Source organism: Oryza brachyantha, chromosome 6 (assembly GCF_000231095.2).
Source record: "Oryza brachyantha chromosome 6, ObraRS2, whole genome shotgun sequence".
In the NCBI taxonomy this organism is placed as follows: Eukaryota; Viridiplantae; Streptophyta; class Magnoliopsida; order Poales; family Poaceae; genus Oryza; species Oryza brachyantha.
Window position 1 is genome coordinate 2,818,916 of NC_023168.2, and position 70,921 is coordinate 2,889,836.

Sequence of the window (70,921 nt, forward strand, 5' to 3'; positions counted from 1 at the left end):
CAGGTTATCACGTCTGCATGCTACGCAAAAGTGGAGCCATCTTTAACAGTGTTGTCCATAATTTCTTTCTTCTTTTTTCAAGAAAAAGAGGAGCTGTTGTTCTCTACACCCTAAAAAAGAATCAATTTCCCGGAGATGAATTTGGGTAACTTTGTGTCCAGGTTCATCTTCAAAAATATTCTTTCCATCAGTAAACTGTAAACTGCAACTTTACTAGTCGGCTAGTCGCAGCCTATTACAACTGTTGGACCAGGATAAAATAGGAGTCAGGTTAACGGGTTGATCCAGAAGAAAGTACTGGTGGGGGTTAAATTTTTCTTCTTTAACTGTTTCAAAGATTTTTAGTCCCTTTTTTCTATAAATATATGGCAGAAAATTTAATGAAGGCTTAGATGGGTCTCTAACCGGTAATGGGGCCCATGGCAGATCCGCCACTGGTCAGGGTCACACCCAGGAACAGATGTTTAACACACAATGAAACCTCAAAATGGAAAATGCCAATATGTATAATATGTTTTTGTTTCATTAATCATTATAGAACTAAAGTGTATAGTTTGGTAAAATTTGGGGGCCATGTTTCATTGTGCACCCTAAACATGGCCATAGGCTTTATACATGAGTACACTACAACACTATTACACCAAATCGTTTGCCTTTCACCTTATAAGATGAAACAAAAAAAAATTATTTTATTTTGAAATTGATTTTATGATTTATTTTTCACTATAGTTTATTTTTTAGCATTTGTTTTGAAACTGTGAAAAAAAATTTTGCCCATAAGTTACTTTTTGTTTGCTTATATGTAGTTCAACAGCTTATCAACTACTCAGTCTAGAAAGCTGATCTTTTCTAGAACGGAGAGAATACATGCTAACAATCGTGTTTGCTACAAGACATTAATAGGACTCATCCGCTAGAATATATTGTGAATGATGTGTGTGCTTGATGAACGCATGAAGGGTATCCTGAAATTAAACATAAGCAAAATAACTTATTAACAATTAAAAAATAATTTATAAATAAAAATTTTATATATGTACTCTCAGTGATCAAAGCAAATGCTGAAAATAAGCTACGATAAAAAGACTCTAAAATTTTAGTTTAAAATTAAGTTTTATATTTAAATTTTATCTTAGCGTAAGCGAAAAAGATGGGGCAAAGCAATATAATTCAACTATGGTAGACACTACGTATACTTGTCCAATAGAGTCATGCCTGGTACCAAAATCCTGGTCCGGTTTTTTCCACTATGGATGGCTAGTGCCAAAATAAATGCCATAAGATTGTTAATTCTTTTAAGAGAAGAGAAGATGAAGAGCAAGATGCAATAGAACAAAAAAGAACAGAGCTATCTTTTTTGCCAGCTCCACAACTCTATATCTATTGTGAAAAATTCATAGATTTAGATTTGGAACTCTATCAAGCCGGTCCTGCAGCGTTGCTACTACGACAGCACTGCATCTCAGGTTCTCAGCTGATCATATCCAGTGTATTACATACAGATCGTGATGGGAGAGGCTTTGATTAGAGTGGGTTTAGCACACGTCAGCTAGCTGCAGCCCCTCTAGGAAAGCCATGTCGCTGCTGGACCAGCTGCAGAATTATTGCCAGCTGCAGGAATTAGTTGGGGGTGCAGTAGCATTAGCACAAGCCGCTAGCATGCAACCCCACCGGCCATAAAATTTGCCCCCTCTCCGTTGCAAATTTTGCATGGATGCACGTTGCACTACTACATGATTTCACCAAACCTTTGCCCCCAATAATTCCAGCGGCCGGCAAGGAGACAGCCAGAGGAAGGCACTGTCCAGCGTTGTCCATTGCACCTTTCCTCTCCTACTACTAGCCCAGTTCCAGGCTTCCAGCTACTACTCCTGGTACATCTCTTGCATGTGCCTGTGCCACTGCCAGCCCAGCCTACTCACCTGAGGATATCTCCAGCTGCAACCAACCGATCCCAGGATGATCGTCCCAGCCTTCTCCCTTACTATACTATATACCATATTAAATGAGCTTTTTTCCCATCCTTGAGGTATCTCACCATAAGGTACCACTATTTTCTACGTAAAATTTGGTATTTTCTAGTATCTAAGGTACCAAGGCCCTGTTCGGCAGCCCTCTACTAGTTAACTTGTCTACCTCTTTTTCGCGCGCATGCTTCCCGAACGGTTAAATGGTGTATTTTTTATAAAAATTTTCTATAGTAAAATTGTTTTAAAAAATCATATTAATCTATTTTATATTTTTTTAATAATTAATAATTAATTAATCATGTACTAATCTATTACTATATTTTTCGTGCCAGGGCATAAGTTAACTAATACGCCAGCAACGAACGCGACTCAAGAGGTACCAAATTTTACATAGAAAATAGTGGTACCTCTTGGACCTCCTAAAGGATGGTAAAATTGCTCATACTAAATACTCATGCTTTGCTATAAAAATATATCATAAAATATTATAGTATTTTTTTCTCAACTATAATAATATCACTTATTTAAATCAGATATAAATTATTCCATAATATCAGAAAATATCATAAGCTAATTTACAAAATAAGTGTAGAAAGTAGTGGGGTGACAGATTCACTATCACCATCACTAGAGATATTTAAAGTAGTATAGATGATTATGCCTATAAACTAAAATTTAAATTTTTAATGTTAATTTAAGAGTTTTTTATCGTAGTTTATTTTCTAGCCTTGGCGTTTAGATAACTAAGAGTATATACATAAAAATTTATTCATAAATTTTTTATTTGCAAATATGCCATTTGGTTTTTTCTTAGAAAAACTAAACAATTGCCCTCGATATGTTAAGCTCATATCGATTCGCTTATGCTTCTGTCTGTAAATAAAAATTTGAATGTTAAAACTAAAATTTAAAGTTATTTTTATGTTTTTATCGGTTTATTTTAGAGTATTTTCTTTCAAATCGCTATAAACGCGTATATAAAAGTTTTACCATAAATTATTCTCTCTTTGCTAATAAGTCGTTCAGTATGTTCTCCAAAAAGCAAAATGATGGAAGCCATGTATTGGTCTGAGATAATCATATGCGTAAAAAACAGCTTCTAGAGTTCAAACTGTTCCAAAATAAATCAGTTTTAACTTTTTACCTATAATCGGTCCACAATTCAATCCACCCTTCCATCCATAAGGTAATTAGTGGCTAATCCATCCAATTTTCCCCTTAGAACGGTAGGGAAAAATCCTGGTCGAAACCAATGAAGCCTCCCCTCCTTTGGATCACAGAAACAATGGAGGGTTTTTTTTCGTGAAAGTGAAGTGGTAATTCGCATGAAAAATTCAAGAGTATTCATGTGCCCAAGGGGCAAGGGAGTTGTGAGCTCAAATGAATCCGGGTGGACTTTCTGCAGCCTATTGCGGGTGTCCACGGCAGGCTAGACTGGCTGTCAATATTTGACCATGCACGGAGTCAACCAACCACCGACGTCAACGCCATTTGCAGTCGTGCCGGTCCACGGCGACCACGAGCTAGTAAGATGCACTCCACCGCATCAAACCGGCCTTCCATCCCGCAGCAAATCGATTTCGCGGTATTTCTACGATACAAGTCTTACGGAGTTTCTTCATCTAGATTTTAAACCACATGAAAGCACATGTAAATTCTAGTCGATTTGGATTTAGGACGTTTCAAACCGCGTCTAAGATTTTTGTCATTATAGTCATGGCTTTATCTTTTCTCATGTCCTCACTCCTCGTGAAGTATTGCTATATTGAAATGCTTGTGCCACGGTCATGTTCCTCACTGCCCCCTTTTGCTTGCCGTCAAGCTCCTTCTGGACGACCTTCACTCTATCTACTCTTCTCCTTCACGCGCTCCTCCTCTTAAAGCTTAAGCAGTGACAATGTTCTTCCGGACTATTTTTCTCCTTCTCTAGAAACAACTTGCCATAGGAGACCCCGTTGTCTTCAATGTTGTCCATTAACCTTCTTCGATATATGACTTTAACTTCAATGTCATCCATTAACCTTCTTCGACGTATGGCTTTAACGGTGTTGTGGCCGTTGGCCATGTCTATCGCCCATAGTCGGTTTCTCAACAACTTTATCCTGACCCCTAACAGGAACAATGGTTACATTATTACGTCATTTTTCTTCCTCTCTTGTTTCAGTTGCTAAATACGATTAAAATTTTTTACTTTCCTATTAGAAAATTTTATTTAACATACTTTACATGTACCTATACAAAGCTACAAAGATTAAAATGCCCTTCACCTTTCCAAACATCAATACATTTATCCACTATTTTTTTATATTTCAATATATTTCTCCCCTACTTCACCAAATCCCATGCAATAATTATCTTCGTGGACAACTATGATGAGTTTTCTTACGAAATCTATTCGATTTTAAGAAATTTCAATCATATTTTGGAGGAATTGACCAATTTTTTATTGTAAAATTTCTACGTTCCAAAGGAGACATACAACTTTGGAATTTTGCAAAAAATAATAATACTTTAAACTCTCGAGATGGTAAGGCCCTGTTTAGTTTCTAATTTTTTTTCTAAAAAAATCATATCAAATCTTTCGACACATAAATAAAGCATTAAATATACATGAATATTAAAACTAATTATATAGTTATGCGGGAAATCGTGAGACGACTCTTTTAAGCCTAATCAGGACGTGATTAGCTATAAGTGCTATAGTAACCAACATGTATTAATAACGGATTAATTAGCCTTAAAAAGATTCGTCTTCTTTTGTAATTAGAGTATATTTAATATTTTATATAAGTGTCAAAAACTTGATTCGATATTTTTTAAAAACTTTTTGCAAACTAAACGAGCCTAAGATACCCTTGCATCGTCAAAAGGACAGGATGAGAGGCATTTGCAACTTTCGGCGTCGCATCGTAGGCCGGTTGTTAAATCCAAGAAAGGAAAACGAATATATTCCTGTTGCATCACAATTTGTCGTCGTTGATTGCGATGTAAAATATGAGTAGTAACAACCAAAAACTCACCTCACTAATTAATCCGGCACACCGAGATGAACACTCGAACTGATTACGAGCCTAATTAACCAACCAAAGTTACTTGTCTGGCACTAGCAAATCTCGGATTAATTTAATCTTAAGTTTATGCACAAAGTTTTTTTTTACTGAGTTACAAAAAGATGAGATAAAACTGTAATCAGGAAGATTAAAAGGTGGGCGCGGTTACGTGGCGGCGGATGACGGCGAGGTTGAGAGCGGCCGCGGCGTGACGTTCTTGCTGCTGCCGCCGCCGCCGACGGAGAGGGAGCGGAAGAACGTCTTGGGACGCGGCGGCGCGGTGGCCTGCGCGGCCTGGCGCGCGGAGCGGCTGCGGATGGTGGCCTTCTTCCCGACGGCGGCGGCGGGCTCCCCCTTGCGGCGCACCGCCTGGCCGTTTCCCGGGATGACGCAGGTGAAGACGACCCCGATCTTGGCGAGGCGGTTGATCCAGCGCGGGATGCGCGCGCGGACGAGGCGGCGGCAGGCGGCGTCGCAGAAGTGGTTGCAGTTGCGGGAGACGAGGTTGTACGCGTCGCCGGGGAACTCGGCGGCGAGGTCCGCCATGAGGGCCCGCACCTCCGCCCGCGCCAGCTCCGTCGTCCCCACCAGGATCGCCTCCCGGAAGGCGTACCCGGGGCACTCCCGCGGCGCCACCTCGAAGATCCCGCTCCCCGCCCCGTCGTGCGCCCCGTACGCGTACTCCACCCCATGAACTGCAACATCAACACAGCGTCAGGGGCGCAAACCAGGATCGACGCGAGCGAGAGAGAGAGACACACACACACAAAAGTAGGGCGTACATGCCTTGGACGCCGGAGTGGTAGACGCCGAGGCCGAGCCACCGCGCGTAGCCGTTGGCCGGGGTGACGTCGTACACGTTCAGGTACACCGGGGACGCCGCCCCCGCCCCCGCCCCCGCCGCCGCCGCCGCCGCGCCGCGAGCCTGCTGCTGCGGCTGCCGCCCTGGGACCCGGGGCGTGGAGGCCGAGGTGGCGGCGGCGGCCGAGGAGGAGGACCGCGAGGGCGAGTGCGAGGGCGCCATCACGGCGCACGTCGCGCGCGTCGTTGTCGCGCTCCGCACCCCGCACCCGCGCCGCGCGGTGCCCGTGTTTTTTTTTTCTCCCCCCCTTCTTTTTACTACTAGTAGTAGCAGCGGCGCTGGATTTGTTTGCCTGGCTGGCCGAGACGCGAGACGAGGCTGGCTGTCTCCGCATTTTTTGTGCTCACTTTTTTTGGATTTTCGTAACGTGTAATAATTCGGCGCCGCAGCCTAAAAAAAAAATCGTAGTTGTCAGGTGTGATTTGGGAAGACGTGATTTTAAATTCCGTCAAAATGCGTGGAAAATGTTTTTTCATGGGGCTAACAGTAGGCTCTTTATTTATATTTGAAGACGTTGGCTAGGCCTAAATCCATCTATCGATTAATATATATTACTGTATATATGTCTAGATTATTAGCATTTATATAAATGTAAGAATGTAAGCGGTGATTGAAAGTTTATATTATAATTTTTGGAGGGAAAATTTTGCAGGAGAAAAGACTGGAATGTGCCGGCGAATTATATCGGCCAAATTTTATTAAGACTAGCAAAATACATGTATGCTGTGATGAAATTTAACAGAATCATACCAATGCATTGCAAACAAGAAATCTAGCTAATCGGAAATTTTTGGTTGCTAAATTTGTTTTGGAAAGGAAATAGACGGTAGCCCCACATGCTAAAATTTAGGACCGTTGTTGGTGGGATGGTGGGTGACGAATTTAGCATCCCCAGCACCATTACGGCTGTTTTTATAAGGGGCATAGATGTATTAGAATTTATGGACTGAGCCTAAATTAATTTCATTAAATTTCTAGCTTCACAATTAATACTATGTAGAAACTAGCGTTTTATACCCTTTGAAAAATTAACAAGGATTTAACTTAACTAAAATAGTTGCTTTAATATGCATCTATTAAGAGATCGAGGCAGAAGGGTGGAAAGTCACACGTGCACACACTCCGTGTATCCACATTTTGCACGGTCATGCTTATATTGTTATAGCATATGCATATTTAGTACTACATGTTTTATGCTTACTAGCTAAAGCCTATGCGTTGCATCGGACATTTTGTATAGATAAAAGCAAAGTTATATGTTTGTAGCATAGTTAGCACGTTAGGAGTACGTAGCATTAGAAGAAACTTCCTGTTTTGACATACACAACCAAATAGACTGGTAGCTCCACAACCAGCATCATACAACTTTATTACAACAAAAGGCAATTGAGCATTTACGAGGGGTTCCGAGTTGCCGACCTCATGACCTTATGGCCTTATATGTCAGTCAGTGGTCAGTAAGCATACTCACGACCACCACTATAAGCCACTTTTAAATGAGTATAGATTACTTTCAGTATCTGGATTAAATTATACCAAAATGACTATAAATTCAATAACGTGAAGTTTACAAATTGAAGAATTACATTAAAATTTATTAAGAGCAAAGAGAGCTTAGTACAATGAGCAATAACATGGTTGTTGGAGTAAAGCCAGAGATGGATTCAACAACTAAAGCCAACCCAAACGAACATCATTATTGAGCAGAACAGCATCCGGTCTCCCCCTTGCTTGCTAAACTAAAAACACTCAGGGCGGCTGAGAGCAATCTAAAGCCACGGTGCCAAGTCATCACGCGTGTAGTTAATTCACGGTGTGTGCCATTGGGCGATCATTAGCCATCAATCCTCATCATGCCTGGACAAGCTGAAAGCCACGCTGGTTAGTTACCGGTTTGGTATTGATTGCAAAGCAAGACGTAGTAGCAATTGATGCTTGCTTCCCCTGGAATGGATGACTCATCATCGCCTATTGGACTTTGGGTATTCAGATTTTGGTGAGATGACTAATCTCCATTTAAGGCTCTGTTTGACAAGACTCGGATTCTTGAACACCTAGATCATTGTATATAGATCTTCAGTTTTTTTAGCAAACTTGAGAAAATACTCCATTGAAAGATTGAAGCAGTGTATTCCTAGCTCCACTACTTCAAATGTATTTAACTCTACCAAATAGACTTGAATGTATTGAGGGAGGCTGTCGTGCCTAGTTTCAGATTTAGCTCTGTATCACAATAAGTGTATTTCTGAAATTTAAATTTGTTCTACAAAGAGCATATACATGTGGGGTATTAGTTATTCATCAATCACGACGTATTCAAATCTCTACCTATTTTACCCCTGCATACCTCTCACTCCATATAATCTCCCTATTTAATGACAAAGGGAGCAAACACAGAGTAAACGAGTATTGCCCTACCCTAGTGAGTAGGTAGAGTATACCATACAGTGGCCCAGTTACAGAACGAATGATGCCCACACTTTCGGCTGGTCAGCTGATGAGTATAGTCTTGGATACCAAAGCCGTCGATAATAATAATTACACGGGGAAAGGGATACAGTTCTATTTAAAAGTCCGAACAAGTAACAACATTATCTCGAGTGATGTGGCTTATATTCTTTTCATGTACAGAATCAATAATCTCATCTTTACATTTAAAAGAACGAAAATGCTTTGATGCAACTGTTGTGGGCATACAACTTCTATAGTGCTTTTTTTTTCTTTTTGTGGAAATACAACTTCTATAATTCTATCTATACAAGCACAAAGTACAGGCTATGAACAAGAATGTGGTGTGAGATTTGTAACTGCAAAATGCCTAAAAAAAGCCATCGCTCTGTGTGTACAAAAGTACCGAAACTCCAGCTTCTGAACGGGTCAGCATGTTAGCAGCCGTACGACGACGACGACGCTTCTCCATAGTGCTACAACAATCCTGGACTGGACCTAAACCTCTCTGTGCGCCTAACCTGTACTGTACGGGCACTTCCTGGACTCTCTCTCGGCGAGGCTCAGCTTTGCTTCTTCCCGCCGGCCAAGATGCGAGAGATCTGGAGGCCTCGGCTGAAGGCCTGGTTGAACAGCAGCCTCGTCTGGAACTCGGAGACGAAGGGGAACCACGCCAGCACGGCGACCGGCACGAAGATGAAGATCCCCATCAGGTACTCGTACCCCCTCGACAGCGCCTTCACGGATCCCCAGAGCCCAAAGGCCTTCACCACCGGCTTGCTGGCTTGCGATATCTGTGCCAAACAGATTGGAATCAGCAGTGAATTGTTTGGCAATGTTAGTGGTTCCACACAAAATATTCAGAAAACAGAAAGTTATCCAATAGCATGTCAAGATTTGAATCTTGGTGGAACCCAACTCATTTTTACCTGGGAAATTTCATCTTTCCCATGTAAATACCTGGGGTTACCGCTTCAGATCAGTAGGTTAAAAATAAGGGTAGAGTTGCTGCTTCTCATTCACAAGATCACGTCCAGATACTATCTAAAGAAAGATTGCATCCAGTTTACCTAGGAACTTTGATAAATTGGAGCTCACTGCGGTCCCTAATTATCACCTGACTGTGTTGCCAATCCAAAGGTGGGTTATCAAGAGAATAGACTGTATAAGAAGATCTTTCTTTAGAAAGGGGAAGATCCAAGTAATGCCAGCACTGGACATAGCTCAGTAAACTAGCCATGTATGTTGACCAAGAAGCTTAGGGGGGGCTCGGAATAGTACTTGATTTGCAGAGATTTACACATGCGTTGCAGTTAAGGTGGCTGTGGCTAAGATGGAAGGAAGCTGCCTTGTGTAATGATAAATGGTTGCAAAATGAATAGTTCAGAGAAATTGCACCAGCTCTGTTTAAGCTGACCAAAAGGAAGAACCATTGCATTCAGATAGAACTTTCAAATCATAATTGGCTAAACCTTTTGTGACCAATGACAACAAATGAGGAAATCAATGAGCTGGTTACTTTCGGTAATCTTTCGCAGAACGTTGTGCTGACCCTAGGAACTCTTGATGATAGCACCTGGAGGTTGACTAGTGATGGAACTTAGTCAGTAAAAAAACCCCTATTTAGCATAATTTAATGGGTTTTTGGTACAAAACAATTTCAAAGCACTATCGCAGGTTACTGCTGAACATATACAATGTTTATTTTTTTGGATGGCTGTTTCGGCACCAAAAGGCCCTTACAGCTCAGAACTTGCTGAGGTAATACTGCCCTTGTAACTGGACTTCCAGCCTTTGCAATGAAGCTATGGAGGACACATTCCATTTGGCCAAAGACTGTGGCTTTTACTGAGGAAGTCTGGAACAGGGCTTGCCAGACAAGAGGCCTTCAAAGCATACCTCCAAAAGCATTTTTCAACATTTTGCAGGACTGGTGGTTCGCAGTATCCACCATCAAGCCGAAAATTACAGGAGAGTTACTGGAGCACTATCATGCGGTGGAATATCTGTCTAGATAGGAACAGAAGAATCTTTCAGAATTCATCACAAGACGGAGCCCAAATGGCCATAGTCGTCCAGGATATTGCACAGACAGAGCCAATCTAAGCTACGATCCTTAATTGGTGCTCCTCCTAAAATGGCTGTAAATGTATTATCATAACAATCCTGTCTGTACTATAACCTTTTTTCCTTCATAATTATAATTTAGGCAGAATTCCTGCTATTTTCCTAGGAAAAGAATTGTTTTCCTCAGGATGTTACTAATAGTTAGGCGATATGTACCGGATAAGTTAAGCCACCAGGCGGTACATATATCCTAACTGTACCATATCAAGTGGGCTAGGGGAGTGGACAGCTACCCATAGTGCCTTGTGTTTATTTCTGAAACTATATGGATTGGTACTGGACCTTGAGGGTGGCACTGGGGGGCTGGGGGGACTCGCTGACACTATTAAAAGTGCGATGTTGATGGCTGAGAAATACCTGAAGAATGGCCCATCCTGTTGGTGCAAAGGCAAGGAAGCTGGCGAATATGTCACCAACTGTTAGATGCAAAAGGGTGAAAAGAATGGCCAGGGTTCCAATAGATCCAATGAACAGGAACAGCTTAAGAAGCCGGAACATCAGCTGGAAGTCTGCACTGAATTTCTTTCTCCCCATGGATACCACCTGCAGAAAAGATACCAATTAGAAACATAAAAAGGAGATAAAGTTTAACTATGCATGAATATCAGCTTTCCTCAGGATGTTACTAATTACTAGCAAGAAAATGAGATACCTTCAGGACCATCACCACAGCAACGATAACCAGCCAAGACAAACCGTAAACCTGAAGTTACAAAATCAGATTGAGAGGACAATCATAAATTCATATTTGTAAGGATGCTTCATGCTTCCAAACGACAAACAGTATGTAAAAATATGCTCACAGAGATGCTTTTGTTGCCCGCTGAGATATTCAGATGATACATGATACCGTATTGGAAGATGAAGAACCGGAGAGACAGGATGACCTCCCAGAAACGGCCAAATAAACCTGTAGACAGCAAATGTTCCTGCTCCTCCTCCCACCAAGACTCCCAAGCTTTATTAGCAGGCACACCAATGCCACCACGACTGCTTATCCACTTGGTCCAGTCATCCCAATCATCAACTATTTTTTGCCACTCAAATCCTGATGGGTTGAACAGGAATGGTGCAAACAGCCAAGTGATTACAAGGAACCACATTGATGATGTCAGAAGGATATATGCAGTCGAATCTGTTGCCACATCACCGTACAACTGATAAACCACTAGCAATAACATGAGCTCAAGTCCTTTGACAAAATGGCTTCTGGAGTACATTCTATAGTTTTCAGCAAATTTTACATGGCGAACTACAAAGCCTCTGCCAGTCGCTCTATATTTTGCACCACCATGCAGGATTGTGCGACCAAAGTAATGTGATTTTGTGCCAAGGGAGAAAGTGAAGAAAACAGAACAGAGCTGAAGCTGCATTATGACGAAATCCCCTAGGGCACTTCTAAAACCCCTTTCCAATCCAATCTCCATAAACATAGGTAAGGCCATCAAAAGACCTAGCTGCACAATAGACTGAGACCCCATAGCCGCCTGAAGAGCAGTGTTGCCTCTCATTCGTGCTTGCTTCATAATTGCAAACTCTAGACCACTTAAGGCCAAGTAAAGCCTTCCATACAAGAAAACATAAACTATTATGACAACCATCTGCACAAAATTAAGACAAGAACCTTAGTGAGAAAAGGATGGTAGCAGATCAGAACAAATATAAAGCATGCAAGTGTCCTGTGTTCACTCTACTAGGTCAATGATGAAACTTACCATCGAGCTGATATAAAATCCAACAGTGGTAAAGTAGCATGACAGCATTCGGAAAAAGTCAAAGCGGTGACCCAAGCGGTAGATGTCTCTGCTTAGTACTTGCTCTCCATTACCACATGCCACTTTGGCTTCAAAGAGAGAAATTTGATTAAGGCCAACATCTCGTCCTTTGCCAACTTGAATGTATTCATGATGGGTGACATTCCCACGTCTGAGTGTTGAGTTGAAACCTGGAATAGAAGTGTAAGCCTATGGTATCCAAGAGCGCAAATGAGAAGTCAGAAATACATGCAGAATCACGTACCAGCAAAAATGTCCTCACTTAAATTTATACCACAGGAAGCCTTGCTAATGCCACCTCTTGTAATGTGAAAAATTCTATCAAATACATCAGGATGCCCATAGTGAAAACGTACCCTGCACAGAAAACAAAGCATGTCAAATATACAACATCAAGGCTATAAGAGCTGATTCCTTTTGCATTATTGAACAGTACAGCCACACTATAAACTGTCAACATGTTTTTCTTAAGATTTGAGCCAATAGCACTTGGTTGAATTAATCTTTTACCACCTCATTTACTTTTTAATCTCAGACACATATCCATGTGCATTTCAAGGGTTGAAATGATACAATAAAAGTGATTTATAACTTATTTGACTTGGAGTCAGTTGCTATAGATGCTCAGTGCTTCCAACATGTCGCACTCCCGTTGTTCCACATAATAATAGTGGGCTGTGCTTCATTATATCAGGACATAATAAAATGATTTGGACTTACTTCAGTGGATTAGCTAGTACTCTCTGTCCTATTGTCACAAAGCTGGTTTCCTGGTTTGACATAAACCATGCAAGAGATGACACACTACAACACAAGAATTTAGATGTTAGTCACTGATATGGATTTTTTAAAGAAGGAAATGCAGTAACAACTGCAAAGCGTCCAACCAGACCTTCCAGTGAAAATGTGCTCACGCACACCAAGAATTGTTGGTTGGCGCACACCATGGCTTTCATGGAATTCTTCCAGCAAATTCCGCATTTTTAAAGCTTCCTCCAAATAATTGTCCTAAAGATAGTTAACAATGCAACATATTAGATATATCTTGAATAGCAGCATAATTATTCAGTTTTTTAGAACAATAATTCAATTCACCTGGTTCATATCAATTGTTTGGAGAGCTTCACCCCGCGTAAAGACAATCGCATGATTTTGATTTTCTGGTTTACCTTCACCTAATTTTGCTGGCCCTGGCAATTTTATGCGGTATATTTCCTTCAAAGTATACAAAAGTAAATAAGCCCTATTGAGATGTACATCAGACCAAAATGCCATCAAGATTTGAATGGTGGACAATGAATTCCACTTTGTGGAAATGATTACCTGATCATGATTGTCAAGAGCTTTTACCAAAACTGAATAGAAGACCTTCTGCACCTTTTCACCATCTCTCTCTTCAACTTCATCAATGTATGCCACACGGAGACCGGGATAACTACAGTTTCAAGTTCAGATTGAAATTACTTTGCTCCTAAAAGAACATAGTATTCATTTTTAATAGAACAAAGCAGAGTGCAGAATATTCCTAGAAACTATGCATTTGGGAGTTAAATGCTATCTATCAAACAAATGTAAAACAAGGGATATAGTCTGCAAAAATATAAGAAAAGCATGCTGCTCCTGGGGATAGATATGGTGTATCTTGTAGTATGGAAAAATGTTGTAGAATAGATCATAAAAATGACTCACTTCACCATCAAGTTTAAGATATCAGTTGCACGTCGATCACCAGATTGTTTCTGATTGCCATATATCTGGCAAGTTGCAACATATGTAAATTTCATGTCTGCTATAGCCTCAAGTTGAGATGAAAGAGATCTTTGGCTTTTCTTCTCCTCCTCCGCTGGATCTGCAACTGCTTTATATCCTTCCAGTATCTCTGCATGCAAGACAGGGCATAAGATCAACAATATTTATGAAAGCACAACAATAAAGGGAATGCTCAGCTTGGAGCTTGAAGCAGCTCACCAGATTCAGAAGCCATGTCAAGAAATGCTTGAAGCTTCAAGGCTCTCTTGTAGTACATCATGCCTCTAACTATTCCCAGCAAGAAAAACGTTAACTAACTAAATCATCTTTATTTAGTAAGATAAGACAGCTAATTCAATTCACCTGTTCTACAGAGCGTCTGTCCTCTAAGAGAAGCCCAATGACGAAGTTGTAGGACATTTTCTTCATTTCCCCAAACTTCACTCTCTCTTTGGCAACCAATTCTTTCCAGAAAATTATTCCATTCATCTATAACAACAACGAAGAGTGAAGGACATAATCCTGGTGACTGAATCAACAATTGGAAGGGAAAAAAGAAAAATAAAACATGAGTGGAGACCTGGAAAAATCTTTTGCAGGTAGAATATAATTGAGACACCATCTTCATTTTCCAGATCAAGGTCACTCCTTGAATATACAGTTTCCTCACTGTAGTATGGAGTCATAACGCTGCAAAGGGAAAAAGGTGATGCGCAGTTATCTCATGCACACTCATTGTTGAAAATCTTAACAAATTTAAGCATAGAAGGTGTATAAGATATCTGTGGTGATTCAGTGTCTTTTTCTAGTTTCGACATTGTTCCTGTGCCTGTGCATTTCAAGACGGCTGTAAAAATAAGGTGTACAAGGTCTGCATCTGGAAAGTCAACTGCTTCATTTTACATTTCATATTCACAAATCAGAATTATTTGTATTAGTGTTATCATCAAGCAAACATGCATATACAAAATGGACGGATACAATGAACTTTATAAACATAATTTCATCAGCATTGAGGAGTTGCTTCTGTCATAGTAAGACCACAATGAATCAAAGAAACGGGAGTGCCTGACATGAATCAGAACAAAGGCACACACTGCTAGTTGAAATTCCAAGTATTAAAAGCCACCTAATATATTTATGGCATCAGGTCAGTAGCTGCTCGTATTGTTTGTTAGGCACATTATAATTAGTGCAGTGAGTAATAGCACAAAGTTTAAGGAGCTGAGGATCATCTCAGCTCTAAATAAACAATGAGCACACATTTTTGAATGTTTTATCATAAAAAATGTATAAATGCGTCATCAATGGCTTCAGCCAGAAAACCCAACATTCATGGAAAATCCTGCATGGTATTATTGTATATTTTCCTCTTCCTGGTTAGCATAAATTAGGATTTAGAATTCAATTCATGGCCAGATACTCAAAGAGCTACAGTGATTAGAAATGGGAGCAAAACGAAATTCAACCCAAATTTTACTTTATAAGATGATTTTTAAAGTTTGAGGAATACAGTGAAAGGATCATCTGTTAGTCACTGCCAAACTTCCCATGTGTTCTCGTTAATTTTTCTCAAAGGTGAAGGAGAGCATGTATTTTCTGTCAATTTAGTTTCAATACATTGCCTATTCATTGTTCTATTTTCTAGAAATGGTGCATATGGTCTCTACACAGTGTGCTGTGTGTAAAACATGACAGAAATACTGCATAGTACATTTTAGATGGGAAGAAAAGTAGTAAGCAAGCTGATATATGAGACTAACCTGAATGACAGCATTTTGCGTACTCTAGGTGCACGTGGAATGTCCATGAATAAAGAATTAGTGAAAAATGCTATCCTCCGGCGAGCTTCAAGATTTGTAGGCACATCCATCGCCGATTCTTTCACAGTCAAGAGGAGGTACAGACGCTTAATCTGCACAAAAGTGAAGTTAGTGCATATTCCTAGTAATAAAAGACAAACAAGATTTTAATATGACCTGCTCGTCCCACTGTGCTGAAATTGGGGGAGGAAAGACGATTGCAGGCTTTGTACCAGTACCCGCAAAAAGTTGCCTTCTTGGCACAGAATCCTTGTTTCCATGACCAAACTCAGCTAGTTCTCTGTGAGTGAATGGTAGTATGAGATTACTCGCCAGTTTGCCATGAGAAAGGAAGCCAGTTATATAATTGTCGAGTACAAAAAGTGACACCTGATTTCATTGACCATCATATCTCTTGTGATCACTTCCAACATGTCTTGAAGCAACAATACTACACTATCAAATTTTGAGGCATCCCTTTCTTTCTGTGGATGTGAGCAAAATGATCATAGAATAATTCTTATTCCAATATATGACGATAAAGAACATGTTCTAGCAAACTGAAACAAATGAGCACTGCATTTCTCATATAGGACTACACTTTAGTAGTAGTAACATTGTATTACCAGGGCAGATACAAGCTCCACAAATTTCGTGCACAGGACTGGCAGTGCGCTCATTCTAAAATTGGCAAGGAATGTGTTCTTCGCAATGTTAGCTTCAATTTCTTTTATGATAATACCAATAATCCTGTAGCGGTCAATGAACAAACAAGTGAAGCAAAACCATATCTGGGGAAAAAAGGTGAAGCAAAACATCAAATATACATGTTTTTTAAGGTAATATTCAAAAAATAATAATAAAAGAATAAGCTAGCATAAAAGATGAATGCGCAGATGCCTATGTAATAGTCATTAGACATTACAAATTATGAGCAGTAATGGTCACCCTTTCCATTTATAGTGGTGATCCTTGGGCATCTTCTAAGTTTAGTTTGGAACAATCAAGTCCTCTAATTGATGTAGCAATGGTGTGGAGCCATATGCAATCGGCCATTCTCTATTCTTACAGTGTATTGTAACGACAGCTTGCATACACGTCATCATATAGGGTCATAATGATATAAAGCTGATATTTTTCTGACGAAAGGAATTTTAGCTTTGTAAGAATAAGAATATAACCGTTTACTGACCAGAGGAATGGCCCAACTTTTAAAAGCTTTGTAGGGGTAAGGGAAAAAGGTAACCGTTCAAAGTACCAAAGTTCCATGGAAACCAAAATCTAATAAATAATGGTAATGACATCTTTAAGAAAAAAATAAACATATTCTAATTTCATAGTTTTGCATTACTTATTTCCAAGATTTTGTTGGCCCTAAAATGGAAAAAAAAAAGGAACTTAAGAAAGAGCACTAGGGACTTCTTTTTTTCAACTCAGAATAGACTTTTCTCTTGTAGACACATGAATGGTGGGAAGACAAAAAAATATCAGAATATACCTTTTTTCATTTTCTCCAATCACTATTAAATTAAGAACAAGCTTGAATGACTCGTAGCATTCCAGTACAGCACATTTCATATACTCGTCTGCACATATACGTTTCCAAAGATCGGAATCTCTTGGTCGAAATTGTGCTGCCATGTCTAAAGCTATAGGTATCTGCAGAGTTTCCCTCAAAATAAATTGCAATCATGCAATTAAACACAGAACTGTAAGGAGGCGAGAAGGGAAATTTTTTATCTTATTCTGTCAAACCTTGCTAGCAAGCAAGAAGAGAGGCCACTGCATCAGTTTAAGACTGGGGTCTGACGAATAAGGAACCACCAGTAAGTCCATTTCCCTGAGGAGCAGAAGCTCCCATAAAACACATTGCTATGAGCAGATAATAATATATTTCCTCCTAAACATGAGCTAAGGGACTCACTTATCACTTATAAGATCTTCCTCCCGGAAACTGCATATCACTTCATTCCACAGCTGAGCAAACTTGGCAGCCTCGGTTCTCTTGTTGGGAGAAACCTGTGCAATCAATTTTGTAGTATATCAAAACATTTTCAGGATTTAGAAGATACTCCCTCCGTTCCATATTATAAGACTTTATGGGTTTGTCTGAATTCATCCATGTATTAATGTATATATGTTTTGTATATGTGTCTAGATTCATTAGCACACAAATAAATTTAGACAAGACCAGAAAACATTATAATGTGAAACGGAGAGGATACATCATAAAAGAAAATGTTGTTACTGTCATTTGGGACCTCAGCGAAGCGCTTTGCTAGTGAAAAGCGTCTGTTTCGTCTTTTATCTGATGGCACCAAAAATGTATTGAAGGCCCCAGGCAGAGAATGAAATCGTGATCTCAGCATTCCTAATGTTCGTATCTGATGAATAGAAGCATGACAAGTCAATAAGAAAATAGTTCAGTGTCATGCTCAGCTTCTTAATTACATATATGAACTAACTATTATAACACAATTAAATAAGAAAGGGCAAGGTTAAAAAGGAGTTAGAGATTTGTATGGTCCTTAGGGAGGCTCTTAAATCATGCTTCTATTCAATAAGAAATACCGTGCTTTTTTTTTACCTCAGGAGGTACCCCGTATCTCCTGTCTTATGGAGAGGTGAGGTACCAAACATACCATGCACTTTTTGGTACCTCTACCTCAAGTAATTTTTCTCGCCCCGGGTAATGAGCTTTTAACACCTTAAGAGGAAAAAGAACAAAGTCCTATGTCTAACAGATACATAAGCATACTCTGTTTTCCTTGAGAAATAAAAGCCAATCAACTTCCAAATTTAGTTGTTACTCTTCTAACAAAACTCTTTTGGCATTCTAAGGCTATAAAAGTTTTTAGCCGGGGCCAGGGTACAAAAGTTATTCTCTACTTATAGCACTTAAGACTTGTGGAGTTAAGATCCTATTAGTTTATGTGAGTACTTAATGCAGAAGCATGCCCCTTACCCATCCATGTGGTGACCTATGCCTCTAATACATATTGATTGTTCATGATTTCCTAAAATAAACAGCTTCTACAGAGAAAAATTCAAGATCATTATTACCTCTCCAAGTCGTCCAAGTGCTCCAGACACACCGCCAGATATTGTAGAGAAGATTGCATACCATATTTGTGTATCCATCAAATACACCTACAAGAGGTATTGCAAGTGAACATTTATGACCTAATACATGAGTTCAAAAGAAAAGGAAATGAATAATATGACACCACTGCTAACTGTGGTTAGCTAATATGGTAGTTGGATAAGCTCATACCAAGAGAACAGGAGCCCAGAGTGACATGATAGCACCAATATTATATGATGCTGAAAAGACAGCAGCTATTATCAGTTTCGAAAAATACATAACACCTCACACAAAAAAAAAAGAACAGTGATTACCGTTTGGAAAGAATTCATGCCACTCATAACGAATATTATGAACACTCATTATGTCCTTTGTTGGCTTGATCAGAGGTTTTATCTGTAAATCAATATGAGCTTCAGAGCCATCTTGTCAAACCATCTTTTCAATGCATCTAAGTGTAAAGTTTACCTGGACAAAATAACTGAATGCAAACTTGGAGCATAGCAGCAAAATCCAAAATAATGTGTACCTTTTGAGTTGAATAAAAGAGAATGAGTTTGTCACCGATTAAATCATCAATGATTAAGAAAATATTAACTTACTTAAAAAGTGAAACACTGGTTTCATGCATCCCACGGCCAACGTAAATTCGTTTCTGCAGTTATTAGACAATTAATGTAGCTAATGGAAAAGAAACCACATGGCATAGAGTAATATAGACACTAGACAGCAGGAGCAAGAAATAAATAATAATAATAAAATGATTTTTCAGTGTTGCTTTATCCAGGAAATCCATTCATTTGTTTTACTTCAAGGCACATTCCTTGGGCATATGCTATATAAGTTGGAATACCAAACTACACCTATTATGTTCACTATGTTTAGTTATTTCCCAACTTGTTTCGAATTTCCAGAAATACCTTTGGAATGTTGCTTCCATTTACTTTAACACATACACATCTTTAGCTCTTGCAAACACAAAATATAATGCTCAGTTGAGATTAGAAAATATGATCCTCATTCCTCAATATGCATAATCTCGGTGGAAGTATAATGTATGCCCCAGCATGAGGTTCATGGATTTTAGACAGAACATAGAGTTCATACTTAAAATTTAGGGATGAAAGTTTTGGATTCATCAACTTGACAGATTCTAGAAATACTATTTATAAGAACATATGATATTCTGTGATCAAACCCAATCTCTCCAAATTCTGTTCCATCATACCAAACAGTAGATTAAGTAAAAAAAACTATTTTTCTTATAGCAGAAATTTTGACATGAACATTTAACAGAACAGAAGAAAATTCGGAAAAAGAAGATTAATGAATACCTGTGACCACCACAGGAGAAGCCTAACAATACGCCAATTCGAGTTCTCTATCCACCTTCGGAAACACGGTAACAGGAATAGCGCTGCGCTTAGGATATTAGGTATCAGATACACAGCCACAGCTAGGATATATAGAGGTGGAACTCCTTTAACATATTGAAACCATTTATCCAGATCTTTAATCGGTAAATTGACTTTAGCTGCAGTGCTAATGTAGAAAAATGGAAGGATCACAGCCCATGCAGCACTAACTATGATCTTCAGAATATTTCTCATGGCATCAATGAACTGGCATTTATGATGGCCAGGGAAGTTCAGAACAAAGTCTAAAATACCTGCCATCAATTAAAGAAAAGTTCAGTTACATTTTGCACAAGGAGCTGCCAACTCAACACCATCTGAAGAACATTAGTATGTGACAGCTCTAAATAGATAGGCTGCCTTAATAAAAATGAATGGAGAAATCTTTCAAAATTAAAAAAAATGTATAGAGAAGGCATAGAATTGGGTCAATAGGAGGGTCAACTGAAGAAGGATATGAACAATCAGATTTATCTATTGAAAGAGTCCCCCTCCCCCTAGGTAATATTTCTTTGCACAGTTTGATGTTTTGTCTAGCCAGTTCGACGTTACTTTTGAGGAAAATAATCCAGGTGGGCTGGTTTTGAACCTGAAAAGTGTCAAGAGAGAGAGCGAGAACGAGCTATGCCATGTGCACATTGGAAAGGGTACTAGTTTCAGCAATCATTGTTAAAAACAGATGTTCACCTAGCATTGTGAACAAAACAAATCTAGTGCACATTTTCTGCCTAAAAATTCAATGTATCTCCTGTGTTCCAAGAAAAAAAATCCATATGTATCAAAACAAAATTAAGTACAACGACACACTAAAGAAGCAAATAGTCCAATGCTTGAGGCAACATTAGCAAGATCTAGTGACACAAAAAAAACTGGCAGTTTGTCACCTGATATTAAAGCCTAGCTGTTTCAGACAACGTCATATAATAAAAGCAAACAACTGAGACGTGGACCATACTTTGGAGGAACTGTAGAAACGACGCTGTGACAAATACACTAGATAGGGAGTATAAGAGGTCCTTCTGAAGAATTTGAGATAGCGTATAATCGCTCCACGCAAAGATCAGCATTGCCTGTTCAATTTAATCATTAGAAGATGCTCAAGAATGTAAAACAATAATCAAGATGAAAAAATCATATACAATTTTCAGCTAGTACCTGCAGAGCCAACAAATAGAAGGTCCACATTCTGTCAAAACTACGGAAGATGTGCCAAAACGTTCTTGTTTCAACAAAATTCATCTTCCCTGTGCTTTTAGTAGAAGAACCTTTCCGTGATGAGCTTCCAGCCTATAAATAATGATTTGTAAATCCCAATCAAACTTTCCAAGAGATATCAACAGATGGATAAGATTTGTACCATTGTTACAGGCCTTGAATCATGCACAGATTTGAAAAAATCACCATCATCCCGCATTGGCCACCCCAGTGAGAAACAATCAGATGTCCTGAAATGAAATAGAGTAGGAATTATAGAAAATGAAAAAGTTTGTCAACGCATACACAAATATAAGGTTGTAAACAGACCAGAAATACTCGTTTAGATCATCATAATTAGACCACGCTGAGTGTGGTGTTTTTCCATGTTTGCTTTTTCCTGACTCCTGCAAACCACCATTATCATTAGTATTGAAAAACCTTTTTTCATTTCATATGATTTCTGATTTATTAAATACCTTTTTAATGACACGATAGATAGGTGTAACTACTTTCTTCAAGAAAGCCTCTTCATCCCCACCATAAGATGGCCTGATATTTTCCCCGGTCACAATACTAACATTTCCAGCAAGCAGCCCATGCAATTCGTATGCCATCTAAATATATACATGCTAACGTTAATAGCATTAAGATTTGAGACTTAATATAATAATTAAAAAGATGAAACTTGCATTGTGAAAGATGTAGCAAAGGCACTCTGGCATAAATCGGATGTTTGCTGCTTCACCCCAGATGAGAAGATAAAGACCTAGAAACAAAATATTTCGTTGTTGAATTTCCTGTGGTTGTGCACCTGAAGGATTTCTGCATTGTGAAATCATCAACGATGTAAAGTAAGAAAAATAATAACAGCTTTCTTTAGAAAAATACAGGCAAGGGATTGTTTGTACTTCAAACTATTCTTTCGTGACAGAAAGTTGCACCAGTTCCTGTAATTACTGAATAGCTTAGCCATCACCACATCAACAGCCCGGTCATCAAGCTGTTTCAGGGTTGAAAGAAAAGCTCCAGTCATTGAAGAGGCAACATAAAAAGGAATGGACAGGAAATGGAGGATGTTAGAATTATTTAGAAGCATGCTCGAAACAAGTAGCTAATCAGTTTAATCAATTGAATTTCACGGTGATAATTTTTGGAACATGATAGAAGGCAACAAGATCAGCTCGAATTTTGCAAGATGTTTCTCCAGCTGATCCAATATAAATCATTATAAAAGAAAAACAATTGTTTTGGTTGAAGGTTGAGGCTTTTGTTTACTGGAATGAATAGTCAGAGAATGAATACATACTGATCCCAGGCTTCTTACTGCATTATCCACATTGATATCCATATAGTCAAATCAACAAAGTAAAAAGTGGCAAAGGAACATGCCTTGCTAAGTGGCTCGGGCTTTGGCTCAAGTCTTATATGCACATTAGCGAGGAGGAGAATCAAATGCTCCCTTTGATTTCTCACGCTGTCCCTCTGCACGCAAGGAGATAAGCTGGTGTTAAGTTGGGAATAGAATTGACAAATTGAAATTGACTCGTTTGGAATAACTAGCAGACCTGAAAACCAAACATAGCTCTCAACCAATCCAGCAAATCAAGATCACCCCCCTTCTGCCTTTCTGGCTCGAATGCGGAAGGCCAGGTCAAGCCACGTGTGTTCCGCAGCGCTGTAACTGCTGCTTTGATCTGTTAAGGTTTCAAACTAATGAGCACGCCGATTTCATTCACTGAACCTGAACCGGTACTACACGGTTCCATCGTTTTTCAGAAACAGATTCCAATATCATGAATCTTATATACCTCCTCCATCTGCATAATGGACTGAGACGCACTGGCGGCATCGAGAGGGAGGATATTGAACGGCGTGTATATGTCTTTCTTCTCTTGCACATCCCTGTGCAGGCGAGCAATCTGCCGCATCGGGAATTTAGAGAAACCCATTACATTTGAGAGGACCTAGATTTTCGTTGACAAAGAACGACAGTATCTACTAACTAGAGTCGATATTTTGAACACGAACCTCCGGACTAACTTCCTCGACCTTCTCATTCTTGTTGACGGCGCAGAGAACCTCGAATAGAACTCCGGCCGTCTGGTAGGCCTTACCAAGCTGAGCCCTGCAAGCGACATTTGCATGGAACTGGATGTCTCAAGAAAGGGATTGGATTTACAGGATACCTGGAGGACGGTTTATGAATTACCTGTCGGCTTGTTCCCCTTTGTCGAGGGCACGGACGTAGTTCTCATAGTACTGCTGGTAGAAGCTCTCAATTTCGCGGGCGTCGGTCTTCTTCACTCGTTTCGCGAGACTGGGGCTGTTATCCTGTTGGTTCCATAAGATTTCAAGGGAACATTGGTAAGGCAACCAGGCAAGAACTTGGGATTCACAAGACCGATGCCCTCATGCCCCTAACTCACTGTTCCTATCCCTGTTTTCTCTGGTATAATTTCACCTATTTTTATTTTTTTCCCTTCACTAAATGAACGAGGAAAAAGTTAGGCCCGGTTTGTTTTCAATTAGGATTATTATAATCTAGATTATTTAGGTAAATTACTATATAAGCTAGATTATTATAAGTTAAAATAGGTAATGCAGAGTAAGATGGTAATTAATTTAAAGTACATAAGGGCAGCGTTGAGTCTTTAGCCACTCAATAATCCAGTAAAAACATCCTTGTATGAGCTTATCAGATTACAGTATTCTGGACTCTAGATCATAATAAGCTGGCATATTAATCTAATTATTTATTTTAATTATCACTGTAAGCCAGATTATAATAATTCTAAACCGAAACAAACATGTCTATCCCCTTAAATTCCAATGGCGCTAGGTCATTCCTTCCTTAAGAAGGTCCAGGTGCAGAGCATAGGACCTCGATTTATCTTCGCATGATGTAGACGTGTAATATAACATTTTAGGCAAAGCCAAGCAAATTGAATATCAGTATTTTCTTTGTTTCAAAATATAGCCATGTGTTCACATTTTATTAGAAAATAAAGTCATCACTCCACTTGTCCATACGTTCAATCATACTACGTAACAATATCTCATTTGATTCTCCAACCACTACTTCATCTCATTTAATCATAAAACATCTATCTTTTAATTTTTATCTAATTTCTAATCTCAACCAATTACAAACATTCTTCATTTAGTTTCATCTCCCTACTTAATCTTCATAAAAGAAAATTTACACCAACATATTTTTTGAACGGATAAAGTACATAATTAGTAAAACGGCAAACAATAACATGGCGAATTGATGGATCCACTCAAGGTTACAAAGACAATATAATTTCAGATTTTCAGTAAAAACATATACTCCAAACAGTTCGCCGCATTACTAATAAAGGATTACAAGTATTAATAAATAAAAATTTGTTTAACAAAAAAGTAAATTTAGTCATGCTCAATTACCAAAATTTGAGAACATCAGGCGTATTAACTTTTTATAGGGTTTCCAACCTCATTCTTGGGCTTTTAATTTTTTAAATTAATATCATATGAAAATATTTTTAAATTTGAATCTAATGGTACTACATGCATAGCATAAAACACATACTTCCTCATTTTTTTAATGTTTGACATCATTGATTTATGACACAATATGACTATTTGTCTTATTTAAAATTTTTATCTAAATATGCAAAAGTATTAGTCATGTTTAAAGTACATGTAATGATAATACAAATTACAATAAAATAAATAAAAATTAATTTTTGTCAAAAAAACCAATGGTATCAAACATTAAAATTTAAATTTAGCCCAATTATCGATCAGTATTCTTAAAAGTTTAATTTATAAAAAATTATACCTTATATTTTCAAACGAACAAATGGAGTATAAAAAAACATATCATCTAAAACGAAATAAAAACAACAACATAGAACATATTAGTGATGGAAATGAGTATGTGTATGTAGCAGGCTGATCAATAAATTCATTTCGCATACTTGTTTCTACTCATCCCCCAACGTGTTAATTAGATTAAGCTAATGTCAAACAAATGATTTTTCAGGACCCGATCGGATCATCAGCTGTTATATCTTTTCGCCCGACCTAGTTTCTACAGAATTAAAATTCCGATAAGCTTAGTTTTCATATAAAACAGCAAATATATAGTGCCGACAGCTTAAATTGTGTATATATCGCCTTTTTATTTTCCATGAGCATTTTGACACGTTGAAGTATTCCTCGATCTGATTTTTAATAGATGACATTATTAGTTTTTAATCACACGTTTGATCATTTAAACATGGTGAAATATTATTGGAATTTTTTAGAGTGCTCCAAGATTATTTGAACCATTATTTTGTATTGATCTGATGGTTAGGATTGATCTTACCTCATTAGAGGCAAGAGATCACAAAGAAAGAAAGAAAGAAAGAAAGAAAGAAAGGAAGGAAGGAAGGAAAGATAAACTCCGTCAACCTGCTATAAATATTGATGCATATACAGTAAGTAATTAATAAAATGCTCTCATTTACCATAATTCAAAATTCAAATTACAACATAACAAGGTACTTACTTTTATAATTTTTCAACTTTTTACATGTTTAAATCCTTAATGAGGATTTTAAATTTTACCACCAAATTAGCATAATTTAAATTTGGTGTTTATATTCAGACTGTAAATCACTCACATGCTTATGAAATTTTCAAATACTTTGAAATCTAAATAATATTTAATTTCATTGTAGCAATCCTAATTTTGGATTTTAAAACTACAGTCCATTTGATTTGTACGATGTAAATTTGTTTTTATGAATACTAATTTCATAATCTTACCATCATTTCCTATGGAACTTTGATTACCAAGAAAATTTAAATAACCACTTAACATATTTGAAATAATAACACATACATGTCCATTTGAATCATTTGAATGTTTGGAAATTTATTGGACCTGGATTTCTTGCATGTGGTTATAGAATGTTTATAGTCATTAATGTTTTCCTTTTCCTACTAATATATTTATTATAAGACAAAACAAATTAAAAAAATGGCCAGGATTTATAGTCGGTTCTTACCACCCTAGAGGTAAGAGGGAGCACCTTAAAAGATCTCAATATTATTTCCTTCGTTTTTAATAAATGACATCATAATTTATATCCACACAAAACTTTTGAATAAAATGAATGGTCAAACATGCCAAAAGTCAACGGTATCATATGTTAAAAATCAACGGTAGTACTATTTTAACAAATAGATTAAACTATTTTTACATTACTTTGCATTACACTAGACTAAGTACTATAGCAAACAATGATCATAGGAAAATTAGGAAGTATTTTTATCACTTGATTGTATATCAACTACTTTGTTGTTGCATGTTACCTAAATAGTTATTAAAAAATTAACAAGATAAATTAATATACAATATATCACTTTACGTAGATGCTAGTTCAAATTTGATTACTGCCAGTTATAATAAAATAAAAAAATTAATTATGAATATATGTATACTACTTTTAATTTAATGTCTTTTTTTCACTGTGAGAACTTGTAGAAGTCAAGTTTAACCTACATGTTTATAGAGTCATACATCTCATATTAATTCAACTTGTCAATTTTTTAAAATTTTTAATTAATATTTAGATGATATGTAATAAATGAGTTAATATGCAATCGAGGGATGAAAATCCACCCCCACGAAACATTAGTTCCACGCTAGTCGCTAGACATGCATGCAGGGGTGCAGACCGGAGCACAGAAAATGCAAAATAGCAAGTTGCACGGTACCGAACATACTAAACAGAACTAACAGATGAAACACGACGTACGCTAGCCTGCCAAAATCATACGAAAGATATGAAGGGGATATGTGTATCACCTTCTCCAGCCGTTGGAGCAGAGCCGTCTTGAACTGGCGGACGCCACGACCGACGGAGTTCTGATCCAGCCGGTGCGCCTTCTCAAACGCGTAAAACCGACCTGCATTCGGACCAGAAGGTCCGGAACAAATCAAAATAGAACTAGAAAAGGCTAGAAAATCCATCTATTTCTCACAGTGTAGCAGTAATAAGTATGGCATCCCAGTTACCCACCCATACAGTTCATAAATCATAAGCAAACAGATCGAACAAATTAAGCTACACTATGATTCGAACCAAACAAACACCCACTAAACAAGAAAAAAACACAAAACAAAACAAAGGGTACTCTGGTATGAACATCAAATGCATTGAGACAACCTTATCCGAAGGCAGATTTCAGAAGAAAAAAAAGTCCAATTCGAAATCTAACTCAGCAAAGCCAGAATATGGGCGGAGAAACACACGCCCGATGAATCTCAACGCAAACGTTGCGACGGAATTTCCAGCACAAAACCACCCAGGCACACGCTACATCGCAGGGCTTCGCTACTTACATCAAACGCCATGAGAAAAATCATCACGAGCTGCTTAACTCGTTCCAACTCCCAGAAGCACCAAAAATCCCCCGCAAAAATGTCACACAAAAATGGTTCCACCGTGGAACGTACATAGGTAGGCGACGCGGGGCCGCTCGGGCTCGATCTCGGCGGCGACGCGGAGGATCGGCGCGATGCTGCTCAGCGTGGACGGCACCACCTCGTTGTCGAACACCTCCATCGAGAACGTCGCCATCGCCGCGCTCCTCGACCCCCGCCGGTTCAGCCCAGCCTGCTGCCCCGACATGAGCATCGACGTCGGCGTCAGCGGTTCGTTCGGCACGCCGGAGGACGCCGACGCCGCCGCGCCCGACGACGTCCGCGGCGGGTCGTCCCCGCCGCCACCCCGCGGCGCCGTCATCGCGCGCGCCTCCCCACCGCCTCCTCCAACTCGCTGCCCCTAGGGTACGTAATCCCTCCTGCATTACGTCGAGCGTTAGCGCCGGCCACCGGGGGCGATTCGGGGGGAGAGAGGAGAGAGAGAGCACGAACCTTAAAGCGAGAGGCGACGACGAGGTGCTCCGCCTCCGCCTCGTCTCGCCGTCGCGCGCGGTGGTGGAATGGAACAAACGGGGGAGGAGAGAGGGGAGGCGGGTGGCGAAATAGGCTGGCTGGGCTTGGGTGCCCGTGGCTATTTATATGCGAATCCAACGGCTGAGGATGGCTGCTTGAGGGGGGGTGGTACACGTGGCCATCATCGGAGCCATGTGAGCTGTGCAAATGCTGTCAATATTAACCTTGCCAGGCCCAATTTACCGTTGACAGGTAATAGTAGATAATAGATGTGTACATAGATAGAAAATATGATATAGTCTGGCTCTTACAGACTTGCCTGTTTCAAAAACTACTGTCTGCGGTTATTTTTATATTATCTAAAAAATCATCTAATTATGTATGAGAGTGTATGACCACTAATATTTGTGCTCGGGAACTCATAGAGATGGAGAAAACTTTCTATCATTTTCTCACATGGTCTATGGGGTCGAGGATGTTTGAATGAATGACTAGCATGCTAAGTAGTGGCATGAAAGACTTGCATGGCCATGTCTTATTTGGGGAGACTCACGGCGTCAATGAAATATAGGTATGGAGAAATGCTAATACCTTTTGGTCATGTATTTCTAGGTGATTTATTTGTGTGATAATAGAGCGAGTATCATGGTCAACCACTGAAACATAACAACCATTTCACTGCCTAAAAAACAACAATTTCATGAATTTGAAATTTTAGTATGAGATAATATATCTACCTAAGTAGTGTTTTGAAAATTTCAATTTTTTGCAGTGATTACTTTATTTATCCATAGGGTTAAATAAACTCTTATTTTTCCAAGGAGGCATATGGTTAGTGGTTTACGTTTATTTGTGAGAAAATAATTATATGCCCAACCAATCATTTCTTCTGCTTCTTAAGCTCAATATGGCATTTGCATGTATACCTGCTTTTACCGTACCAACAGAAATGTTAACATCTTATTTTAACAATAATAACTTAGAAAGGACACGGAAATTAGCAATTATGACGACCTCTTGTTCTATAAAATTCAAGAGAAACAGGGACGCATAACTTGCTATCTCTATTTACCACACGTGGTTATCACATAAAACTAGCCACTTTGTCCCATGGAAGGTGTTGGCTAATTTAAGGTTGTTGCATGCACTTTTGCATGTTGATTACAAAAGCACATCGATAAAATTAGCTAGGTTATATCTCACTTTATTCGTGTTTGTTATGATCCACGATGATTACAATATTTGAAGCTGGCTACCACATTAAGATTTCAAAGAAACTCATGGCACCGATGAAACAATTTAGGAATTGCTATACCACTTTATCTCTGTTCCAAAATGTGATCCATACAAGTTATCATATTATACTATTAGGTACCAACTAATACTTATTGGTACGAGATCTAAGAACTACGAAGAAACATGTTGATGTTCACTGGTACTATATCTACATTTTTGCACGATGAATGCAAAAAAAAAATTGTATATTTGGAAGCATGAGAGAGACAATACGTAGTAAAGAGATACGGAGGGATACATGTACAGAGAAGGGGGATACGCATGGGTGGCTTCGTGGGCCTTCTCACTACACGAGGGCAGCATGAACTCGTGCTGCTCTGCCAGCATGCGATAGTGATGCTATGCTGCGATAGTGATGCTATGCTGTTGGTGGGAACGGAACATTGTTCATTAGCATTCCTGAGCATTTTAATGCAAGGATAATCATGAATCATAATGAATTTTATGCAGTAGTACAAGCTAGTTTTCTTACCAAAGATCATAAAACTAAACCAGATCATTTTTCGCTCCGCATTCAAATGTTGTGCCTGTCTTTTCCGGTTCCGCTATAAAAAAATAATAAAATCGTCTTTCCGGTTCCGGCTCACGCCCGGCCGGGTTCTCGCCTTCTCGGCGCTCGCGTGCTGTGCGGCTGTGCCGAGCCTGTGCGCCGCGCGCGCCATCGCCCATCGATCGCCAGGCGCCACCAGGTGTCATGTGGGGTGTGGCAGCGCAAACCTCCATTCGAGGAGAGCGAAAAAAAAAAAGAGAGGAGAAAAAAAACGCGAACGAATGGTGAGCCCCGGACTGGTAAGGCCTCGCTCCCCTCCGTCGTGGCCGGCAGCAGGTGCGGGGGCAGCCGTAGCGCAGCGCGCCTCCGCGGCCGCGACCGCGACCGCGACCCCTCCTCCTCCTACTACCGCCTCCACGCCGCTGCGCAAGCCCCGCCGCAGGACCATGGCCAGCGCCGGTGCCGGCGCCGGCCGCGGCCGGGTCCGCGTCGCAGTCGTCGGCGACGTGGTAACCCCTCACCTCGCCCCTCCCTCCCTCCCTTCTCTTCTCTGCGGGTGTCTGGGAGCGCGGCCAGGCATGGCTGGGATCCGTATGCGTAGGCGTAGCCTAGGGGATTCGGAGTGAGACAGAGATGGGATTGGGAACTGAAGCATTCTACTCCTGCCTATTTTGCGAAAGACAAAAAAAGAAGAAAAACTGAATAATCTGCTCGTTGACTTTGTTAACTGTTTAACTCCGACTTGGAGATGCTGTAACAGGATTGGGTGACGAGTGTAATTTGCGTCTAAGCTGGCGATTGATGGTAGTAGTTTGGATGGAGGTGAATTTGGTTGCTGCAAAGAGGTTAATTGGGGATACATGTTTTTGACTTCCATCTGAGGGCACAAATGGAGAGAGAGAGTGTGTGTGTGTGTGTGTTTGCGAACTACAATGTGAAAAAAACCAAGGATATCAAATGTTTTCTGGGAGAGAATAGTGAGATTTTAGCGGAATGATGCATGTCGTGGATTGAACCTATCAATAGAATAGTGAGTATTCGTACCATGTTCTGTTTATCTTGTGGTTTCGAAATCTCTTAGCTTGCATTCCTGTTCGAGATGTACATTACTGCTTGTACTAAAAGGGACATGATGGCTTGTACTTTATTATGCTTTAATTGGTTATACCATCAATTTTGGCTCAAGGGCTTAATATCCTCTTGATGGGAACAATGCACTGATTGGCTGTGATGTGCTAACATTGCAGCATAATGATTGGACCCTCGAGGAAGATTCAAGAGCCCTACATTTTCTCCAGGTATTGCAAATTCAGATAAATCCAGTCAACCATGTCTGCGTACCACATCAAGTTATTAACATCTGATTGTTGTAGCACGTCTCGAGTTTTAGAGATGTAAGATCTTCTGAAGTGCACAGTCTGTCCTTTTTCTTATTCATATGCTGTGCCTTTTTGTATGCTTGCCATCTGTGCATAAACATGTACTAACGCACAGTCCAGCTACCAAAACAACTCTGGATTTTGACGCAAAATATCCATACTACATTTACTCTCAGAAGATCTAACTCTCTCTCTCTCTATGTCTCTCTCTGAAATGCAGCCCGATTTGGTACTTTTTACAGGTAGGCCCTTTTTCCTACATTTTCTGTATACTGCATAATTTACTCATTTACTTTGCGAACACTAGTTATAAAAAAGAACTTTGTGAACACTTAAATGCTTGCTGCTTTCCATATCCTGTTTGATGCCTTCAATTTATGGCAGGTGATTATGGCAATGAGAATGTTCAACTTGTTAAAAGCATTTCTGAACTTCAGCTTCCAAAAGCAGCGATTCTTGGAAATCACGACTGTTGGCACACATATCAGTTTTCAGAGAAGTAAGAATAATTCTTTCATCTGACAAGGAGAGAGTTCAACATAAATGCACTAAGATTTGATGATATCATTGTGTACTTGGCATTCAGGAAGGTAGATCATGTCCGGCTTCAGCTGGAGAGGTAAGATCTTCTTTCTTGAACATGAATATCGTTTTATGTTTAAATGTTCAACACAACACAGTGATATGGCTATTACTAGCATTGAAATGATAATGAATGCATTATAAGGGTTGTACAATTGTTGTTCATTTAAAATAAATTTTGCATAATTTTTGTTTGCTCTTCAGTTGCATCAGAGGACTAAACAAGTATTACTTTGAGTTTTAGCATTGTTGCTAGGTCATTCATCATTTACTTTTCTTTTATATTTTGAAAGAAATAAAAGAAGCTGGAATTATACCTAAAATCCTAAATCCAAGAGAGTTGAGTTGTCTAAAACTGTGGTTAGTAATTGCCTTAAAAATGTGATTCTCAGGCAAATTTGGCCTATTATCCCATGGTTTTAATCAAGCCATAGCATTGCAGGATGATTCTGGGTTATAAGTTGTCTTCACCAGACTATATTACTCTTTTTCAGACATGGCAACAAGTAATTTTCCTTTTTTTTTTGTTGCCAATTTCAGCCTTGGTGAACAGCATGTTGGGTACAAGTGTTTGGATTTTCCAACAATAAAGCTTAGTATTGTTGGTGGACGACCATTTTCCTGTGGGGGTAATAGGTTATTTAGACCAAAGCTTCTGTCAAAATGGTTGGTAAGAGATATGCTAACCGATAGATACATATAATTTATCAGTTTTGTTTGGTATGTACTTGTCCTTTGTTTGCCCTTTTTCACTGAAACAGTTGAAGGGGGCTCTACTGAAAAATATTACTACACTAATAATAAAATTATGTAAAAATGCCCAGTGGTTCACAGTATCCAAAAACCAGATTACAAGGTCCATGTGAAACAGGCAGTCTAATTTAGTTAATGCATAGGAGAAATGACCTGCAGCATACTTGTCCTAAAGATAAGACTAGTTTGTCATATCCTTGTCATTGAAGAGACAAAGATGTATGTGGACTCGTGAAATGATGACCTAGCAAATTGTAATTTGCTCTCGTCTGTAGTACTGTATTGTAGGTAGTGAACACTATTTTATAGTTTTATTTCTGGACCTTTTGGTGTTCTCGACGGTTATAGTTATTAGTTGCTTCACTTGGTTGGTTTCTTATCACGTGCTTCTGCTGTGTGGTAACAATAACATGCAGTGGAATTGAGCTGCAGTGGTAAGGGTATTGGTGGAGCAGGTGGTTATGCTTTGACATAGCACACTGTATATTGGTGCTCAAAATGGTACAATAAACACAACACACTATAATAAGAAGTGTGAACTCTAGTTAAATTGTTATTTTGGTGGTGTAGTCAGGGATGGCTAGTCCACCTTACAAAACGAAGTGCCATAGCACAGACACAAAATACTGCTACACTTGTTCATAACTGAGACCTTGTCTACCATCACTTCTTTGATCCTACGATTATTATGTAGGTATGGTGTCAATGATATGGCTGAAAGTGCAAAAAAGATATATGATGCTGCTGCAAATGCACCAGAGGAGCATGCTGTCATAGTACTTGCGCACAATGGGCCAACAGGTGCCTAACATTCAAACTAGCGAATTACATATGCAACTTATCATTATGATGCTGTAACATGCCTACATTGGAATATGGTTGCACAGGTCTAGGCTCAAGAATGGACGATATTTGTGGACGGGATTGGGTCGCTGGTGGTGGTGACCATGGTGATCCAGGTCAGATATTTCATCGACGATACTTCCACTCTTTCCGCAGTTGCTTATCATGCCAATCTTAGACAAGAAACTCCGCAGATCTGGAACAAGCCATATCTGATCTACACAGAGAAGCTGGAGTTTCCATCCCGCTGGTCGTGTTCGGTCACATGCACAAGAGCCTCGCCTACGGGAGAGGCCTTCGGAAGATGATTGCATTTGGAGGTAACCAGACCATATATCTGAACGGAGCAGTCGTGCCTAGAGTGAAACACGCTCAATCGAGCAGGCCTGCAACCGAAGGAGCAGGGCTGATGGTTCCGACATCGCGGGCGTTCACCATTGTTGATCTTTTCGAAGGCGCCGTGGAGAAAATCTCCGAGGTCTGGGTGACGGTGAGTGATGCCGGGACAGAGCTCGAGCAGGAAATAGTCTTGTACAGGCAACCACGTGAGCACATATGACTTGCAAGCTATAGTGTCCAAACTTACATGGATGGTGTAAATGTGATAGTGCGATACTGAAAATTTGTCAAACGCAGTATTTAAGAGAGCACGAAACTGCACTGTAAACGACGTTGATTGAGTGATGTAAATTTGCAGGAGTAAGCTGTAACTTTCACCGATGTTAATAAGTTTATTTCTGTGTTACGCCGCATGATGATGATAGGCCTTCAGTTACAAACTTGCAACAAACAGCCAAAGTGGGTCTAATTTCGGGCTTCACTTCACAAAACACACACACACACACACCAAACTTTGGCAATACCAAATTTTGGAAAGAAAGGTAAGGTTGGGTAGTGCTTAGAGGACTTGTCAAATATTGCTAGAAGTTTTGAGAGTAGGATGTTCGGGAATCGCTAATTTAATAAGGTTTGTGTTGGTAATAATATGCTCAATTTGTTCTCTTGTCAAGTTTTGGCAACGTAGTGAACAAGCATCTCTTTTAGAAAATAGTTTATACCTTTGTTTTTTTTGGGTTTTTATAAGTACGAGTAAAATAACGTATTATTAGTGATTAAAAATCATTTGATAAAAATTTGATATACATGTTCCTGGTTCCTAATGATCTAAAATAAAAACTAAAAATTAAACTAGGATTAAAAAACCCTAAAATCAACTCTAAATTTAATTAGTTTAGAATATAAAATTTGGCTTATGATCATAAGACCCGGTTTAATTCCAAACTTTTTCGCGTTCACATGTCACATCGAATTTTTAAACACATGTATAGAACATTAAATATAGTTAAAAATAACTAATTACACAGGTTTGAAGAATTCTACGAGGTGAAACTTTTAAGCTTAATTAGTTCATAATTAGCCACAACTACTACAGTAATTCACATATGCTAATGATAGATTAATTATGCTTATAAATGTCTCGTGATTTACTAACACTCTATGTAATTACTTTTTTACTTAGCCGTTGAAATAGTCAATCGACATCTAGTCAACAAATGATGCGATATAACAAAAAATTTTCGTGAGCGAAGGAAAAGAGACAGTCCTGCGCATAGAGAAGCTGGTTGTTGTAACTTGGAAGATTCAGGTGGTGTTTGGGACCAATGATTTATTTTTAGTTCCTTGTCCATTGAATGTTTGGATGCTTATTATAAATAGTAAACGTAGACTATTAATAAAACTCATCCATAATCTTGGACTAATTCGCGAGACGAATATATTAAACCTAATTAATTCATGATTAGCCTATGTGATGCTTTAGTAAACATGCTCTAATAATGGATTAATTAGGTTTAAAATATTCGTCTCACGAATTACCACTCATTTATGAAATTAGTTTTTTAGTGTCCAAACATACGATGTGACGTAGGACTAAAAAGTTTAATCCCATCTAAATAACCCCTCAACCACACGGGTGACGAACCAAACACAGCACCAAATGTAGCAGAGGCGTAGAGCTCAACTGCTACCACTTCCTGTTCGTGTCTACGCGCTGCTGCGTGCTGCCGGCGTCAACGCGCGGGACTTGTCGCTTGCTTCTCCGCGTGGGCTCTCTCTCGTCGCCCGTTTCGTGCTGGCCTTCTCATCCCATGCGGTGACGGCGTCTGGCTCGTCCCCGGAAAACATGAAAAACGCCACCGGAGGAGCCAAACCCAAAACCAAATAACCAAATAATTTCGGTTGCGTGCAAATTTTCGACTCTATAACAAAAACGAAAAATGTCACGGATGATTTGATCTTTTATTCTTACATGTACTTGCTTTATCTAGACTGATAAATCAAGTTATCACGTGTTTGAATAGATCATGCGTTGGATCAAATAGTTGTAACTATTTGGATCAATTAAGGGAATACAAATCAACCTACATATTAAAGCCTCATATTTTGGCTTATATTAAGCATAAACGAAACATCTTATTAGCTATTTAAAAAATAATTTATGGGTAAAATTTTATATAAGTGCTATCAGTATTTTAAAAATAAATATTAAAAAACAAACTACAATAAATAACATTAAAATCAACGTTAAATTTATATTTTGACTTATAAATATAAATACGGATGAAAAGGTAAAACTATATTTTTTACTGTGTATTGCATTAGTAGTATAATAATAAATTACACATAGAAAACTGTATATGAAACCGGAACAACGTAACTTTGAAAAATACATTACATTTTATTTTTCTCTTGAGGGGACAACCAAGGCACTTAGTACAAATGCAACAGGACTCCCACACCCTGAGACCATAGTAAATTGTGAAATTCGAACGAAATCCCTCCAAATTTTCATACTTTTCTCTCTTTTTTTTCCCTTCAAAACAAGAAACTTTTGTTATCACGCCTGCAAAAACAGAAGAGAATTAACCACCCCCGGTGTTACGGGAGGGCGCTGGGCCGCCGCCGCTGCTCGTCCCGTTGTTGCCGTACCACAAAAAGCAAAGCACACCGCGGCGAGGAGGACGGAGCGATTCCCAAATCCGCGAGCCCCACCCGAATCCAATCCATCCCCCAAGCCCCGCTCGCCGTTGCCGCCGCCGCCGCCGCGTCGCTCGTGTACGTGTACGTGCGGACGCGGCGTACGGAGCGAGTACGACGACCGACGCGTAGGAAGAGGATCGTGTGGGGGGCGCCCCTTCCGTGGCGGCGCCGCCGTGCTGCACGGTCTCTGCTCGCGCCGGCGGCCGGACGGGCGTAGCCTGCTTTGCCCTGCCCTGCCCTGCCACCGTTGGGTTCTGGTGCTGCTGGTGGCCGAGCAGAGCGGGGGGCGGCGGATCGCCGGCGGTCAGTCCGCGGCGACGCCGTGATCAGGTGATCGGAGCTCCCTTGGTTGTTTCTCTTCCCCCCGCGCAAATTTTCTAGCCCCGGCGCGGGCGGGGTGGTGGTGGGCATTGGCATTTCGTCCCCCACGATAGAGACGCGCCGCGTCGGGCGGCACGCGCCCCCCCCCCCCTCTCGATCTTGCCGCCGCCGCCGCCGCCGCTCGTAATCCCCGCCTGCTGCCGGAGGGCCTGCATTTTTTTCTAATGCGACGCTGCTAGCGATAGAAAACCCAGTAGCATGGTATTGATCCGATTGGGGGCACCGTGAGCATGCTCGCTTGATCTCCGATCCGTCGTGTTAAGCACTCAGCGAGGAGGGTGCCCAAACGGCTGGACAACCAACCTGCAATCGATCTGCTAAGTCGGCCGGAATTGGTAACTTGTGATTCTATGGTGTTGATCCTCTTGAAATTTTTCTCGGGTTGTCTTGTGTGTCCTAACATCCTGCTGGATTTGTTGCAGATAAAAGGGTCTCTTCCAAAATTGCCATTTGGAACACTATGGGCTGGTTGACCAAATTTTTTAGAGGTTCAACCCACAATATCTCGGAAGGGCAATACCACAGCAAACCTACAGAGGAGACAGTATGGAATGGACCCTCTAATTCCGCAGTTGTGACGGTAAGTTCTTCTGTGTTATAAACTTCCATGTCAGGAATAAGAGCTTACTGATGTTCTCTGGTTATCTTTGCTATAGGGTTAAAGGGCATTCCTATAAAACTAGGACATCTAAAGTAGATATTTTGAATGCGCTACAAAAACTTGGATTTTGTATAGGGTATCAAATCTCAGTTACCTGAAACGACAGGATAGTTTGCTTCTCCCTATGTTTTATAACATATGCCATTGCATTGAAATTTCGTTGACGGGTTGATCACTAAACTCTAAATAATGTACCACGATTGTTCACATAAAAGAAATACCAATAGACTAAACTATAAAGAATGTACCACGATTGTTCACATAAAAGAAATACCAATAGACTTTTGGGGAAAAAAAACTATCGTCATGTTCTGACTTTGCAACCATGTTATAAAATATTGTTTTATTAATAACAGTTGTTGATAGATCATTAGATCCCTCTTGGGCTTATGAGGAGCTTTGGCCTCTCACCTTTCTAAGTGGTGACTACATCATACAAAGAGTTTTGACGTTGCTGATATGGGCATAAAAAGCTGCAAACTGTTGTATATACCCATATGTAACAATGAAACACATCTTGGGTTGATCAGCAGCAATGAAGGCCTAGGCATTGGGTTGCGGCAGCATGTCAATACCAGGGTGCAGCATTGTTTCTTTTTATGGGAAATGTGATTCCCGTGTTTATGTAGTGTACCCACAAGAGTCAACATCTGTTCAATTTCACTTGCTATTTTTGGCTGCTGATCTGGGTCAACTTGTCATTGGTGATGTAGATTGGTGTCTATTGAGGCAATGGGCCCAACCAGGCATACACCTCATGTACTACACAATTGCAACTCTTGTACACTTCTAATGCCACCAGCATGGTGTATGCCACTTACATAGTGTGAAATGTAGCTACATCTTGACGGTCGTTTACAAAACAAGAAAAAGTTTCCTTTTTAGGAGAACAATCCTGTGTGTTTTATGGCTTCTTTTGCATGCATAGCATAATGTTATTACCAGTTCTGAAGGTGTAAATCTGTAATATACTAATCTCTAAATTTGGAGGTGCACAAATGCAATATCTCCCATCAAAAAGTGCATCACCGCCTCACATTGCCATCTTGCTTAGTAGGTCCTAGAAACACAATCTTTCTTATCTGTAATAATAGTGTGTGATTTTGTTGGGTTGAGTTTCAGGTGGTTTGGTAATTGGTCAATGTGAATTAACAAAAACCATACCACTAAATTTCCGTGCATCTATATATATCTATGCCTCTAGGTTCCGGATGGCACTAATTGCTTCCAAATATAATGAGCTTGTAGACAAATACAATTATATATATCTACTTATTGTGACTATGTAGCTGATATATTTCAAATTCAATTTAGGATGCTCAGTCAGAATTTGACAATGAAGATATCGCCCGTGCAATATCACTCTCTCTATTAGAGGAGGAACAAAGAAAGGCAAAGGCAATAGGTTAGTATGGTAGCTAATACTTCGGCTGTTTGAGTGCCTGCTGTCCTCGAAGGGCTGACATTGGTCTGCTTTATTTCCAGCTGCATTCCTTCGTACCATTTTTATGCAGTGACATCTTTCAAAGTGCTTAATGTTGTAACCTTTAAGAGAGTTCCTTCTGCTTATTCCCGCACCTATCAGAAATTTTGTGGAGCTATTTCATTGCCGATGATATTGTATGTTCATGTGGAATCCATGTTTAGGATAAATTCTTCACATTCTTTGTTTATGACATTGGTTAAATTTAATTTTAACATTTATACAAGGACTAGGCTAAAAGTATTTTTCTGAGTCACAATACAGAATAATATTCAATATCCCCAACATCAAAGCATAAACAGATCAGTTGTAAGAAAAAGGAATTTCTATATATGGTATTGTTTCATGAGAAATTTGCACATTGAACTGTGGCTATTTCTTATTATATGTTGGTGAAATGTTTTGTGTGACTTCTCTGGATTCTAAAGTTCATCCTTGAAGCAAACATTATAAAAAATGCTGTTTGGAGTGAGCTATCAAGATATTCAACCTGATGGTATTCTGATTCTATGGCTTCATCTGTTTTCACCCATCTAGAAAAGGATATGCATTTGGAGGAGGACGAACAACTTGCAAGAGCTATTCAGGAAAGTTTGAATGTTGAATCACCCCCTCGAATTCGTGAAAATGGCAATGCCAATGGTGGGAATATGTATCAACCAATGCCATTTATGTTTTCCTCTGGATTCAGGTTCATTTTCATTGCTCTTACTTTAATATGAGTAGATAGTAGATACCGTTGACATGCTTTTTTGGCTTCATTGATGTTGAAGCGCCACATCACTACCATTACAACTATTCATCATAAGTAAGTATGACAAATTAAGTCCTGAACCATACACTGTGTGCTCCTATTTTTTAGAATATATGTTTGCTTTTGTATTGCCCATGACATGTTGACTTTGACAATTCATTCCCTGGATATCACATTTTTGTGTAAGGGGTTCACAGATATATTTCAGTGGGCATGTCTTGGTTTAGAACTTATGTATCAGCTTTTCAGTGTGAGTTTGCATATCAACTAAAGGAGTCAAAGGCAATCTACCATGTTTTGTTTGATACAATTCTTTAGAGCTAAACTGTATGGCTGAGCAGCAGCTTTCATGTGAATTTGAAAACTGTGGACTTCATTTTTACCAAATTCAGTTTGTAAATGTTTCTCTTACTCCTTCGAAGAAGGTTTCAAACTATCTGGGTGATCGGCTGTGCTTTCTGTTGCAGCCACAGCTGCTGCTGCAACTGAGATTTGCTGCAGCTGCACCACAGCCACAGCAAGCACAGACTATCACCTATGGTTATTGGATGCACTATTGCATGCATGTTTTGAAGTTCTGCAAACACTGCCTGGTGCAATTGTATCTTTACCAGAAGCACCCTGGATATATTTTTTTTCCAGTGTCATAAAGCAAAAAAAGATTAGTGTATGATTTATTACCCAAAAGTTAGAACATAATAGAGAGCTGCCTTGATACTCAGGGATGGTAATTGGTAAGCAGGAATGGGATATCATGAGTTAATTTCTTGTTTCCTCAGGACTTGTGCGGGATGTCATAGTGAGATTGGCCATGGGCGTTTCCTTAGTTGTATGGGAGCTGTCTGGCATCCAGAATGTTTTCGCTGTCATGCTTGTAGTCAACCAATATATGACTATGAGGTAATTCTTTTGTTTAGTTATTAAGCAATTATCCATGTCTTCAAGAGTAATGTTGCTATGCTTATAATCAACCAATATGTGACTATGCAGTTCTCCATGTCGGGAAACCATCCATACCATAAAACATGCTACAAGGAGCGCTTTCACCCAAAATGTGATGTCTGCAAGCAATTTGTAAGAGTCGCTTCATTATTTTGCTCTTATCTGTTTGCATAAGAGGGCTCTTTTTGTTCTATGTTTTATGCCCGGTTGTATCAAATCTTCCTCTGAACCGAAATGATGTGCTGTTATTGAATGATGAAACTTTTATTCCACATTCCATCATGATTGCAATGTTCACTTTTGCCAATTTATGATTATATTACATGCATATTTGCTTTTTCTTAGTTTCTATTACAATCGTGAAAGTCTTGAAGCATGTAGAGAGCTGATAGATCATGTTTGCATTTTAAAAGGACAAGTCATGGGGGCAACAAATAATTGACATGTGAAAGTTGTTAACATGTGTTAGCAGCTGATACTTTTTTTTTTCCTTTTTTATATGCGCCATCTTACCGTTCCTTCTTGTTCAGATTCCTACAAATATGAATGGCCTTATTGAATATAGAGCACATCCTTTCTGGTTACAAAAGTACTGCCCATCACATGAGGTGGATGGTACTCCAAGATGCTGTAGTTGTGAAAGAATGGAGGTACGTTCAGTTACCTCGTGATTGTAGTTTTGGGTCTAGAAATCTGATTCAGAATACTTGGTCAGATAAGCTGCTACCTGCAAACTTTGGATCAGTCTAAGTCTATTAAAAGATGTCTTGTGTTCTTATCAGCCAAGGGAATCAAGATATGTATTGCTGGAGGACGGTCGTAAACTCTGCCTGGAGTGCCTTGATTCTGCAGTTATGGATACAAGCGAGTGCCAGCCTCTTTATCTTGAAATACAAGAATTTTATGAAGGCCTGAATATGAAAGTGGAACAGCAAGTTCCCTTGCTTCTTGTAGAAAGACAGGCTTTAAATGAAGCCATGGAAGGAGAGAAGGCTGTATGTTGACCAAAACTGGACAATCCATGATTCTCCTGTTTTTTTTACTATACTAATAGAAGTAAATATTGTGTTTACTGTGGAAACCAGGGCCATCACCATCTTCCAGAAACAAGAGGTTTGTGCTTATCAGAAGAGCAAACTGTCAGCACGGTGAGAACTATTCCAAGCATGAGATGAATGGATCTTTTAATAATTTAAATTCTACTTCAATTCTATTGCTCTGCTCTTCTGACTTCTGACTGAGTTAATAGCATTTTAAAAAAATATTTTAGATTTTGAGGAGACCAAGAATGGCTGGAAATAAAGTTATGGAAATGATAACGGAGCCATATAGGTTGACTCGGAGGTGTGAAGTGACTGCAATTCTCATTCTTTATGGTCTCCCAAGGTGAAACACTTATTTTCTATTCCATAATGTCATTGTTACCTTATTTGAGTTATTTCTACTCTTCTAATATCAACAAAAACTAGGATGGATATTCCAATTTTAACTGATTCAGAATATCATTCCTTTTGTGTTGGAGTCTTGGAGAAACAAATTTATGGATTCATACACCTAAAAGAATTACGGATTCATTGAAGATATTCTGGACTACTAAGCTGACTATACATAGTTAACGGGAAAAGATAATACTCTTGTGCCCTGTTGCTGTAGCTTCTCCAGTATAATATGCAAATGATTCATAGTGTTATCATTTAGTTCTTCTATATTGGGGCCTCATGGACACTCACAATGTCCATGTTTTTATGTGTGCAGATTGTTGACAGGTTCAATTTTAGCTCATGAAATGATGCACGCGTGGTTGCGACTTAAAGGTAATATTGAATTCTCATTTTCATTTTTGGACAAACATCATAATAAAATAACACACAAAAAGTCAGAGAAGAGAAAAGGACCTTTTATTTTCACTTAAATAGCACATATTGGTTCATTTCAAACAGATGAATAAAAGCAGTTGAGCTGTTACAGATCAATGTATGAAGTACTCAAATATCACTAGAATTTTTCTACTCTTGTTGGTCTTGTTGGGTGTACAACACATTTGATAATCTAGTGTTGAATTTTCATGGTCATTTGCTGAAGTAAATACTAAAGATCATGGTTCAAGATTCCTACAGAAAATTGTGATTTGCTTCTCACTTATAATGATTATAGCTATTCTGGTGAGGAGAGTGATTGTCTGCTATGTAATTATTGATACCTGAACCAAGAATATAGCAACTAAACTAATCGCTTAGATTGTCTTCGCTGGAAACTTGGTCATCTTGCTTTCAATATTGTACAAGTCCATGATCGGGTGAACTTGGGGAGCTACCATGTAAATTGGTTAGCAATCCTCCGTTTTATGCCAACACAATCAACACTATAGATCTTGTAAGTCTGAGTTCAAAGTACAAGCCAGGCAAAATGGTTAGGGGTCACATCACCCCATGCTGTCCACTGCTGAATATGAAATCAACACTAATAGTAATGATATTAGCAAATCTGTTATCTAAGGAAGGTTCTGAATAATAGACAAAAGAGTGACAATGCACACGGCAAAGCACGGTTCAGTACTCCAGACCTAGTTTCTGTATGAGGAAGAGTTTGCATTAGCTTCTCACTGTTATCACTATCTTGTCTACTCGAAAAATTGTATATGGACATTTTCATGCTCAATGATATCTACTCACAGGATATCGCACACTTAGCCCAGACGTAGAAGAGGGCATATGCCAAGTTCTTGCTCACATGTGGATTGAGTCAGAGATCATGGCAGGCTCAGGCAGTAATGGTGCTTCAACATCCTCATCCTCATCGTCATCAGCATCCACATCATCGAAAAAGGGGGGAAGATCTCAATTTGAGCGAAAGCTTGGTGATTTTTTCAAGCACCAGATTGAGTCGGATACCTCTATGGCCTATGGAGACGGTTTTAGAGCTGGCAACCGAGCTGTTCTTCAGTATGGTCTAAAGCGCACCCTTGAGCATATCCGGTTAACGGGGACTTTCCCATTTTGATATCCCATAGATTCTCGTCTTTTGATGGAGGTTATACACGATTGTTCATTGAGTGTCCATTTACACGAAAAGAAAGCAGTTTTGAGATGTGCAATTGTACAAACAATCTTTTCAGTTACTTTTGGAAGGGCTAACTAGCGATATTGATTTAATTGGGATGGTTGGCCCGACCAATCACACGTGTACGGCATTCCGAAATATTAATGGAAACACTAGTATTTTTATGTGACAGAAAATTAATAAGAAAAAAATATATTATCATGTTCTTTTTTCTTCTAATCTCATAAACATTACGAAGATAGAGCAAGGGGTCTGTATATACGAAGGAATCACTGTTTGCAGTATCATGTCTGCGTTCCTGCTTTCTTTCTTTCGTTAAGAATACATATATAAATTTTTTATTTATAAATTATTTTTCATTTGTAAATATAACATTTAATTTTTTTATAAAACACCCAAACATCACCCCCTACAGTGCTATTCTAGCTTTCTTAGATTCCCCTGCATTCTTGGATTGTGTGAAAATACCTCTCGTCTTTTATAAGCATATTTTCAAAGCAGTTAAACGGTATGTTTTTAAAAATGCTAAAGTTGCTTAAAAAATCATATTAATTCAGTTTTTAAAATTGCAATAGCTATTAGCCTATTACTTGATGTATCATTCACTAATAAAATCCCTCCACTCATCTCCAATTTATACCTTGTACATCAAACAGCCGTTGCAGATTTACAGGCAATTTACTGACTCTTACGGTCTTACCCTGTGTGCAGAAAAAAGCAAGCATGGAGCCTCACTCCTTATCGTACTTGCACGTGTCCTTTAATCTGTACATCATCAAAACAGTATAATCAGAACTGTTTTGCACCTATCACAAGATTCACAATAATGGCCAAGAAATGCGTATAGATCCTAGAGCACTGTTCACACTCACTCACACAGCATTTTACAAAAGTAGTTTGAAGCCATTGACACTGTAGTGTAGTAACTACTACTACCTCTATTCGTAACGTAAGATGTTTGACTTTTTCTGTTGTAACGTTTGACCATTCGTCTTATTTAAAAATTTAGTATAAATACAAAAAATAACAAGTTGTGCTTAAAGTTCTTTTGATAATAAAGTAAGTCACAGGCAAAATAAATAATATTTTCATAATTTTTAAATAAAAATCATACATTAAAAACAAAAAAGTCAAACATTTTACGTAATGTAAACAGAGTAGTTAACTCGTAGTCTATGCATGCAGTTACAGCCACTGCTGCGCACAACTAGAGAGGAAAAACCAGACTTGTTTCACCGGGAGAGAGCTGGAGCCTATGAACATCTATATATGTCTCATTTAAGATGTGTACCGAGGCAGTACTAACATTGAGCATCAAGATCAAATCCAAGAACAGCATATTCACCCAGTCTGGGGGACAGGGGACTAATTTAAAAGCCTATAGCCCAAAATCTACAGCTTCAGGAACCATCACAGTGAAACCCATGAATTCGATTCAGACAAGAGCAGCAAAAAGAAGAAAGGTAACCGTTTCCAACGAAGGAAAGCTTGAGAGGCAATTTGAAAAAAAAGAAAGAACTTGTAATAATGTTGGCATAGGCTGGTGCCATATCTATCTACTAGTAGCCAAATCATTCAGCATTGATGCACATTTAGTACCAAATCTAATCGAAAATACTATACTACTAGGAATTTTATAGGATTCAGCCAAGTCATTATTAGCTCATCTATTCTCTTAAAAAAAAAAAGAAAGACAATTTACATCTTCTACATACGCCATAACTCATAAGGCACATACTGGTCGTAGTTCAAGTAGCTGAAGTTAAAAGGAAAGCCTGTCCCATTAACAATCGTAGAAATACATCTAGAGTTGCATAATACTACTCGCCAGATATGTGAATTAGAGACTATACATGTCTAAACTAAGAACGAACATGTACAGTATGTCAGTATCCGAATGATCTGTACTGCATATGCAGATCAGTTTCCTGTAGCTAGGCGTTGCTCCAATAGATCACCAGGTGTGCATGCATTGCACATTTGCATGGTTGCTTGCTTGCACCCTGGTCAGCAGCTGGTCCAAGCATGCATGCAGTGCAGCAGCAATCTACAAGCAACGGAAATATATATACACATGGACTGAGATGAACCAGTCAACAAGACAAGGAACCGAACATTCTTTAACCGGTTCAGGCGTCGTCTAGCTGCTTGGATCATTACCCCCAACAAAGATCATTAATCAGGCAGAGAGAGAGTGATCAGAATTCAGAGCCATGGGAAAATCATAATAGCAGCACAGGAGCCTCTTTTTCAGAAAAGCCGGATCATCATGCAAACGCAGCCTTTTGGCACACGGCCACTGTGTTGCTCACTGTGCATCCATGATTGCCGGAGACGACGGCCGGCCGGCGACGGGACGTACGAGGACCGACCGAAGACGCGTCGCCGTCGCCGTCGCAAAGTCGCAGCATTAATTAATGTAATCACCATCGACCATACGCTTGTGGATTAATTAATGCAGAGACAGTGTATGAACTGGAGTTAATTAAAACCCTGGCAGGATCCCAAGTTATTGCAGGCTCTTGCAGTCAAGCAAGTACACGGCCTCACTGTTCAGTGTTCTTGCTAGCTCGCTCGCTAGCTAGGGGAAGGAGAGCTACTGGCATGCGTGGCCCACGTGTCAGCGATCCATGATGGCAGATGGATGCAGAAAAGGAAAATGTGAAGATGTCTGGTTTATGCATGAATTATATATTGTACGTTGTGGACTATCGACTTGATTATAGAAATAGATTGATTATTTGTTAAGTCTAAATCATATGAAAGCTTTCCAGGAAAACTTATTTCTCAAAGCGTGGAGCAAATAATTTGTTCCAACAACCTGATGAACAAGCTTAAAAAAAGGGCCTAAGAATCCTCGCTATTTCAGGCTAGTGCCCAGTTCAATAGAGATGTTCGTCTGAGCTGATAAACATCATGTGAAACGAGGTGGATCATAAAGCACGATTAATTTAATATTCAATATTAAAAATAGTTTATTTAATTTTTATGGAGCTTCTATGTGCTTATAGTTTTTATTTCACAAAATACACGATTAAAAAAGTATGCTCATAGAAAATAATAGAAATAGCTTAACATCTATTTATATAAAAAAATGAATGGGTTCACCCAAGATTTCCCACACCACTTGTGACAGGGTTATTGCACCCTACCAGGTTACCACGATAACCGATGGCTAAAAGAACCCATGGGCTAGCTTTGGCATGAGTGGCAACTATGGTAAAACTAAATCACTAGATCTGACAATTTTAACCACATCACATAGCCTGTACCGGTGTTTGTTTGGCCACAATAAGACCATCACGTGATCGGGCAGTTAGGCAGGGCGACATAACCGAAATGTTAAAACTCGAGAATAAAATTCGGTAGCATTTAGTTTTAAACACAATAAAAAGGTATCCAAAAAATTTAAAAACCCCAACAATTGACATATGTGATCCACGTGTCAGTGATGCCATGCTACGGGTACGGTGGCTACGAGAATACTTGGGGGAGCTTTAGATTACGAGAATCGGCTGTTTGATAGCTAGCTTATGAGAATCTGAAAAACCTTCTAAACTCAGCTTCTCTGGCTTTTGACTTCTTAGTTTATTTTCCAGAATTAGAAGCTACAGACCGTTTAAGTCACTAGTAGCTTTTGAAAAAAAACTGCACCTAGCAAAACTCTCCGAGCAGGTATGCGGGTGTCTAGGCTAGCTATGATGGCCCGGGTGGATTAATCAATCAATTAAATTAATTCAATTATTCAAGCAGCCGCGCGCGCACGGAGGCGGGGCGGGTATAAATGATGCAAAGATCGTGTCGCGGATTGCGTGGTCCGGCGGCGTCAATGCCACTGCGCCAGTGCGCCGTCCATCAATGCGCCTGCCTTGCATGCATTCGTTGCTTCTATTAGGTAGCTCGCTCGCGTGGATGCATGCATGGGGTCCCGTCCCCTCCCTCCCCTCGCGGATACGGGGCATGTTAAATCCACGTACGGCAGTTGTTTCTAAGCATCTCGAATCTATAATATAAATAATTAAAAAAACAAATCATACAATCCAGAGTCTATTTTATTGTCTATAGATTATTTAATGTTTTTATGTAGTTAAGATCAACTATAACTAAAATATTAAAAATTTATTGGCTACATGCTATACAATAGATTGGAGTCATTTAATGTTTCTTGGAGCATGAGTTGCTGCTATCTACTGATGAAGCGACGACACCCTCGGCTGCCAGGCAAGGCATGGTTTCTTTTGCAAAAGTGCCGTCTCCAACGGAGACATTGTACATGTCCTAATGATTTCTTATGTGGTCGTCTCCATTGTTAAGATTCGTTTAATTAGTATATGTAGTACTACCTTCAGGGGCGGATCTAGTAGGGGCTCCATCTCTCTGCACCCTGGATCCCCTATAAAAAATAAAAAGACAAAAAAAGAAAGTTAGAGGAAGAAAAAGGTAACCTGGTCCTCCAGCCTCCGAATCATGAATCTGTCATGGTTTGTGGTTGCACTAATTCACAGCTTGTTGTACGTAGCTAAAACCCCATCTGGTGCGTACATCGATCTTTGCTTCATTTCTGTTGGCTAACCTTAAATTTTGAAACTTAATTACATAATATATATATATATATATATATATATATATATATATATATATGGGCTTATAAATTATTTTACGTTGCTTCATTTATTTCTCAAGGCTTATCAGTCGTAGCTCAATCGACAATAGCCACGTACAACGACAGGTAAAAACAGTATAAATTGATTCAACCGGACGGAACCGTTTCCGTTAGAAATAATATAAAATTAATATATTCTTTGAGCATTCTTTTATAAAATTTATATTTCGTCTAATTTATATCAACATCATATTAAAGTGATCACTGAATAGTTAAATTCATAATCCTGAAAATTCTCAATTGTAACGAGCCTGATTCCGCAAAAATAATACATTTTTTTGAGATATTGAAAACACGCAAGAATAATACTATTTTGACTTTTGACAACCAATTTCGTCCCTACATGAAACTGTCGATAAATATCTCACCTCCTCGAATTGTCACACATGCATATATGTAAGGCGCATTCCTTTTCTATTAACAAATATATATAGCACTACATGTTTCAATACCGAAGTTGATTAATTATATTTTATAATATAGGATGTTTGACTTTTTTGCATGCAATGTTTGATTATTTGTCTTATTTAAAAAATTATAGAAATATCATTTATTTTGCATGTGACTTAATTTATTATCAAAAAACTTTAAGCATGACTTATCATTTTTTATATTTGTACTTAATTTTTAAATAAGACAGATAGTTAAACGTTGTAAAAAAAGTCAAACATCTTACCTTATGAAACGGATGTATGTAGTAATTAGCTAGCCCTGTGCTGCTGCCTGTGCACGACAAAAAAATATTACTGTATCAAGCTCTATCACAGTTTGTTGTGATGCATATCTCTTGCACACACCGGACCAGAATCTATATATGCGACCGGTCGATCATATGGATGCATGAAGCCATATATCATGGTGGTGTTGATTCGATCACTGGTCACTTTGATACTCAACGTACGTACGTGTTGATCGATCAAAAAGCCTGGGCATTTTTGGCAGGCATGCTGCAGGCAGCCATGGAAAAAAGCTTTAGCTTTGTTTCTGTTTGGTCATTAAAGCAATAGACGCAGGAGATCAAACAAAGGGAGCCAAACAAAGGGTAGTGGTTAATTAATGGAATAGTGCGATCAATATATATATATATATATAACATCATCAGGATTCAGGTACGTAAGTACGTATATTACCATTACCCAATTATTGCATCGATCATCCGTGCATATATATATGCACCATGCATGCGATTTCGGCCGTTGGATCGATCGTCACCAAGACCTTACGATGGATGCTAATCGATCTCCCACATGGGTGTAGTGTGTTTCTGCTTTCACAGCCAGCGCACGTCTAACACGTGCGATTGTCTCATCGGTTAAGCTTTAACTGTCTCATGCATGTAAAACAAGATGAATCAATTATAGAATGAGTAATTAAATATTAACTCTTGAAATTTATAAAACATGTACGTTTATGTACGTAAAATAAGATATAGAAACGTCTGTATCAATATCAAAAGATAGGTCAACCATTTGAGGAAATGCTCCCGCATTGCTCCTTACGTGAGCGACTCAACCTGATACATGCACAAAGTGTCAGGAAGATAACAACAAGGCAATAATACAATTTTCTTGGTGGTGGCGCACTAGATCTGGTGCGGAAAAGAGGGATTGAGATGGTGACTACCAAAGCGGTGCCACAACAAGTATGATGTGGAGGCATGCTGGTGCGCGTGCGATGCAAGTACAATGGCATATACTGTGACGTGGGGCCACTACGACATCAAGATGATCATGGCGTGCAAGGAGGTGGTGGCGAACTAGATCCAGTTATGGCTTGAATGGCTGCACTGATGTAGGTAATGACTTGTCTTTATTGCTCATCATGCCTCTTTCTCCTATATGGACGTCCTTTCTTTTTACGGTCTATAGATGTCCTTTCTTTCTATGGCTGGCTTGTTTCCAGCTCTATGATGAGTTTCTTGGAGAGGGAATGGAGGTGGTGGCAAAGGAACACGGTCTAATCTTGCTACCGATGTCCACCATGAATGTTTGAGTGGTGAAGACAACGATGCGTCATTTTCCTGCTAGCTAGGTCCCTGCTTAATTTCTCCTTGGAGCTCCTAGTATAGCTAGTCAAACATACATGGCATTGGCGAAGGGTCATGAGCATGGTGGCAGTAGGAGTAGACGAACTTGTGAGGCATGTCTAGTTCAATTGAACGGGGCTAGTTGATCAATGAAGAGACACCGGTGTGCAGAAGAAAGCATGCTGGCAAAGTTGGTTTGTGGTGGCACATTGGGATTGCAAGTTGCATGGAAAACCTAACTCAACATCTTTCATGATGGGCAACAACGACACATTAAACATCCACTTGTGGGGAATTGTCGAGGTACCTTCCTCTCCCTCCTTGGTAGGTCGTTGGGTGAGACCCAAATACAAGGATGCTTGGGTAGGTTGTTGTGGCGTCTTGAGCATCTCAACCTTTATGTAGGCATTGTCTATGAGGTCATGTTTCTTGCATTTCCCAGCTCATGCCTTTTGGCCTTCAATGGTATTCTTATCTATTAACATCATTTTATGTGAGGGATCACCAAATCTTCTCTCTCGTCCTATCCATAGACAATACTCTTTGTGGAATAATCAGACCGAAGTCTCTCTGTGAACATCTGTCAACCCCTCCGTTATTTTAGCTATGTCCAATCACGCATAACGATAGTCAGCTTTGCACCTTTTTTACATGGGTAGGGGGTTGTGTAGAACAAGTGGTACATTTTTAATTATAATTTTTCATGGATATGCTGTATATTTTTCCTGTTATATATTAGTACGAGAATATATTCATATTATTTAGTGTGGTTCGCTTCTCAATTTTTTAAAATTTCTTAGTGCAACCCTATATATGGCCTTTGGATTTAGATCCTAGATATATTCTCCATTCAAATTCACTTTCGTACAAATAGAGAGAACTTCGTTATTGCAAACAAAATAAATGTCTATTTTTGCTAGATAATTTTGAAGGACTGTAGTAGGATATGTAGGATTCTGAACTACAAATTAATATAATCAACAAACCTTATATATCTTGTACTTGCACTTTAATTCAAATACTTGACAACCACAAACACAGTGAATCTATAAGATCGATCTATATATCTTCACCGTCTTGGTGATTCCAGCACAGCACATTCCCAGGCCACAAATATTTGGCGTATTAATTGATTAATTTGGTTGGACTGGTATGTCAATAATAATTAATCACCTGTGTATGTATGGATACAACTATATATTCAATACTCCAATCCTGGTACATACATACGTATATAAGTACGTATGAACAATTAATAGACAAATTGGGGAACTTGAAGTACGTACATATATTCGCTGGAATGGAAGAAATACGGGTACAGTATAGTAGCCATCATATCCCATTTACACGTACGCAGTACTGTACTGCCATGCACGTAGATTGGAGATCCCTACGGTATATACCCATGCATGTGCTGCGATACACATTTGATCGTATATATAAACAGTATAATTTAATAATGATAATAATAATATTTGTTCTCTGACGATAGCTTTTACTGCCCAAGTCAGTGTATTTATTAATTGTCCGGCCTATACTAAATTAAGCTACAGGAATCTGCAAATTTTTTCACTTGAAAAAATATATAGGACGGAAAAATAAGTTGGTACACGACGTTCGTGCCAATTAGTTGGATCGATCGCTATCTGTCGTACGTGTACCTGCCAAAATATACTATTGATCTCCTGCGTGAAATCTGTACATATGAATGACTCAAACAATTAACAAATAGTTATTTTGTATATTTACTATGCTCTTAAAAAGCTTGAAGCCGAAATCTATTGATATTTATCTGTGCCGGTTCTAAATGATTGGATTTTTTACCATCGTTAACAGGTTACATTAAGGTACCAAAAATTTTACTTTAAAATTCGAATATCTACATGATACCTCAATTTTACAATAAAAAAATATGACATCTCTAAGTATTTTGTAAAGATGGTAAAAAAGCTCTAAATGATTACCTATGCCAATTTGTAATCGGCACTACCAAAAGCGGCATTGATGGTAGCAAATCCGATTTTAAAATTTGTGCCAGGAAAAAAACTTATATATATATATATATATATATATATATATATATATATATGGTGGAACCGACAGTACTGTGACAGATAAAACAAAACTTAAGTAAATGTTAAAAATTAAAACTTAGAATTGCCTGTGACTTTTAAACATATGACAACACAGTTCGACATATATATACAGAATTGTCTAAGAGGACCACACAAATCGGTCCACTTGCACTATGTATATGTATATGTGTTACTTTCATATGCAAATTTCTTTAAAAAGTTCTATATTTCATAATTTTGAATTATAATTCTTTTTTTGAAATTCTAAAGTTGAATATGGTTCAACATTGTGCATTCCAAATATTCATGCTTGTGTTGTTATAGATCAAAGTAGAGATATTTAGAGAAAATATCAGAATATGTGAGAAAAAGGAATAGGAGATGATATTTCATATGCTATACAATTTGGCCCGCATTCAGGAGTGAGGGTGAGGAGGGTTAGTTATCTGGTGTAAAAACATGATAATATATTATTACATAATTAATTAATTATTAAAAAAATATAATATAGATTGATATGATTTTTTAAAATAACTTTTCTATAATTTTTTTTGCAAAAAATACATCGTTTAGCAGTTCAGAAAACGTGCATATCAAAAACGAGGGTAGTTTGATAACTTAGCCTCCTAGCTGCACGCGGCCTTGGTAAGAAAGCAAATAGAGTATGAACACACACGTACGTACGTGTTAGAGTTTAATTTATTATTCTTTTTCACTTGTATGTGTGAAATTTGAACTTAAAATATCATATATGAATAATATTATCATTTTCTAAAATACTATTAAAAATTAAATAATAGGTAAGAAAGCAAAAGAAAAAAAAAAGGAGAAGCATGCATCCATCCATGCCATATGTAGAGAGGTGATCTTATCGTCCTTATTTACGTGTGCTACGTCACGTGTACGTATGTGCGTCATATACGTACAAATATATTAAACATAACATAACATAACATAACATAACATAACATAACATAATATAATATAATATAATATATAAATTATAATATAATTAAACAGGCCATGGCTAGGCTGTACATATATAATTATACTGCTAGCTAGCTACGGACGTACACGTGGTCCTTTACGTACGTACAGCGTTGGAAATAACTACTCTCGGCCGGAGCTGTGTTCTGCCGTTGCCCAACTGTATATGCAGATTCTTAGCCCTACATGTTGGTAGCCCTACATGCAGTTCAAATTAATCACCACGGTATATATTCATATTTACTTACTGATTTACAAACCTAGCTAGTAACTTAGAGTATATATATCATGGGTGTATTATTATTGGCACTACTGAAGTTCACTGGTCGATATTCTTTAGAGGAGTAGACGGTTAAGTATATATATTATGGGTGCATTGTGTCGGATTTTGGTAAATTACTTTAATCTAGCTATGTGTTATTATTGTTTGTAATTAAATATATCCTTCTTTTTGATAATTTTACTTTTGAGTAAAATTTCAAAACTATAAATATATAGACCAAATTATTGTAAAACTACGTATTTAAGCCATTGTCATCAACTACATATCTAAAACTAAATTACATGTCGTCGTGGCCGCCAGCAGCCGGATCAGTACACACGTTGTCGCAGCTGCCAGGCCCCATATTTACCTGCATCTGCAGTATATACATACACATGCACGCAAAAGCAGCTAGGTACTCCCTCCGTTTCACAATGTAAAACTTTTTAGTCTTATGTAGATTCATATAGATGCTAATAAATCTAGATATATATATAAATTATATATATTTATTAATTAATAAATTTAGACAAGACTAGAAAGCCTTTAAATACGAAACGGAGCTAGTATGTACACACACGTACGTACGTACGTACCCGGGAAATCCGGCCAATACATAATATTATACTATATGGGACTACACATATATCTTCATTAATCTTATACACAACATATGAATTTATGATCTTTGTAATGGTAATCTGTAGATCTCGCCACGCAGTACAACGCACACGCGTACGTGCATGTACTCGACCATCGTGTGTGTCTATATATATATATATATATATATATATATATATATATTCTTTTCATTTTTATTTGGTATCGTTGACCTATCCTATTCAAACAAAAAAATACAAGATAATTATTAATAAATATATTCTAAGCACGACATATAATTTACATACTTACACAAAAATTTAAATAAAACAAATGAATAAGTATATACTACGTCCCTTTCATATTAATGGTAAGACTTTCTATTCATCTAGATTTATCCATTGATGAATATATATATATATATATATATATATATATATATATATATATATATATATATATATATATATATATATATATATATATATATATCCAGTATCTATATGATACCTAGGATAATGATAGAAAATCTTAAATCATGTCGCTGGCAGACAACATCTGCACGTAGATCGGCCGGTGCAATGAAGCAAAACGAAACATTTTGTGCAGGGGCATTGATGACGACGGACGATCTATCGATTCGGGGGGGCGTGCGTGCGTGCTGGATGGGGAGGGAGCACGCGTATTTGATTAATTGAATCCGATCCGTCCATCCATCCATCCATTTGATCGATCGTAATGGGCGCAAAGACACGTTCTTGCTGTCGGGTGTACGTACGAAGCACCCACTTTGATTTGATGTATCTATCGACAAAATATATTCATTGGATGGAGTGAGGAGGCGTACGTACGTACAGTATTCGATCTCACGTACGTACGTACGTGTGTGTATATATATATATATATAATTCCACAAGTTTCATTAATTAGTGTTTTAAATCTGGACGCACGCATGGTCATATTTATTTAAAGCAAGTTGGCGCTGTAGCTAGCTTCAAAGATGCAATTTGATAGAATTTTGTCTGGTTTAGGGATGGGATATAATCCTACGTACGTACCGTGTTAATTCGTGCATGGGTACCATGCATGTTCGATAGGGGCACACGTGTACGTGTCATGTGTTCATTTTGTTTAATGCCCGTTGGCACACCATTGTAGAGACCTGGCATTTGTGTTTCTAGCTTGTGTGTTCAAGTGTTGATTTATGTTGGAAAAAAAAGTGTGTTGCTTTATGTTAATTACCTAACCATGAATAGTATTCCATATCTTATAACAATCTGAAAATCTTATTAGTGTTTTGAAGTTTTTCTAATGTGTTCCCATCAGGTATGAAATGCATAGGGCCGTCGATTCTAGAATTACAGGCCATGAGCAAAATACAAATGGAGGCCCTGAAATACAGATGGAGGTAAGATACACAATAGCATGACGGCACAGCCTAAAGTGCAGATGGAGGTAAGATACACAATAACATGATGGCACGGACAGACGTGGGAGCAATTGCTGAGAAGCAAACATAAAGTTGGGACTGACTAAACTCTCGTCAGAAATTTTGAAATGCCTCCATTTTAGAAGCCCTGAGCAGTTGCTCAAACCGCTCATGGCCACAGACGGCCTTGAAATGCATAAAAATGGGTGCAGATTGGTGCTCGCTAAGGCAATATATTCGGCTTGGCTTGGTCAAGATGTATGAAATCTCGAACTATTTCGCCTGAAATTTCAAATTGTTTCCTTTTTTGAATTTACCAAATTTAATTCAAATCCAAACAAAATGGGTGTTTGATCTAATTACAAATAATTTTACTCAGAATTCTCTTATATATATATATATATATATAGACACACACACCGAAATAAAATCCTCCTGGTGTACTAGGTTGTTGGGAATACGTAGCAGTGCGTATGCGTTCGTACGTATGTATCCTGTTTAATTAATCGTAAGAAAAAAAACATATTCTGCACAGTGCGCCGTGTAGTTTGTACACTGCCCGTATACGAGGGAGCAGCTATATACTCCATCTACTACCTTCCAAACTCATCATTACACCTCTCTCGATCCCACCGGGCGTACGTGTACGTTAATTCGTGTATGCGCCGGCCCGCACGACGATCTTGCTTAATTCGATCTCGATCATTAACTGCATGCGCGCATATTGTATCTTAGGATACGGTCTCCATCTTTTCGCTTCTGTTTATACTTATAAGCTAAAATTTAAATTTTTAACTTTAAATATGAAGATGATTTTAAGATTCTTTTATCAAAATGTATTTTTTAGTCTTGTCTTTTAGATCATTAACAATATGTACTTATAAGTTTTATTAGCAAATTATTTTTTATTTGTTAATATACGATCACCCAGTATATATTCCATGAGCCTCTCTCTGGTGCTCTCTGGTGCATTTAACTAATCCTAGCCATGGATTAAAAAAATATATTTTTTATTTTGTTAATTAATTAATTAGTAGTATTTTATAATTTTATTTTCTTGGTAATAAACATCACAATAAAAATGACAATATTACCTTTTAAATTTCTACTACAACTAATATCAGTAATATCGTTGATAGTATAATTTAATTATAGTTATCCGATAAAAATAGATCAAATGTGTTAATTAAATTTTATAGAGTGCACCGGAACGACGGACCCGCGATCATGCGCACAAACACCTCGGATCCGCCGGCCCCCCGTAAATCCGCATGTCTGTACCGACCTACGTACTCTCCTACGTATCCATCATCCGCCATTGCCAACCATCCATCCATCTCGATCGATCGACCATCCGCCATTGCCATTGCGAGAGACGACGCCGCGCGCAGTACCGGCCGCGCTGCCGGCAGATCTATCGAATCGATATCGATCGATCGATCGATCGAAATCGACGTGATTTCGCAATGAATTGGGTGCGTTTTTTTTAATCTTGGGACCAAAGAGAGAGAGAGAGAGACTGAGACTGCGAGAGAGAGGTTGAGAGGGTGGGTTAATTTTGCATGTGGTGAATTCCAGCGCTTGTTCTGGGACCCCACCTGTCAGCCTGTAGCTAGCTAGCTCGCTAGCGGCAGATCGATCGAGGATTTGATTGGATTGAGATTTCAACTCGTTGATGATTCGATCTTGGACGAGCTCGATCGATCTCCATGTTTATTGATGGTCACTCATTCCATCGTGCGTGAATGCGCGAGCGAGCATTCATTCATTGCTGATGCTACTAATCATCTGTGTGTGTTATGAATGTGATGTGTTTTAATTCGTTTGGATACTCCTTAATTTTCGCATTATATTCTTTTTGCAACGTGAAAGGACATGTAGCCTAGTGGTTGCAGTTACCTGAGTAGCATCTAAGGTCCTGGGTTCAAATCTCCATAGGAGCATGAATTGGGTATTTGAGGGGTTAAGTCTCTACTTAGGCTAAGTTCTCAAAGTTTTGGATATTTGAGTGCTAAGTCTCTACTTAGGCTAAGTCCTCAAAGTTCTCGAAATAAAAAAATGACCGCATATAGGGTAAAAGTACCCTTCTCTAAAAAAAATATTCTTTTTGCAATGATTCCGCATTTCAAAATTTTCAACTTAGGCCCGATTTCTTTCAGCTTGGGATTATTATAATCCAGATTATTAAAAGTAAGCTGAAAGAAAGAGACAACTTATTGAAGTAACTTATTATAATCTGGAGTCCAACTTATTATAATCTGATAAGCTCATTCATGTGACCTTTTTCTAGCTTATTGGGTGAAAAATTACCCACCATGCCACCCACCCCTCTTTAGACTTGTAAACCCAATAATCTATGCTATAATAATCTAGAAAAGAAATAACTCACAGCTTATTCTACTCTAGATTATAAAAATCTAGCTTATAATAATCTGATTCAATAATTTAGATTATAATAATCTTAAGCTGAAAGAAACATGACCTTAATTTCTGAGCAATTGTAGTTAGCATAAACTTCATTATTCAGGCCATTTACCAAAAAAGACACAGCATGTCTGAGCCTACATTGATTATCAGGGCACGTAGAAAGGGTTTTCATTGCTGTCTTTATCGTTGCATGCTCGCTGACGTGAAAGAGAGGTAATAGGATAGAGAAAAGTGGTTATTTTGCATGAAGTTAGCAAAACATCGACTCTTGGCGTATAAAACGAGGAGACAACCAGAAAATCTGTTTCGTACGTGTGCTGACTCTAATCAGAGACGCCGATCAAATGAAATGTAAACAGAGAATTAATTAGCCTATAATTATGAAAAGTCAGCTTGAAAGACTGTTCTTTGTATGAGGAGTTTTTTCTACTGGCGTGACTTAATATAAAGCCCATAATAAGCTCTACCATTGAACATGTCCTCGCCACCCCCAATCCTCAATACGGATCCCATAGCATTATTGTTCAGGATATGAACAGAACCACGTTCAAAAAGTTGAACAAAAGAAGTTGAAAAGGCAGCAAAGAACAGCATACGGCATTCTAACCACTAGCTAATATATTCGATCAAGAACACTGCAGCGAATTAACTGAAAAGATCAACCGAGTAGACTGTCGCATTAACAAACTACTAACTGCGATGAGATCGATCGATATGTAACTCCCGGATTTTGGTACGTACGAAGCTTCGGGCCGCTCTCATGGTTTCCGCTGCCAGCAGATCCGCCGTTTTTAATCTCTGAGATCCTACTGGGACGTACGCCCAGAACATTTCATCTCTCCCCCCCCCCCCCCCCTCTCTCTCTCTGCAGCAAGCAGTAATCGCAATATTTACTGTAGTGATAGTGCAGAAAATACGAAAATTATCAGCAGATTTGTCGATCTGGGTGTAGCAGTAGCAGTACTTTTCTCATCAGGCTTTTGATACGGCAACATCGTTTCAGTTTTTGTTTTTTTGAAAAGATTTCGATTCTCAAACACAGTACTGGCACGTACTCTGTATGATTTTGTTTTGTATGTCTGCTTAATTGAACGGTTTTTTGGTGTAAATTTCATAGTTCTTTTATTTTTGTTTGTAACAGGGCAGCAAGCCAGCAACTAGTTAGTTCCATTTCCGAAGCTGAAGATCACAATGTATCTCGTAAATCACTGTTCAGTGTCATATTAATATAGACAGAAGACTGCCATGAGTGACATATTCATCAACCCGATCTGCCAAGTTTTTTTAGGACTCATTTTTACCAAGTTGGAACAGAGAAGTGAAAAAAAAAACCCAAATGCTGACTTGAGATAGATTTTGATTAGTTGACCCAGGATGATTTATGTTTCTTCATTTTCAGACAGACAAAATGCGACGCTGCCAAAATGTTAAGCTAGACAGAAATGTCATGAAAAAGAAAAAGTAGTCAAGATCACAACTTTGATTTCTCAATGGGAGAGAAACCAAAAAACTTCAGTTCTCTTTTGTGATCAATATATAACACCATCATCATGTATGTACTCTAATCACTTGCTTAAGCACATTGTTCTATACACACACACACACAAGGTAGTACTAGAAACAAAAATGCTAGCAGTGGTGGAAACTAGAGCCACCTTGACAAAAGTCTCAAGCTGACATTTTAGTTGGAAGCTTGTGGGGTGTGTGTGTGGGGCTCACACCTAACACAAGAAGACACTGTATTCATATGCAGTCATCAGTCCACTCATCCCCATGCACCATTCTGACCCTCCTTTATAAATCATCCACCCAGCAACACATTCGTTTCCAACCTCACTCTTAGCTAGCTACCAGCTGCTTGCTGCCATAGATTCAGCTTGATAGTTGATACCACAAAGCAAGAACAGCAGTTTCAGGGTTTCAGCACCTTGTGCTGTTGCTGGGTTGTTCTTGAGTTCTTTCTTTCTCCTTTGTATGGTGTGGTTAGGACAGTGACCGGCTTTGCTTGCTTGCTTGATTGGTCACCTGGAAGGTCGCTGTCTCTGCCTTTTGTTTCCTTGCTCTCTCTCTCTCTCTCTTTTTAACCCCTTTTGCTTTCCAACCTCTTTCTTGGCTTCAATAATGATGGAGGAGGAGATGAGGGCTTGTTCTTGAAGTCTCTCCAATCTCATCTCATCTTCATCTTAATCACCACCAGTACAAACCCACCCACTACTGTTCTTCTTTTGTCTTTTTTTCTTTCTCTCTTTCTTTCCTCTGATCTTTTTTTTTTTTCAGGTGTTTGTGTCTGTCAGTAGGTGTTTGCTATCTTTTCATTAGGCTTTGGGATTTTCCTCTGGTGTGCTTTAGTTTGAGGCTATTAGAGAGGCTGTTCTCTTGGGGCTTGTCAGGTTCAGGGTTTGAGGAAAGCTCCATTTCTTGCTCTTTGGCCTCCCAATTTCTCAGGATTGGTTCTGACCAACACCTGGCCCAATTGGGGAGCCTGTAATTGTCTCAGGTTTCAGTTTCTTGCCTGAAATTGAACTGATTTGGTAGGTTTTAGGTGCTCCAGTTTTGGTTGCGAGTTCATCAGGCAACTGCTTTCTTGGTCCCCCTGCCTTGAATTGGGTCAAATTGGGATGCTTTTGGGTGCTGTGAGGACGGAGGAGAGGAGGGGATTGATGGGGAGGGAGAGGGATCAGTTCCCCGTCGGCATGCGGGTCCTCGCCGTCGACGATGACCCGGTGTGCCTCAAGGTTCTTGAGACCCTCCTTCGGCGCTGCCAATACCATGGTCAGTACCTACATTAACTGCACCTAATTGTACTTTGGTGTTGAAAATTTCTGATTTTTAGTTTGTTCGATTCTGCATACTAGGAACAATGTTGTTTTTGCTTATCACTTGGTTTATTCTGAATTTGTTAGTATTGGAACTTCTGGATTTCTTGGTGGTTTTACAAAGAGACGATGTAATGCAATATGCCTAGCATGAGAGTTCTGTATTGGTTCCACAATTAAGCACTGACAAGAGCATCTAATTCTGCTTTAACAGTAACATCAACCAACCAGGCTATTACTGCGTTGAAGCTACTCAGGGAGAACAGGGACATGTTTGATCTTGTCATCAGTGATGTACACATGCCCGACATGGACGGCTTTAAGCTCCTTGAGCTTGTGGGGCTTGAGATGGATCTCCCTGTCATCAGTAAGTTCAGATTTTTTTTCCCCCTAGTACAAACAGTGTTCTTGATAGGAAGAATTGGTTGTTATGTACTTGTGTTTTCATGTAAAATGACTGAGCTGAATTTGAGAAGAAAAAATGAAATGGAGATGTTAATAGAGTAAAATGCCTGCAGTGTTATCAGTTAATGGAGAGACAAAAACTGTGATGAAGGGGATAACTCATGGTGCCTGTGACTATCTTCTGAAACCTGTTCGAATCGAAGAGCTTAGAAATATATGGCAGCATGTTGTTAGGAGGAAGTTCGGTAACCGCGAGCGCAACAATCTTGATATCTCCAAAGATTGCAATAAGCCGCCAACCGCAGATACCGAGCACGGCCCAAACCAGCCTACCTGTGGTTCTTCTGATCAAAATGAGAGGGTCAGCAAGAAAAGGAAAGAAGTACATAGCGAGGAAGACGAAGAAGGCGACGATAATGATTTTCAAGAAAATGATGAGCCCTCAGCTGCAAAGAAGCCAAGAGTTGTATGGTCAGTTGAACTGCATCGAAAATTTGTTGCTGCAGTCAACCAGCTTGGAATTGACAGTAAGAAGTCCCCACACCCTCTTTTTGCCTTTTTGTAAATGTCCTTACAGGTTGCAGTAAACTCATTTATGTTGTGTCCTTTTTACCATACTGTTGATGCAGAAGCTGTACCGAAAAGAATTCTTGAGCTTATGAATGTGGAGAAACTCACCAGGGAAAATGTTGCAAGTCATCTACAGGTATAGCATTTACTTCAATGACAAATTATCTGAGTGCATTTTCTTCCTTTATATCCATTCATGAGAGATCTTGAATTTGCTCAACCATCATACTTTACCTGTTCTTCTGTACCTTCAGTTGTTGATGCATTTCATTTCAGTTTATGAGCCTGTCCATCATGCATCAGGCCTGCACAAAAAGTGACAGAAAATCTCTTAATCATTATACATGGTGCAAATGCTGCACAGCATCAAAGACTCCACCACATGGTTGTCTGAACTCTGAAAACTCACAATTTTATCACATCATTTACTCAACCTGCACAGTAAATGTACTACAAACTTTAGAAACAGGATCGATTGATTCACACAGATGCACCCTTTTTTCCTGATGCAAAATTATCATCGATCCCGATGCGCATCATCAAATCAACCAAAGCTTCATCCAACATTTCATCAATGAAGGAGTTCTCTCAGATGTCATTACACCTGAACACACACGACCACAAACAGCAACATAGAGGTAGTAGAGTCGTAGAGCGATGGTAGGCCTTCACTCCTTGAGAACAAACAATTCAGACACGACAGCCGCTGCGACCCGCGGCTGAAACCTGGTCGGTGTGGACGTCCCTAGCGATTGTTGGCGGGTGGCGAGCTCTTGGAGACTGCGGCGATGGGAGTGCAGCAGTCAGCGAGGAACTGAACCTATAAATAATTTAGCCATCCATATCTAAATATGCAATCCTTTCAAATAAACAAAATATAAATTTGCAAAAACTTCAGATATGTTTACATAAAAATATCTCTTAAATTATTACTAACATTTTGTCGACCCGTGGAATTCTTGTGATCATTGCTTGACAAGTGACACCCATAATCCTGTTGGCCTGATTCTTCAACCCCTGTTCATAAATTTTCTGTAAATATGTACTGTCTGTCTCTCATCACCTTTTGTTTTAATCTTGATACAGCTAAGAGTTGTAGAACAGAGCTTAGTTTTCCTATTTTATGGCTAACTAAAATTTTGTAGTGTCCACCATTTTTCTCTGTTATTCCTATGCAATTAGTTTTTACTAAATTATTTAAATTCAGAATGTTGAGATATCTCATATGATAAAAGATTAAACAGTAACTTTTGTTGCATGAGTTAAAGAACCACCGTGAAATGTTCAGATCTGTGTCCAAATGTACAATGTTGAGTCCATATCTCATCAGTTGATTTTTATGTGACATGCAGAAGTACAGGCTTTACCTCAAGCGACTGAGTGCTGTAGCATCACAACAAGCTAGCATTGTTGCTGCTTTTGGAGGTAGAGATCCGTCCTTTTTGCATATGGGAGCATTTGAAGGACTTCAGAGCTATCAACCTTTTGCCCCTTCTACTGCTCTTCCATCTTTCAATCCACATGGCTTGCTAAGTCGAACAAGCGCGGCAGCTGCTTTTGGTCTTCAGGAGCTTGCTGCTTCCAACACAATTCAAGCTGTTCCAGGCAATGTCACAATTAGCCATTGCTTGGAAGAAAACCAACAGACAAATCTAGCACAAGGCTTGACCGCGACACTTGGGCAACCTCAACTTCAACAGAATTGGATTCATCAAGAAAATAATGGCTTGTCTGATGTCTTTTCTGGGAGTGCTCTGACTAACACTTTGTCCACTACACTCCAAAGAGTTCCAAGCAGTTCATTGCCACCACAAGAACTTTTGGAGTGCAAACAAGCCAATGTTAGTATGCAGCCATCAATAAGAATACCAACTTCAAGTTCAGGACTTCTTGAAAGGACTCTGGGAGTTTCCCCCAATTTGGGAGATTCTAGTATATCCCAGCAGGGTGCTCTTCCAATAGATGGTGGATTTTCTGCTGATAGGTTACCATTGCATAATTCATTTGATGGTACTTTTGCAACAAAATTAGATACTAGTTTGGCAGCTTCACACAGAGAGATTGGCCAGCAGGGGAAATTTTCAGTAAGCATGCTTGTCTGTCCATCTGACAATCTTACATTAGCCAAAAATGCCAAAACCGGAGATAGTTCTTCTGGCAGTACTATAATGCTCCCTCTCGATACTGCACGGCATTCAGACTACTTGCAGTTTGGAGGTTCAAGCAACTCTATGCAGAAAATGGATGCACAGAAACAAGACCATATACAAAGCTCAAGTAATATTTGGAGTTCTATCCCAAGCCCTCAAGTGCCCGCTGATACCCAAATTTATAATACTCAAAACGAAAAATTGAACAGTGGAAGTTTCAACCAAAATGTTGGTGTCCATTTGGCTGACCAAGCAAATGCAAGTGTGTCAATAGTACGGCAGATGAAGTTTGACACAAGAGCATCAGAAGATAAGCTGAAGCAGAAGAATACATATGACTTCGGTAATTCAAAGCTGCAGGGTGGGTTTAATTCTAATAGCTGCAATTTTGATGGCCTTCTCAATTCCATAATCAAAGTGGTATGAACCTCTAAGTTTTCTTTCCCCCTTTTCCATATAATTAAAAACTTATTTATAAGAGTATGTTCTTCCTTCTTGAATTGATAGCATTCAAGCCAAAAAAAGAAACATGTGTTCTCAGGCTGTAACAGCCAATGGCATTCTAAATATGAACTAAATATTAAGCTGCATTAGGCATCACATAAAAAGGATATGGCTAGGAATACCAAATATCTGCACTTTCCAACTTACTTTATTGTATAAAAATGTTCTTGTGGCATAACTTAATATCAAAGGCCGTAATTAATTCCATTATCTAAAAACATTCTTAGTAGCAGGTACTTACATATCTAACCTTCATGGAACTACACCTTCTGTATACTTTTTTTTAAAGATAAAGATACCTTCTGTATGTATTTATCTGGGAACAATGATGGTTTACTGAAGCCTTAATTCTAATTTCAATGCAGGAGAAGGATGATCTCCCATTCATGGACAATGACTTGGGCTGTGATCTTTTTCCACTTGGTGCCTGCATATGAATTGATCCTTTTGTGACATGGATGATTTTGCGTAATGTCAAGAGTCAGCTGTGCTGCCTGATCTGTGCCACTTTATCCAGGCTTTGTTTATACTAGATATTTGGGACATCAACTAGCTAGGATCTAGGGCCAGTAGTGGCTTGTAATCTTGCTTTGTTTCTTCTGTAGGGTTGGCTATGGAAGTGAGTAGTATGGTTAGATCAAGATAAGAAGCAAATATAATGCTGTAATGTCAGCGCCTCTTCTAAGCAAATGTGTGTGTTTTTGTTTCTAGATGTTCACTGGAAGTTCTAACCAAGAAACAAATTGCACAAAAGGGCCTCTCAAACCGAAATTGTGGAATGACAAAGATAAATTAAAAGTGAAATCTAGAACCATCCAAGTTTGCTATGGAATTAAGAACCATCCAAGTTTGCTATGGCAATAAGATCAATAATGGTAAAACAGAAACATTGTACTTCCATCCTAGATATTCAAAGATCACTAGCTGCAGATACTAACTAGATGGATGTGATTATTATCATTCCTTTGCAATATGAGGATTTGTTTAATATCAGTTATTGCCTTTGCAGATACCATGAACAGCTTCTACTATTCTTCTCCTTTCTATTGGCTTTGTCATGTGTAGATCCATCCCAGCATGAATAGCCTTCTGAAGATCTTCCTCCATGGAATGAGCGGTCAATGCGATGATAGGAGTGTGAATTCCGTAGCGGCTTTCTTCCTCACGGATGTGCTTTGTTGCTTCATAGCCATCCATCTGGGGCATCTGAAACAAATGGATATTAGTAATCTCAAAATTATTATCACAAGAAAGCCTTGCATACAGTGCATGATATATATATATATTTTTAGTATCATAAAATGAGAAGTATCACTATAACTAGCATGGAAAGAACCAGACACAAGGGAAAATAGTTTACATGACAAGTGACAAGATTTTGTTGGTAATTAGAAGGTGAAACAAACCTGGCAGTCCATGAAGATGACATCATAGGGCAAGGGCACAATATGCTCTTCTGAAACACTTGCTCTCTCAATAGCATCTTTGAACATATCCACAGCCTTAGCTCCATCCCCTGCCAATTCAACTGTTGCTCCTAGTTGGCTCAACATCTTTCTCTGAATAGTTTGTAGCACCAAGGTGTCTTCAACCAGTAAGACATGCATTCCATCCAATGGCCTGTCATCTTCTGCTTTCAGCCCCTGATCCAAGTGCTCAACTTCAGCTGATGCAACAGTATTTGCAAAATCTTTCATGCCAATCCCATACACATCTTGCTGTCTGGTGACTGAATTTTCATGGCCGACAAGAGATGATCTGCGTGTAGCTGAGGACTGGACATCTCTTAGTGTCATGAGAAGAGAATACAACCGAGACCCATGAACTGGTTTTCGCAAGACGAGATCGCACCTGGCCTCTTCAAACCTCCTTAAATCTTCATAGGAGGTCCTCAGATCAGTCAGGCAGACAACTTTGCATGGAACCTGACGCTTCAATTTGGAACAATCTGCTGCCTGTCTCTGAATGTCCTCAACCTGTCCATTGGACACATCAACAATGACAAGCAGACCAAGTGGATGATGCTCTCCAAGATTGCGTGCCATGATGTTGTTGTTCCTCAATGTGGTTGGAAGAACCTGGCTGACCATCTCCTTGGAGCTGAAGCACCGATCGGCGTCGCAATCCTCGCAGGAGGATTGCACCTTCTCCAGTGTGGAAGAGATGAACTCAGCCTCTGGGACCATCCAAACTTTCATCCCAATGCTCTCCATCCAAGCTTGCAAAACTCTTCTGGTTTCATCCCCATGAACAAAAAGTATGCAATGCCAACCTTTGAAGCACTTGGCCTCTCTGAACACTGAGGCTCGGATGTCTGACTCTCCCACTGCTGATGGTCCTTCTTCTATATCTTCTTCAGTTGCTTGCCTTCCACTTATCTTCAGAAGAACATTGAACCCAAAGCAGGTTCCTCTTTCCCCTGGTTCCTTATCTTTAATACTTATCTCTCCTCCCATCAGGCGAACCTATCAACAAAAAAATTAGCAAGCATTTTAACAGCAGATTCGTTGATAGATATACTTTTCAGGAATAAAAAGAAATTAAACATACTTATCATATTTCCAATATTGATTATATCCATGTTTCGGCGATTTTTATAGTCAAACTTTACAAACTGACTACTTTTACGGTGGTCTCTGGTAATATTTCACTACCAGTGTTATTGTCAGTAGAAATGATCTAAGACATTGATTTATAAGTTCTAACACCAACATAACCAAATAAATTTCTTTAATTATTCTATTTGTAGTGAGGTGATAGAATAAATAAATTGACATAATACCAGTATAGGAAAAAATTTTGGGATGCCTAGATTGATCTAACCATCAATAGAGAACATAGTAAATAGTTTGGCTATAACATTCTTTATAACAGTATTCTATTATCAATATTATCATTGGTAGAAAAATCTTGACCATCAATCTAGAGTTCTACTTCCAATAGGTAAAATTATAAACAAATCTGATCCACTAGATTAGAAAAAAAATAAATGATTTAGATTAATTATATTACTAGTAGAGAGCACCGTAAAACATATATAGTATAAAACTATCAAATCAATTGCTAGTATAGATTCAATGGCTTAAGTAAAAAAAGGAGCTTTTTAAATATTTTTGAAAAAGTGCCTTGAGGTATCATATTTTTCAGTGTAAAATTTCGGTATCTTGGAATATACTTTGAGGTACTTTTTAAAGATAATAAAAAAACTTAAAAAAAAAAGAAAGAACGAGTAACAACACACTTGTGAGAGAAGTAGAATAATAAAACTTACAAAGGATTGCACGATTCCAAGCCCTAAACCAGTGCCTCCATGTCCCTCTTTCACCTGAACATAGTTCTCAAACACGGACTCCCTCTTCTCCCTGGGGATCCCAACGCCGGTGTCGACCACCTCGAAGTAGAACTCAACCAAATCGGGATCATTCTGCGAGGGATCGGAAGAGCTCTGCAGGCCGCCATGGCCGCCTTCCTTCCCTCCAAAGAGGAAGCTGAGGAGGCTGCTCTCGAGGCTCCGGTAGGCGAACCTCGAGGGAGCGCCCATGGAGCCCCTCGCGATCGGCTTGTTGGCCCAGGCCCGGAGGATCACGTGGCCCTCCCGCGTGAATTTCATGGCGTTGCCGAGCAGGTTGTCGAGGATCTGCCTGAACCTCTTGCCGTCGCCGACGACGCTGCCGCACTTCAGGACGGAGAAGTCGCAGGGGTCCCAGATCACCTCGATCCCCCCCTTGGTGACGCCCACGACGTTCACCATGTCCACGGATTCCTCCAGCACGTCCGCCATGCTGAACTCCAGCTCCTCCAGCTGCATCTTCCCTGACTCCACCTTGCTCGTGTCTAGTATTGAGTTCAGTATGTCTGCAAAATGTTATTACAAGTTGGTCAATTTGTGATTCTAGGTTCAACAGCAACATGAATACAACTGTGATCATAAATTTCTCCTTCAAAGAGCTATATCATCATGAAGATAATAAGTTTCATATGCATTCAGTACTGGTGCAAAAGAACAAATGGATCTGCTGATTAGCAATTACTCCCTCCGTCCCTAAATATTTGATGTCGTTGGTTTTTTTATATAAGTTTGATCATTCATCTTATTTAAATTATATATATATATATACGCATAAAAGTATACTTAACAATAAATGAAATGATATAAAAATAATTAGTAATTATATAAATTTTTTGAATAAGACGAATGGTCAAACGTGTATTAAAAAGTCAACGGCATCAAACATTTAGCAATGGAGGTATTACATATTAGTACATGCAAGTTTTTAAAAACTTGAAATGTATATATTTCAGTTAAATTGAATTGGAATAGTAGGATAGAAAATATCACATGGGAACATGTAAAAAAATTGTGTCACGCCAGATATGTACAAACTAACAGGTAACAGCTTGTGACTTATAAGCCGAAACATGTGACCAAATTTAGCAACGGAAAATAATTTTAGGGCAAGACTTTAAAAAGGCCCTAAAGCAACTCTAAACATAAAAGTTCTAAAATGCAAATATGTCTTTGACTTATGAGTCAACAAGTAGCCAAGCAAGCACACAGTTGACAGTGTACAACTACAGATCATAAAAATAATTTAGTAAAAGGTAATTAACTGGGGTGCTAGGCATGTATGTTCAGTTCGAATATGATAAACAACTTGCAGAATATTAATTAACTAATCTCCTCCAAAATGCTAACAACGGCAAATCAATGTATGAAAATGGCATCATGGGACAAAAAGAAAATTTAATAAGACAAAAATCATTTGAGAGAAAAGCCAAAAATTTCATTATTCAAAAATATATATTGATATATGCAAAATATTTAAATCTTAACTTGAAACACGTCGAAAATAACATGTTACCATTATTGAGGGACTAATAGAAAATTAATTTTTTTTATCAATTTTCCAAAAAAAAAAACTACAGAAAGACAAAAACTATTCACACGTCGTCAAGCTAAACTAGTAGACAATGGAACAAGATGAACAGTGACAATACGATCAAATTTTTTTTGCTCACCTAATAGCTTTTTGGTGCAGACATCTATCTGGTTGAGATTGTCCATGATGTTGGGGTTGGTCGCCGCCTCCGGGCGCGACACCTCGACAAGGCCGACGATGGCGGCGAGCGCGGAGCGGATGTCGTGGCTGGCGCTGGCGAAGGCGTTGCTCTTGTTCATGCTCTTGCGCTCCGCCTGCAGCAGCGCGTCCTTGTGCCTGACGAGGTCGGCGTCGAGCCGCGCCTCCCGCGCCACCGCCCGCCGCAGCGCCCGCGCCATCAGGACGCACGCCACCGTCGCCGCCGCCGCCATGGCGCACGCGAGGGCGACCATGGTGACGCCGCCTCGCCGGAACACGTCCACCATGCTGCTCTTGCGGAGCACGAGCCGGAAACCCTGCACACACATAGGTTAATTAGTGCAAAAGAAAACATAAAGACGCATGTATATATCTGCATTAAGGAAAGCAAATCAAGCAATTAAGTAGACCATGGTATCTATATATAGTCAAATCAACGGCAAGAAATAAGAGCATTTGCACTAGAAAAAATACACAAGGGAGAGAAGAGAACAAGAGAACTCGATCGTTGCAGCTAGCTTGGTCCAAGTATGGAAGATCTCACAGGGAAACAAAGTAATAAACGTTCTACTGCTCGCCGGCCGCCGGCAATGGTGCTGCAAGAGCACGCGCGGCGCCGCCGTCGTATGGATGGAGGCTGCCTGCAATGGCGCCGTGCCGCAGGTAGTGGCGGCTTTTGGCGCGCGGCCCCGCGCGCGAGCGAGCTAACGGATCCTGACGAAGCCTGCGTGAACTGTGAATCTGTGAAGGCGTTCCAAAAAAAAAAAAAACATAGCCCACTGCCACCTTCCTTTTATATTTTTTTTCTATATATAAACTGTCCATGTTTATATTTTTTATATAGACATTGTT

At 39.1% G+C, this 70,921-nt stretch overlaps 6 protein-coding genes across 8 annotated transcripts in view; 3 read left to right on the forward strand and 3 right to left on the reverse strand.

The window, feature by feature from the left end:
- Positions 1-5,068: 5,068 nt before the first annotated feature.
- On the reverse strand, positions 5,069-6,116 carry LOC121054771 (deSI-like protein At4g17486). Its single transcript, XM_040525412.1, has 2 exons — positions 5,807-6,116; positions 5,069-5,715 (listed from the first exon to the last, which is right to left on the reverse strand). Exons 1-2 carry the CDS (start codon positions 6,042-6,044, stop codon positions 5,186-5,188), a joined length of 768 nt encoding a protein of 255 aa, XP_040381346.1. The 5' UTR covers positions 6,045-6,116; the 3' UTR covers positions 5,069-5,185.
- Positions 6,117-8,478: 2,362 nt separating this feature from the next.
- On the reverse strand, positions 8,479-28,435 carry LOC102719496 (callose synthase 5). Its single transcript, XM_015838694.2, has 43 exons — positions 28,394-28,435; positions 27,974-28,320; positions 27,323-27,423; positions 23,690-23,811; positions 23,509-23,605; positions 23,289-23,399; positions 23,046-23,174; positions 22,870-22,962; positions 22,389-22,480; positions 22,170-22,302; positions 21,957-22,094; positions 21,808-21,884; positions 21,641-21,728; positions 21,439-21,570; positions 21,239-21,353; positions 20,203-20,537; positions 19,471-19,523; positions 19,337-19,397; positions 19,183-19,264; positions 19,058-19,107; positions 18,847-18,933; positions 18,045-18,167; positions 17,708-17,802; positions 17,539-17,623; positions 17,282-17,442; positions 16,410-16,533; positions 16,174-16,268; positions 15,961-16,084; positions 15,745-15,896; positions 14,562-14,671; positions 14,345-14,470; positions 14,201-14,269; positions 13,922-14,111; positions 13,556-13,667; positions 13,328-13,447; positions 13,125-13,240; positions 12,953-13,036; positions 12,477-12,589; positions 12,173-12,402; positions 11,261-12,058; positions 11,110-11,160; positions 10,815-11,000; positions 8,479-9,124 (listed from the first exon to the last, which is right to left on the reverse strand). The coding sequence occupies exons 2-43, from the start codon at positions 28,260-28,262 to the stop codon at positions 8,894-8,896; spliced, it is 5,880 nt and encodes a 1,959-aa protein (XP_015694180.2). The 5' UTR covers positions 28,263-28,320; positions 28,394-28,435; the 3' UTR covers positions 8,479-8,893.
- Positions 28,436-30,321: 1,886 nt separating this feature from the next.
- On the forward strand, positions 30,322-34,489 carry LOC102719776. Its single transcript, XM_006656645.3, has 9 exons — positions 30,322-30,709; positions 31,448-31,498; positions 31,800-31,821; positions 31,964-32,078; positions 32,166-32,198; positions 32,702-32,827; positions 33,609-33,715; positions 33,802-33,873; positions 33,952-34,489. The coding sequence occupies exons 1-9, from the start codon at positions 30,482-30,484 to the stop codon at positions 34,314-34,316; spliced, it is 1,119 nt and encodes a 372-aa protein (XP_006656708.2). The 5' UTR covers positions 30,322-30,481; the 3' UTR covers positions 34,317-34,489.
- Positions 34,490-36,679: 2,190 nt separating this feature from the next.
- Positions 36,680-44,248, forward strand: LOC102722127 (protein DA1-related 1). Of its 2 annotated transcripts, none has more exons than XM_006655788.3 (12): positions 36,680-37,512; positions 37,600-37,757; positions 39,153-39,243; positions 39,859-40,012; positions 40,855-40,975; positions 41,066-41,149; positions 41,548-41,667; positions 41,800-42,012; positions 42,103-42,165; positions 42,288-42,403; positions 42,773-42,831; positions 43,692-44,248. In XM_006655788.3, the coding sequence occupies exons 2-12, from the start codon at positions 37,638-37,640 to the stop codon at positions 44,015-44,017; spliced, it is 1,467 nt and encodes a 488-aa protein (XP_006655851.1). In that variant the 5' UTR covers positions 36,680-37,512; positions 37,600-37,637; the 3' UTR covers positions 44,018-44,248. The 2 variants fall into 2 exon arrangements, with proteins under 2 accessions (XP_006655851.1, XP_040380958.1); XM_040525024.1 differs by having other exon boundaries at positions 39,162-39,243.
- A 16,286-nt stretch (positions 44,249-60,534) lies between these two features.
- LOC102722403 (two-component response regulator ORR22) lies at positions 60,535-65,675 on the forward strand. Of its 2 annotated transcripts, none has more exons than XM_006655789.3 (6): positions 60,535-61,318; positions 61,577-61,729; positions 61,881-62,294; positions 62,397-62,473; positions 63,690-64,907; positions 65,357-65,675. In XM_006655789.3, the coding sequence occupies exons 1-6, from the start codon at positions 61,165-61,167 to the stop codon at positions 65,426-65,428; spliced, it is 2,088 nt and encodes a 695-aa protein (XP_006655852.1). In that variant the 5' UTR covers positions 60,535-61,164; the 3' UTR covers positions 65,429-65,675. The 2 variants fall into 2 exon arrangements, with proteins under 2 accessions (XP_006655852.1, XP_040380957.1); XM_040525023.1 differs by having other exon boundaries at positions 61,890-62,294.
- Positions 65,676-65,742: 67 nt separating this feature from the next.
- The window catches only part of LOC102720056 (probable histidine kinase 2), an 8,738-nt gene continuing 3,559 nt past the window's right edge, over positions 65,743-70,921 (reverse strand). Inside the window, exons 4-7 of the mRNA XM_015837985.2 lie at positions 70,011-70,386; positions 68,263-68,846; positions 66,398-67,456; positions 65,743-66,197 (exon numbers count right to left, since the gene is read on the reverse strand). Of these exons, the coding sequence (XP_015693471.2) occupies positions 65,982-66,197; positions 66,398-67,456; positions 68,263-68,846; positions 70,011-70,386 (2,235 nt within the window). The 3' untranslated portion in view covers positions 65,743-65,981. The remainder of the gene's footprint in view (positions 66,198-66,397; positions 67,457-68,262; positions 68,847-70,010; positions 70,387-70,921) is intronic.

Bases quoted from the DNA above. Each gene is read 5' to 3' on its own strand.
- LOC121054771 (XM_040525412.1), bottom strand. From the start codon at position 6,044: ATGGCGCCCTCGCACTCGCCCTCGCGGTCCTCCTCCTCGGCCGCCGCC. The intron at 5,716-5,806 runs GCATGTACGCCC...TTGATGTTGCAG, and splicing joins CTACCACTCCGGCGTCCAAG to TTCATGGGGTGGAGTACGCG.
- LOC102719496 (XM_015838694.2), bottom strand. From the start codon at position 28,262: ATGACGGCGCCGCGGGGTGGCGGCGGGGACGACCCGCCGCGGACGTCG. The intron at 19,524-20,202 runs GTATTCATTAAT...TAATAACTGCAG, and splicing joins TTCTCCTGTGGTGGTCACAG to AAACGAATTTACGTTGGCCG. The intron at 16,085-16,173 runs GTGTCACTTTTT...ATTCACTCACAG, and splicing joins ATGATGGTCAATGAAATCAG to AGAACTAGCTGAGTTTGGTC.
- LOC102719776 (XM_006656645.3), top strand. From the start codon at position 30,482: ATGGTGAGCCCCGGACTGGTAAGGCCTCGCTCCCCTCCGTCGTGGCCG. The intron at 31,499-31,799 runs GTATTGCAAATT...TCTGAAATGCAG, and splicing joins GAGCCCTACATTTTCTCCAG to CCCGATTTGGTACTTTTTAC. The intron at 32,079-32,165 runs GTAAGAATAATT...CTTGGCATTCAG, and splicing joins ACATATCAGTTTTCAGAGAA to GAAGGTAGATCATGTCCGGC.
- LOC102722127 (XM_006655788.3), top strand. From the start codon at position 37,638: ATGGGCTGGTTGACCAAATTTTTTAGAGGTTCAACCCACAATATCTCG. The intron at 42,404-42,772 runs GTGAAACACTTA...TTATGTGTGCAG, and splicing joins ATTCTTTATGGTCTCCCAAG to ATTGTTGACAGGTTCAATTT. The intron at 42,832-43,691 runs GTAATATTGAAT...ATCTACTCACAG, and splicing joins CGCGTGGTTGCGACTTAAAG to GATATCGCACACTTAGCCCA.
- LOC102722403 (XM_006655789.3), top strand. From the start codon at position 61,165: ATGCTTTTGGGTGCTGTGAGGACGGAGGAGAGGAGGGGATTGATGGGG. The intron at 62,295-62,396 runs GTAAGAAGTCCC...CTGTTGATGCAG, and splicing joins CAACCAGCTTGGAATTGACA to AAGCTGTACCGAAAAGAATT. The intron at 64,908-65,356 runs GTATGAACCTCT...ATTTCAATGCAG, and splicing joins TCAATTCCATAATCAAAGTG to GAGAAGGATGATCTCCCATT.